This window comes from Cyrtonyx montezumae, unplaced genomic scaffold (genome assembly GCF_038088225.1).
Source record: "Cyrtonyx montezumae isolate F1298 unplaced genomic scaffold, pur_monq_1.0 scaffold_3, whole genome shotgun sequence".
Taxonomy (NCBI): domain Eukaryota; kingdom Metazoa; phylum Chordata; class Aves; order Galliformes; family Odontophoridae; genus Cyrtonyx; species Cyrtonyx montezumae.
In genome coordinates, this window is record NW_027072034.1 from 26166024 (window position 1) to 26238112 (window position 72089).

The 72089-nt window shown below is 39.8% G+C and overlaps 2 protein-coding genes across 2 annotated transcripts; both read right to left on the reverse strand.

The window, feature by feature from the left end:
- Window positions 1-1785: 1785 nt before the first annotated feature.
- Window positions 1786-44833, reverse strand: EFNB2 (ephrin B2). Its single transcript, XM_065740967.1, has 5 exons — window positions 43788-44833; window positions 23004-23287; window positions 5884-5976; window positions 5012-5125; window positions 1786-3436 (listed from the first exon to the last, which is right to left on the reverse strand). Exons 1-5 carry the CDS (start codon window positions 43913-43915, stop codon window positions 3054-3056), a joined length of 1002 nt encoding a protein of 333 aa, XP_065597039.1. The 5' UTR covers window positions 43916-44833; the 3' UTR covers window positions 1786-3053.
- A 5939-nt stretch (window positions 44834-50772) lies between these two features.
- On the reverse strand, window positions 50773-59961 carry ARGLU1 (arginine and glutamate rich 1). The gene is made up of 4 exons (XM_065740968.1): window positions 59364-59961; window positions 54888-55113; window positions 52456-52539; window positions 50773-51636 (listed from the first exon to the last, which is right to left on the reverse strand). Exons 1-4 carry the CDS (start codon window positions 59717-59719, stop codon window positions 51472-51474), a joined length of 831 nt encoding a protein of 276 aa, XP_065597040.1. The 5' UTR covers window positions 59720-59961; the 3' UTR covers window positions 50773-51471.
- Between the last annotated feature and the right edge of the window lie 12128 nt (window positions 59962-72089).

Genomic DNA, 72089 nt, shown 5'->3' on the forward strand with positions numbered 1-72089 from the left:
CAGTGCAAAGGGGAATGACACTGCCTTTAAACAAGCTGTAGCTAAATACATTGCAAAATTCAAATTTTATACAAAACATCTTGCTCAGACTTTATAAAAAACCAACATTGCTTTATATACACAATCTGGTTAAGAAAAGCCATTTTTGTCTTGTTTTCGCGTGTTTTTTTTTCTTTTTTTTCTTTAAAAAGGCGAATAAGGCTACTGTAACACCCCAAATCCATATACAGTAAATCCGAACCTATTTACAGCATCTTCACTTAGACATGATGGTGCAAATTTCCAGTCAGGTGACTAGGGATGATCATACAAGCAAGGCATTTACAGTAATTTTCAAAGCTGAACCAACGTCAAATAAAGGAACAGTTGGTAGATTGTCATAATTCTGCACCAGACACAAAGCAGACGCACAGTACTTTTTTTTATTTTTCAATTGGTTGCAGGTTGCTCTTGAGCAATTCATCTGTTTTGTTTTTATTTTCCTTCACAGTTTAATATATAACTAGAATGTAGCCAGCTGATGAAGCATAGGTTCAATTTGATAAAAATCAGGATCAGCAAACCCACCCCTTCCTCCCCCTCCCCCAAAATAAAATCTTAATGACTTACAAGAGAATCTTGTATGGATGGATTCACAGAAAGGAAGGGTTGTTGAAAAGAATTACATATGTAGTGTAGTTAGTCACCATGGTAACCTTCCACAGATCCATGGGTTGGGATTTTTTGTTTTGTTTCTCTCATTTGGACCAACATCTCAACGTCATTTTCAGGTCCAGGAAACAGAGTGATCATTTCTATGACAGATTTTTTTTTTCTTTTCTTGCAGGTGCTCAACAGAGATCTAAGAACCCCAAAATGCTGTTGCTACATTTTCTTTCCAAATCAGAAAGCAAAGTGTTACCATAGTAACATGACTATGTTAGAAATGTCTATTTGCATAGCACATATAAAAGTAGAGTTTTCTTATTTCCTCCCCGGGGTGGGAGATGTAGGGGAATAGCCATGCTAAAGAGAAAACTTTAACCTGAACCCCCAGCTACGAATCTCAATGAAATCTACAGAACACTTCAGTCCATAAGGCAAGGGAAAACACAACACAGAATATATATGCTGGCACACTTCGTTGTTGTTACATATGTGACTTCACAACACTTTGGGCCTATTTCCCAATTATCTTTTATGCGATGCCTTCAAAGGGCTTTGGATCTCATTTATTTATTTTTTTTATATGCTCTCATTATCATTATTTTTGGATAGTGGTTGGTTGTTTTTCCCAGAATTGGTTTCTTCTTTTTAATGTATGCATACACACGCATACATAAAGATATATATATGTACATGTACACACACACATACATATGTAGAATGATGACAAGTTAAGACTATTTAATTGCCGCACATGAAATTCACATCTTCTGGTGTAGATTCTGTGCAATCTCAAAACATGTATTAGTAAAAACAAAACAAAACAAAAAAAGTAAGAAAGAAAGAAAAACTCTCACTTCGTATCCCTTGTGTTCTATACACCTATTATAAATAAGACATATCTTCCTTCTCCATCTCAGTGTCATAATTTATTTTATTTATTTTATTCTTATGGACTGCAGGAGGTTTGCCATATGTGCTTTAACTTTGCAACAGAGCACCAACTAACTGCTGTGCCCGTTACAGTACCCACAGGCACTGTGCAGGCACTGCACTAGGATAAACCAAAGCATCAAAAGGCTCAGTCAGAAAAAGGTTCTGTTTCACTTTTAGAGATGAGAAAGGTTTTTGTTTGTTTGCTTTCCCCAAAACTTTATGAGTGATAGCATTATAGCTCATTTGACCTGTTGGCTTGTAATCATAGTGGTTAAATTTGGCTCTCTGCTATTTTCTTAAATGCTTTCCCTGTGTTTAGTATAGTGTGACAGTATAGCAGCTGAGTCTGCTTAAAAGTCTTCCGAAGCAGACTATGTTTTTGCTACAGCTTCAAAGCTGTATAATTTATTGCCAGTACCGCAACAGCCCTGCCCTAATATATCCTTAGTGGCCTGCTATTGTCTTGTCTCCTTCAAGCTTGTTCACTTCCTAACAATACCCCTTTGTTCTACTGTACTGAAGGTACTATTTTTTCTGCACACTGGTATTTGATAACCGTGAATTCCTTCAAATGCAGCTCTAAGTCACTGCACGTGTTATTGTGTCTCCTACTTGTCTCTTAAAACATAGCATACCAAAGTGCTGTGCTACCTAAACGTTTTCTTTCTTCCCAGCTTCTATTTTTGAGGCAGCAGCATTCAATCACAACTGCAGTCAGCCCTTCCCTCCACCACCCAGTCCTACTCTTGAGTTGTTGACAGCCTAACTTTTTGGCTGGAAGGCTCCTTATTATCAGACACAATTTCTAAAAATGCATTACCCATTCAAGTGAGGCTGCTGTAGCAGATGGATGGAGCACGCATCTCTAAACATTAATGTTCCATTAGTGATTCAGGAGGTGGAGTGAAAGAAAATCTTATGTGAAGGATGGCAGAGCCCTGAATAACAGAAATAAATGGAACAGTGACGGACTAAAGCAACAGAACTTTTAGCAAGTCTTACTTAGACACCAAGGTCTGTGTGACAAATCCAGTATGCACTGAGTGAGACACACAAAAGTCAGAAGATTGCATTTCAAGCTTGATATCCTAGAGCACCTTCCCAGGATGCCTAGAGCTATTAACATCCACAGATCACTCCATCTTCCCTTGGCTTTTGTACATGCCTGAAGGCCTGCAGCACATGGCTTTGAGGATGATGAATGTAACAAGAGTACAGCAATCAGAATGGGCATCTTCTACATAAAAGTCTTCCAGCGTTTAGTGAATACCGATTCACTGAGATAGGAATTCTACAGACTAGGTTAGCTGTCCAGCTCGAGTTGGCTCTCACAGAAAGAGCTGTTGCCTTCTTCCCTCTGTGCTTGAGTCAATGCTAGCACACAAGGCATCATCACAAACCCCAACAGAAAGCATTTGACCAGTGAGTGTCCTCTACGCCTCAACTGTACCACAGAATTGGTGGAGTGTTTCTCAGACCTTGTAGTAAATGTTTGCTGGACTCTGAGGAGGCATCTCTTGAACTATGTACACCGGATGTCCATAGTCGCCACTGACCTTTTCATAGTGGGGGCAAAAAACACTGTCTGCAGTCCTTAAAGGAATGATAATGTCACTGGGCTCAGAACCATTGTTGTTGCCACTGCGTTTTGGGGTGGCTAATGTACTAAGTGAAAGAGTTGTGGTGTGTTGCGGTGAATGCTTCCTGTGTCTTCTCCGGTACTTCAATAACAGAACCACCAAAGTGATGATGATGACGATGAAAATGATGCACCCTGATGCAATTCCTGCAAATAAGGCCACTTCTGAACCCAGTATACTGGAATGCCCAGCCTTACTGCCATCTGTGCTAGATCCTGGAAAGAATGGAAATACAACAGACAAAAGTTATTGCCATCCTGTGACCTGTTTACGCTGCTTAAAAATGTGTAGAGTAAGCAAAGCTAGAAGAATTAACTGACAGCTATACTTTGACAAACCAATTACCCTGTTAGATAGCTAAATGCAAACAGCCGAAGTCAGCAATCAATATTAAACAAGACTTTGTGTCTGTTGGGTCTCACTTTTGTGCTGCTCCCAAGCCACCCTGTTTCATACATCATCATCCATCAGCAGTGAGGACTGGCACTGACAAGGCCGCCTTTGATGCACACGGCATCTTTTAACAGATGCCGGCCAGCTCAGGGCAGCAGAAAGGGGTGTGACAGCACACAGGACTGCAAGGGGAAAATTAACACAGTGAAACAATAATTTTCAAAACAACTGGTAGCCTTTAGTGTCACACGATTCTGCTATTTTATTCTTCCGATATCGATTTAACCGTCCTTATTGTCTCCTTATGTGGACTCCTCATGCTTACAAATGAAACAAAAGAGCTTGAGGCAGTGTGGGAGATGGGCAAAATGGTTATTGACTATATCTGTTTATATTACGTATCTTACATTTATTTAAAAGAAAGTAACAGCACGTATTAGGTAGTCAGGAAAGGCTCAAGTACTGAATAGCCTGTTGAATACTGTCACATTATTTGTCACAAAAATTAAATCAACGTTTACTAGATACTTTCTCACTTGAAAATCTGAACTGACTTCCCTCTCTTGATGCTCTCTTACATGTAGAACAGTGCTGCAGATACTATGTCCTCATAACATCTGGAACCTCAGCAGGAAATGGCTGAAGCCTGCCCAGTAACTGTCATATCAATGATATCAAATGATGCAGCTAGCAAGGAAAATATGCAGCCATTTTTTAAAACCCCAAAATCAACTGTCAGCAAATTTCTGCTCTGTTCACCGATTTTTCTTCCAGAGAACTTGTGTCTTAGAAGTTATTTTCTTGCTCATAGTACCTGAAATGCATCCTCAAGATTTTTGTTTCGAACCATCCCATCTGTTTATCTTTTTTGTTGTTGTTGTTTTGTTGCTGTTGTTGTTTTCTTAATCTTTAAATTTAGTGAAAAACCAGCCGATCATATGTAGACTTTATATGGTCAGTTAAAAGATAAGGATATGAATTATTGATGTCTTGAAATAAACTTTATAAATGGCTGTCGAGAACCACTTGATAATGTATTATACGGGAAGAGAAAGACAGAAAGACTCGTTCATCTGCCAGAGTACTAAATGTAAGGCAGCATTTACCATCGTAAAGCTGCTTAGAGAATGCCCTATCCAAAAACTTTCCTGTAAATGAGTGGTACTCTTACAAGATGTAATTAACTTCTACTGCAGAAAGAGAGGAAAGAGCAGCCACTGCCAAGACCTGGAGCTCCAAAGTTCTATCCATCAGAGCATCAGAACTGGCTTTTGTGTCACCTCAGTATGAAAACATTTGCTTTCCTGACCTTTTAATGCTTAAAAAAAACATATTTGGGAACAAAGAGGAGGCTGCTAGAACCTTTCTGTTCCCAGGGGAAACTTCACAATACCTACCTGAGTGGTCCTTCACAAAGGGACTCGTGGTGGAGCTCTTCCCATTTGTACCAGCTTCCTGCTCAGGGCGCTTGGTCGGGTCTGTGCTCCGAGGTAACCCTGCAGAATTGGGATCTGTGGGAGAGAAAAACGTCTCACTGCAGCTTAGGCGCCTGAAGATATTAAGCTTTATAAGCCGGCTATAGGTATCTTGTGAGACACGGATAGCTTTGAACAGAAGAATCTTTATGCAAAGAACTAGGAGATACAAGAATGTCATTTTCCTTTTAAAGCAAAATGGTTATATTAGTTATTTCAGAGGTTTAAATTGTGAGGCCATCTGCAGAAACTATAGGGACTCCCGTAATTGGCAAGAAAAGCTTTGCAGATGACATTTCATTTTAACTGAGGAAGTTGATTGACTACTAAACCAACTTCTACTTAGAAGAATAATTCTTTCTTTCTGCACAATAGGTTATCTATATATGAAAAGAGACAATGAACAAAAACCTCTCTGTAATCAGAATTCATAACAAGCAATCTATAGATATATTAGCTTCCCTCCTTTCATGTATTTTAAATAATTTTGAACAGTGCAGTTGTGGCTTTTGTTTTTAAAATGAAAATAAAAATGACTGAAACACGTAATTCCCAGGTGACCTTTCCTTTTAGGGAGCTCTCCAGTGAAGAGATTTTATTACACCAACCCTCCTCCTGCAGAAATCTGTCAGTAGCTGAGGAGCAGAAAATAGGCTTTGCTTTCAGACTGTAAGGGAGGAACAACCACACTAACTTGGCTGGTTCTCTGCTCTATGCTTGCAAAAGAAGCCTGAAAACTAAAAAGACACTGAGACTGATCAAAGTGGTTTCATGAAACAGCATATGGTCTTTACCTTGTCCAACTTTCATGAGGATCTTCATGGTTTTTGTCTGGCACACCCCTCCCTCCTGGTTATTCAGGCCCTCCAAAGACCCATTTGATGTTGCTGATTAAAAAAAAAATAAAATAAATAAAATAAAAATAAAATCACAAAATCAACAAGCAAAGTGATGTGAATATGAGTGTCTGAGAGCAGAAATCTTTCAGTCTACTGGGAATTGTCCTTCTTGCTCAGGCTGACCTATGGAAAGTTGTGAAATGTTGAAAGCCAAAGGAATGAATACATTGGTAAGTTGTACAATACATACAAATGGACGAATGTGTTATCAAGGTTTCAAATTTACCCAGCAACTCTTTTTCTGCACACAATTGACTGACTGACTTGGACGAAAACACAGCACCCTGCTAAAAGGTAATAGAGTCAGCTGAAAGGGAAGCCCTGGCAGCCTCAAAGGAGCAAAGCGCTGGAAATTCACCCTTGTTGGTGTTGTTTTTTTTTTTTTTTTCAACAATATCTTTATAATCACCACGTTACACCTGCTTCCTCTATTACAAATCTCCTGCTGGAAGAAGTGAAAGCATACAAAAGACCCAGGTGAAAGCTGAGATTCTGCACTGATTGGAAAACCATTTAATATTTGAAAGTACAATCTCGCTTTTCTCAGCATTGAGGAGCCTCATCAGGGTGGGCTGGTCGGGGGGGGGGACATGTTCTCTTCTCATGAAAACCTTCCAGTTCATGCAAACAATGGGGTGCTTTCCCCTGTGTTTATATTATAGTTCTCTCTTATCTCTGTGCTTGCTGGGACCGCACACCCCCGCACAATCCTGTCACTACAAGCTGACGTGTGCAAAACACAGCTCCAGGGAAGAATCCAAAGGTTTGAGTCACCACCGCCACCATCACGAGGGCTGCCAGAAAACCCTTCCTTCGGCAGCTCCTAGGCACTGACTGGGTACCACTGACACCACGAGCTGTGCCAGATCCCAGCTGCCATCGGTGTGTGCTGGTGCCCAGCCATGGTGCTGGCACAGCAGGCCTCAGTGGGGTGGCTCCAGAGAGACTGGGCCAGACACACACAACAGGGACACTTCAAACGAGCTGGGTGGGGGCACAGCCCCCCAATGGCCCCCACTAGCAGGTCCCAAACCCATGTGTTTTCTTGTACCCTTCTCATTTCTTGGACCTATGTATGCAAGGCCTCAAACGCACAAGCAAGCAGACACATGCTTGCACACTGATACCAGGCCACAAACTGGAGAAAACAAATGGAAAACAAGAAAGCAGAGCTTGCTGCGGTTCTGGCAAACAGCTTAAGCAGCACTTTTCTACGTGTGCCTCCCTCTTTTCAGCTAGGGATCTGATTCAACAAGGGCTTCACACTGCTCAGATCTTTGTTTTCAATTCTCGCTCCTTCTCTTTCTGCTTCCTTGGGGATTTTCTTTCAAATGGAGGCAATGTATATTTCCTTATTCCTTTACAATGTCTTCCTAGCCCCATGGCAGTATTTTTCTTGCTCTAATCTTCTCTCTAGCTGTAAAGATATAAACCCCATACCGCTGAACCCTGCTTCCTAGCCTTTGATCTACTTCTTGGTTTTGTTCCACTCCTGCCTCTTTTGTGACTAACTCAAATTACAGCCACCACACAAACTTCCCAAACCATGCCTTCTTTTCCTAAAATTCCTGTTTCCCTGTATATAGGCCTTTCCAGTACCTCCATTTGTTCTCTCCCCCCTGTAAAATCATGGCAAGGGAAGTACGTGAAACTACTGCTTTTTTCAGACTTGGGAAGACTTCTAAAATTTAAAATAGCACAATGAGTAATTTAAGATAAAAACAGATCTGAAATGTGCCACTGCATTGCCAGGCTTAGAAAATAATGGAGACATATAGTTTTGTTTTCTTTTGTTTTTTCCAGAGGGAAAAAAAAATCAATACTAAGAACCAGTTCTGGACATAAATCAAATGTGTCTTTGCTGAAAGTGTTTTTTATGACCTATTTGCCAGTGTACCAGAGCACAAGGACAAGGGAAAAAAAGCAGTAAATAGAAATACCAAAGCTGAGCATCAACTGAGAGTATAGCTAATAAACATTGACTTTGTCTTGCTTTTTTGTAATTGTTCGTTTGCTTTTTAATCCAGGCTATGGGGGTTCACAGCTCTTTAAATACCTTCTACTTGATTTTAATTGAATAGAGTGCTGCTTCTTCTGAACATCAATGCCTTTTTATTCTTTAAAGGCCTATCCATTTAACCTACAGAGCAGGAGATCTCAATAAGATGCAGAGGATGCAGTCTGACCTCAGTACAGAATAAGAAAGCAAGACAGCAAAAAGAATGCAAAATTACTTCAAATACAGTCTCCAAGTGAGAGGGACCAAACATACAATGAGTCTGGTTGTGTGCCTGTGAGAGTTCAATCTGCCTCACTTGCTTGCTAAAAGAATGCATTCATAGCTTTGATGTCAGATGAATGAATTTGCAGAAGTATTCGCTTTTTCCAGTTCTTCAAGGGGTTTTCTGAAAACCTATGTTATAGCTCAGAGTAGAGAGCTACATCCTGAGGAACAGAGAATTTTCAAAGAGGAGTATTTCAGTGACAAAGCAAAGTTTCCATCTCAGCTTCTCCCTGTAATTAAACTGACAATTACCCAAGGCCACTGGAGGAAATTATTTTTCAAAATTCATTAAGACTATCGAAATATAACCTCACATATCCCTAGCGTACCAGGAAGAATGTGGATAGTTTTAAACATACACTTCTAAGCTTTGAAAAGTGGCACAGAGAAAAAGAAGTAATCTGGGACATCAGAGAAAACAGTTTCATATTGCTAATACCCCTTGACAGTATAGTGTGCAGAAGTCAAACAAGGGAACAAGTACAAAATATTCCTCAAATGCTTGCCACTGTCTTTTTAGACTGATCTCCAAGTGAAAATTATACTTGCTATCATCAAAACTCCTCCATTACACTCACACTTCTGCAGGGAAGTAACAGTGAACCTGGATCTCTGCTTATATTGATATGATATTAAAAAAAAAATAAAAGAGAAAGAGGAAGAAAATTGCCTGCCATACAGATTTGGGCATGAACACAGAAATATAACACAAAATCCTTGTGTTATGATTAAGAGGGAAAGGTTACTCTCCAACTGTTTACATGATCAAATTTTAGAACCTCCATTCAGTTTATTTTTACATACATGTATATAAATAAGAGAGCTTTTTTTTTTAACTTTTATGTCCAAATATGGATATATTTAGAGGAATTTATTCACATACACATGACCTTGTGCTAAGACTAGATACTACTTAAATGTTAACATTAATAAGAATAATTAATAATTACTATGAAGTCTCTCGTGAGTATTAAATTTTCTAAGGATCCCACGCTTCATTTTATATTAAAACAGAAACACGTAGGAAACTAAGCATTAGTAACAAAATATTTTAAAATCTTTTGATGGATAGGTACCTCTGATTTTCTGAGACCTGTCCTGTTCCACTGGTGTCATTGGCAAAATGAATTACAGTCAAAAGCACACTAATATTGCCCTATTTACAGTTTAACCACACCTACAAATTAATGCATGTAATTGCCCTAAAATATAAATTTTAAGAATTTTTGACAAAATCATAATTTTAAGTTGATATTTTTTCTGTAGTAAGTAAAAAATGATGATTGAAATCTACATAAACACTATGTATTTGCATTCCTCAAATACAACTGCAGCTGTCATTTTGTAAGGAATACAAGTTTAGGCTTTCAACTTTAAGAAAAAATGAATTCATATGAAATTATGGCTAAGAGTCTGCTGACACATTCTTACTTTGGAGAAGAAACTATACATTTTCTGTTTCATGGACCACTTCCTTAATATATAATCTCACTTAGCACAAGAAGAAATAAATTTATTCAGACCAAAGAATTTCATGCCAGCTCAACTTTCCCTTCTTTGAAATACATAGATAAAATATATAAACATATTATACATTTTTAAGAAAGGAGCTCTTGTAAATCAATGACTGATGCTTTACGGTCATTTGCTTTTAAAACTTCACAAGCTCTGTTTATTGCATGAAGTGCATTAGTCATAAACGTAGGGGCAGAGAATCAGTGAGCAAAACAGAATCAGCTGACAAGAATAGTTCCTGGCTATGATTCTTATACAGTCCCCATGGAGAGGAAGTAATATTACATTTTAATATGTCTTCATTTGATTGTTATTACACTGCCTCCCAGGAGGCTAAGCCACTGCATGGATCTTGGCTGTTTTCGACCTATCAGGTTGGTAACATTGCTCTAATCAGATGGAGAATTAAGCTGCTGGATTTGTGCCTGTATAGCTTTTCATTCACAAAGAGATTAGAAACGAAGGCACAGTAACAAAAATTCATCTTCCCTCACTCTTAAAAATACAGATTACAAAATTAGAAAACACCATCACAATTATTTCACAGGAAGCTCCAGTAAACTAAAACCACAACCACTTAATTCTGTCACAATTATCCGTAGTTTTATGCTTTAGGATTGTGAAAAACATTAACTAATTGCCAAATTAAATGTCACATCCTTTAAACCAAGACAACTTCATAACGTGTATTTCTGGACATTGGATATGAAATGAACTACATGCCCGAGGAGGGAAATTCAGACTATCATATATAATTTTCCTGTGAAAATTAAACAAACCTTAAGCCACAGACTGTAGGAAGGAGTAAGTGATCTCAACTTGTGGGTTAGGGCAAAACTGGTTTCATGTGTGTGGACAACTTAAGCCATTCAGCAGTGTATCAAATTGAGAATTAATTGTTGCTGGTGTGGATCTGTTAAGAGGGAAGGAGAGAATTGCAAGTTTCTTTGAGTTAGATCAGTATTGTTTTAATAGTAGTGACGGTCAACATCTTTCATCTTAGATATTCCTTAAGGTCAGCATCAGAAAATAAGTTTCCCAAAAGCACAGCTAAATAAAACGTAAAATCTCTATCCATCTGCACTTGTTCACAGCTGTGCTGTTCCCGTGCTTAGAATAGAAAAGCCTACAGACTGCAGGAACAAAAACTCACAAGAGCTATAGATCCAACAGTAGTAAGAAGTTGTTCTTAATATAAAGCTGCACTTGATCTAATATGCAGTCATAGGATTATTAAGCACATCTAAAGCTTTTGAGCTTTTTTTTTTTTTTTAATTGTGTTAAGTAATAGCACACTAGTTTGGCCAGGCATCATGTATTTGTGCTCTGACTGCTTTCATCTGCTTTCAGTACTTTTAATGACTTTCTTAGTAAAGCATAAAATAAATAATTCTTCTTTCCCATAAATTATCTGAATTTATAGGACAGGTTTAAGAACACAAGAAATCACACACTGAGAAACCACAAATCACAGATCACAACACAGAGGTTGTTTCTAGACTAGCCAGGGATGAAGAACAAGGCAGCTGAGGTAATGGAGTGTTTTAATTAAATGAAATTAAATTCTTTTTTTTCTCTCTCTCTCTCTCTTTTCACTTAGTAGCAATGCCAGATCTGCATGGAGACCTGAGACAGACAAAAGAAAACAAAAACTGCTCAGGCCACTCACCAAAGAACAGGTAGTTTGGCAAACAGTTGGTGTTGGATGCACTGCATAAAGTTTAAAGAGAGAAGACACATATGCAAATTTAACCTACTATTAACTAACGGTCTACACTTGTTTGTAGTTAGAAAAATTCAGACTGACAATGAAACCTTCAGTTTTTGCTTTAGAATGAAACTGTCTCCCAGAATGTAACTACAAGCAGTTCCACACATGGAGTGTGAGTGGTAATACTCCAATGCATTAAGAACAGTTGCAGTGAGTATTGTCAGGATGTTGCCTACATTTCTATCTGCAGGCTGGAGACTTCTGTTCAACTCTTCCATAGCATCATAGAATCATAAAATGGCCTGGGTTGAAAAGGACCTCAAAGATCCTCTGGTTTCAAACCCCCTGCCTTGGGCAGAGTCACCGACCACTACACCAGGCTGCTCAGAGCTACATCCAGCCTGGCCTTGAATGCCTCCAGGGATGGGAGATCCACAACCTCCCTGGGCAACCTGTTCCAGTGCGTCACCACCCTCTGAGTGAAAAACTTCCTCCTATTATCTAACCTAAATCTCCCCTGTCTTAATTGAAAACCATTCCCCCTTGTCCTATCACTATCAACCCATGCAAACAGTAATTCCCCCTCCTCTTTATACACTCCCTTCAAGTGCTGGAAGGCCACAGTGAGGTGGAGCCTTCTCTTCTCTAAGCTAAACAAGCCCAGTTACCACAACTTTTCCTCATAGTAGAGGTGCTCCAGCCCTCTGATCATTTTAGTTGCCCTCCTCTGGACCTGTTCCAATAACTCCACATCTTTCTTGTGTTTGAACAACACAATCACATCCTACATTTTCTTCTGATCTTACAGCAACAGAGAGAGGATCTTTAATTTAAAAAAGAGAAACAAACTAGCTGGATTTGCTCAATTAATAACTTAACTCAATTAATAATGTCCTTCTAGTGTAGGATACCAGTGCCATCATTTAACATCTGTAAACAAAATACAGTTTACCAACCATCTTTCATTATATTTTTAACACCTCTGTTTTTTGTTTGTCCTAGTTGCAAAGACAAAGTGGCAACAGCATTTCATGAAGACTTTCTCAACCTAAAGATCAATTCAGAATCTTTCATTGGTTTAATTTTATTCTATTTTTTTTCAAATTCACATATAATTTCTCTTTATTATGGAGTGTTCAAAATAAATACTCTTGCAACCAGACTTTTTTCCCATTGTCCTCATAAGGTAAAACTGTTACATGAATAAAGGACAAGAATTTTCCCTTCATTTTCAGATCTCATCCTTATCATTTATGAAATTATGTCCTATTGTCATGGTTGTGGCTCTCAAGACTGCTACCTAAATAGGATCCACAGACTGTATTCTGCACAGCAAGTAAGCAGCAGTGCCCACCTCAGTCAAACTAAAGCCAGAAAAAAATGAAGTAAAATAAAAAACAGGCCTCTTCTCTCCTGGAAGAAGGTGAAGGCTCTGCAGTGGAATTTTGTGATTCGCTTCCTGCACCACTATTCTGAAATTTATCTTGTCCAAATTCAAATGGCATGTCTGGTTGTAATTTGAATAGACTTGTGGCTAATAGGGTTTGCTATAAAATTTTCCCTATGATTCTCTGTACAGTACAATGTACTTTAAAATGCATATACCTTGTAAATATCAACTGCTTAACTACAGGAACACCTCTGGAAATTTGCAGACTCTCCTTACTGAGTCTCATGTTGCCTGACTGAAGAAAGAACACTCAAAGACCAAAGAATTAAGTACAAAATAGGGAGAGTGTACTTGCACAGTTTCCCTCCTTTCCTATACCCAGGATGACTTTACAAATTCCACATGGACATGGTATCACACAAGAGTACAGGTGGTAAAATACAATGCTTGTATTTCATTTTTTTAAACAAAGACTTTCTATTAAGGAAACAAGAGACAGTGAGCAACTTGTACCGAAGAAGCTGTGAGCTCTAACTGGTTTCCTCTGCCTATCATTTTAAAAACTGTACCACATTATCTCTTGGTAAAGGAACACCACAACTTAAGTGTACTAAACTGCATGCTGCATTATTATCCAATACAGAAGGTCACAGCATCCACCCATCCACAGCAGAAACCGACTTGCTTCACTGCTCTTGTGTCCCTTTTCATTCAGGAAGATTTACAGATGATAAGGAAAAAAATGCATCTAAATGTTGTACCACTACGAATGAGAATTTGTCTTTCATTACAGCTATGCATTTCTAAAAGTATTTCAGTTGTACATTTCACATACTCTGAGAAATGTTTTCAGATAATGATCTACTGTACACATGGTTGATTCTAGTTTACATAAACAAATTACATATTTGTGAGCATTGAAGAAACTGTGGCAGATGTAAGCCCACTAATTATGGTGTATTCAGTGTATATCAGAATGTATACATCTAAAATAGATTACTAGCGAGTTAAATTCACCAGTCATGAGTAGTGGTTTTTTTATAGAGTTTATCCTTTCTCCCAGCACACCACTGGCAAAAGTCTCCTACGGATGGGAATACTTCCTCGCTACTACAGTGAGCTTTGCTTAACAGTTCAGCTAAACAGAACTAACACAATTAGTTACCATTCAAGTTACACTGATTGCCACTAATGACAAGTGGCCTTGCACGAAACAAAATCAGAAGGTTTAATATTAAATGAGGATCTATATTCTGTATCACATAAACTCAACATTATTCTTCGAAGATGTTCATCCGCCTTGAAAATTTCTAGTTTCTATCTGCAGTACTTGGATAAGAAAGGGTTATAATAGTGAAAGTTCATATTAAATAAATAAGAAACCTCTTGCTCATTCTACTGTCACTAATTGCATGCAATGATATTAATGACCCAGTAATTGCTATACGAGTAGCACTGAAGTGGAAAACATCATTCTGAGGCAGAGTTCATCTCTAGGTGGTAGGACTTCACCACTGGCTGAGTTAATGCCAAGTGACAGTTCAGAATATAACACTATAGATGAGAAAATGCATCGGTCTCATGGTTGTAACAGTTTAGATGGACATGACGTTATTTGCTTTGACCACACAGAGTCCAGCAGTAACCCCAATAAAATGCCACAGTCAGAGTTTGCCCTATAGATGAACCTCATTCCTTTCAGGGGAGATGCTCTGTACTATAACAATCTAGAGCAATTTTCCACATGTTTGCTCCAATAAAAGAATACCTTCATCTCCCGCTTTTACATCAAGCACAACAAAAGTGCGCTTTATTGCAAAACACAAAAAGCTATTTACATCATCTAACTATCTTTCAGCAACAGAGTTTGGCACCTCAGTACTGAGATCAATTATGATACTATTGGATGACTGCGCACTTGGCAAAGATGATCAGAAGTTAAGCAATGTTCTGATTGCTGCATGCCTGTTTGTGCTCAGAACTTTTAAAAAACTTCTGAGTAACTTAATGAGGGAACATTGCTGAAAGAAAGCAGTCTGAATTCTCAAGGTGTTACAGGATATTTAGTCCTTTTTTTCTTTCTTTCTCTTCCTTTTTTTTTAACAACACAAATGTCTTGATTCTTCTACTATATATGCTATGGCAGACTCTGGAAGACAGGTGGAATTGCAGACCTGCAGCACAGGTTGGGGTAACCAACTGGAAAGAAGCTCTCCACAAAAGGCCATGGGGGTTCTGGTGGACACCAAATTGATGACAAGTCAGCAATGAGCCCATGCAGCAAAGAAAGCCAACAGGATGAACTAGACAGAGTGCCATCATTAAGTCCAGGGAGGTGATCCCCTTCTAAGTACTCAGCCCTGGTGAGACATCTGGAGAGCTTCAGCCAGGTCTTGCTTGGCTCCCCATTGTGAAAAAGATAGAACATAGCAGAGAAAATCCAGCAAGTGCCTGTGGAGATCAAGAAGGGACTGAAGAAGAGGGTGAAGACTGTTCAGCCTGGAGACGGGAAGGCTCAAGGGGAATCTTAGCCATGTGTGTACCTGTTATGGAGCGTAACAAAGAAAGACCCAGACTCCTTTCAGTAGTACCAGGAAAAGAGACAATGGGCACAAACTGAAATACAGGGAATGCTGTTTAAGCTTAAGAAAACCTTTTTAACTGTGAGGGTGACTGAGCACTCAAACAGGTTGTCCTGGCAGGCTCCAGAGTCTCCATCATTGGACACAATCCTGGTCAGCCTGATCCTGCTTGGGGAGATGCCATTCAAACTCAACTGTTCTGTGATTCTGAGAACAACTGCACTGTAGCAATCCAATGCATTTACTAGTAACATGTAATACTTGAAAAACAACTCCTTCTCAGTTTCCCTGGAAGGATTCAGATTCAAAATTATTTCTCTCACAGAAGCTAAGTGAGCATAAAGACAAGTCTGCTGTTGCAGTTTAGTTATTTTTTCTGTCATCTAATCAACAAATTCTGCTAACAAAGGCATGAACATGCTTTTAAAAACAGGCTTATCAGCTCAGTGGGAACTGTTCTCCAAGAACTACTAAGACAACCTTAAGCTTAATCCTGGTTTTACTCACAAAAATATTTGCACCGTTTCTTCGGGATTCAAAAAAAGCAACTGGAAGACTGCCCATTAGGCCTCAGTCTTACACTTATCAGAAATCAATCCTGAAATGCTCTTCCTCCAAAGTTTCCAGGACTGACTAAAAGCGGGAAAGAAAATATAAACTGACATTTAACCCTGTTTGCAGCCATTTCAATCCTGTGCTTTGGCTAATGCAGTTCTTGGACAAAAATACAGTTCAACTATGTAAAAACTTCAAAGAGGAAAATGACTTCAAGTATTTTAAATTAGTTTAATTAAAGCTTTAATAAATGCTTACGCATTCTTGGTCTTTTATTCCAGGAATTAAAATACTGTAACGTAGATATGTTATAAGCAACAGCATACAAGACAGACTAATCCACTTTGACAGACACATGCTCACCACCTAACTTTCGTTAAATGAAATTTAAATGAGTTTCAATATGCTGGTGTGTGTCTCAGTTTCAGTTCAGAGTACTTTCCTCACAGCATTGTGTACTTCCCCAGGATACATCCCCACTATTAAAACGGTTACTTACAGTCTGCGTATGAAGCATATAAACTGCATGCTTCTACACATAGTCCTATCAAAGATATATACGTAAGTGTAAGAATATATACAACTGTTGAAAGATCAGGGCTTAAGCTTTTTGTTTGCCAAGTACTTGATATATGTACTATATGTACATACAAAGGCTTTTAAGTGAGAATATTGTGCTTTTCTTTGTTAATGTACTGTATTTTCTGTATGTATGAATTGTTTATAAGGAACTAATACAATCAGCGCAGTGACTAAAAATACCAAACAACCTGCTATGAAATTTTAAATCCAGTTTAATTCTTGGGTATTTCCTGAATAATTCTTTCTTCCTCACAAATAATTATTCTTCATTTTCATCTGATTCCATATCAGTTCAGAATACCTGGGGGATGCGGAAGAAGGATAAATGTATTTTTTCACAACATACCATCAATTAACAAACTGATCATTCCTATCTTTCAATTCCTTCCCTAAGGAACAGAGAAATAATAACAGATTTTCTGCTCAACTATCTCTGTCTACTTTAAAGGAGATAAACAGTCGGTATTGCCTAGGTAATGGCACTGAATATGAACAAAGTCCATCAATCTAAAATTGCCTTATTCTCTTACAAGAAGACCTGTGTGGTCTGGGACAAAACCCCAAAGGGCCATGATTCCATTAATCCTGTAGGTCTTAGACACTGTTAGAAATCTGAAGCTGCACAGACACTGATTTCCTTCTCCAATAATATTATTTGTAGGAGCTGTATTTATATTTAATTCAACCAGAGCTAAGTGGCATTGCTGATATATCCCTTAAAAGACTCTCAGCAAAGTCAGCGAGTGACCTCTGGATATCATTTTACACTAAGAAGAAATCATTTATCTAATTTGCTGAAGGAGGAGGAGGAGAAAGGAAAGAAAAAAAAAGGATCTTTGTGCAACTGGAATCAGGGTGGCTATTATCTCATAGGCTTTCCTTAATACTACCAGCCCCACCAAAAAATAAATAACATTAGACTGCTGAGCTGTGCTGCCTTTTTTAAAAAAAAACATCTGTAACATTTGTGTTGCAAAATAAATGGAATAGAAATTTTGATACTGTTTTTGTCTCGGTTTTCGCTAGTTGAGAATTAACCTCAAAACAAAGGAAAAGCTACTGTTTTCTTTAGGGTAGCTCTCGCTGGGTGCTTGCAGGGGAATGAAGACTGAATCCTATCTCAAAGAGGTGTCAGAATGTCCAGCCAGGCATATTAGCTAGAGTTTGGTCAGAATACTAAAATAGCATTTTAATGTAAATCTATTTGGCCGTGCAAAGACATTTATTCTTCCCAAATGGGCTGTATTTCAGGGTGCAATCTATATTGTCCTTTAATGTGTTCTTCCTCAGACAGTTATTGCCCTTTAATTGTAACAGAATGACAAAGTGAAAACATAAAAGCTTTGTGAATTTTTTAAAACCAGCTAATGCTAAAGTTTCAGAACAACTGTTTCCATTTTAAAAGCCACCAGACTATTACAAAAATGTATCCAAAACAAAGCAGTGCTAGCCAGTATAACCCTTTAAATCAGTCAGAGGTTGAATACATATATTTTTTAATTTAAGCCAGAGGCCATTTATGTATGTGGGTCACTTGAAAAAAAATTGAAAATAACATTTAAGGAAAGCTGTATATCGCATTTTGGCAATGTCAAAGTCAATGAACATCATTAGCTCAGCAAGCTTGGCTAATGAGGTTGCAAGCAGAGTAAGCACATTAGAGAAACCTTCTGCAGGACCATTCTGCAGTCCCTCCCTAAATCCCAAGTCTTCTTCACTGACCAAAAAATTCACAATTTCAGCAAACAATTCTGAGCAGGTGAAATTTCATTTTAAGCAGCACATTATTTTTTCACACTGATGGTGCTGGCATAACCCTCATTTTATACAGAAGGAGAGATGAAGTGAGAAGAGGATGGGCTTGCTTGGCCAAACTATCTCAGAAGCGTGATGGTGGTCTGAAGGCAAGTGGTAGCACACTGCCCCTTTCCTTCAGGCTGTGCAGCTTCTTGCAGGCTCCCAAGGCGTTTCACCAGTGCAAATTCAGTGTACTGCAGCCCCATGCCCTGTGACTAAGGGCCAAGTTTGTCAGAAAGGGTACAGGACAATTCCCATTCACCATAACAAAACATTTCTGACATAACGCATATGCCTGTACTGCTCTACCACATCTCCTTCCCATAGAAGAAATGCTGCAGCTGAGAGTGGTACTGAAGTAATTACACAATAACCCAAACACTGGCAGATCCACCTCCTACCATCAAGGAAGTCCCCATTCATCTTGAGCAATCCACCCAGCAGGAAATTATAATTCATTCCTAAAGCACACAAAGACATAAAAGGACTTTTTGATGCAAACATTAGAATTTCAAATCTACATACCCTTGTTACACTTAACTTTGCCCTTTGCACAGGTATTTATGTTGTTGGGCACGGTGTATCTTCACGCATTTGATTAAGGATTTCCTTAGAGACTTAGGATATGTTGGCTAAATGGTTGAATAATTTAGGATAATCTAACATTAATATATCCATGATCTCAAGGACAGTTGACCTTCTGCTGAAAAGAAATCAGGTAGCGATTGGAAAATAAATCTATTAGTTTCCCAGGAACCAAAAATTGATGATGGCAAAGAAGAGAAAAGCAAGGACATTCTGTTACATCACTCATTCCCTCATGCAATACTATTCAGTATCATCTTTCTAAGTACTATGAGTCACAGAATTAACTCTTTGAATTCTAATACTCGTATATTAAGGATTATGCTGAACTGCTGTTGTTGCAAGAAATCGATTAGATTGAGATTGTTTTGGGACTAGAATACCATTAAATATGAAAAAGAGTCTCAGAAACTTATCATTTCTACTTCAAAAAAAGAAAAGGGGGGGAATGAGAAAAGTTGCATCTTCTATATGCTTAGACCCAGGGAAGAAGTGAGTAGAAAAGTTCTTGTACTATATCTATCATGAATACATCTAAGTGCTACAAAAATTATGGCTTGAAGAATTCATGTACAACCACATATTTCCCTAAAGATACACAGGGTTCAGAGGAAGCTTCTTTATCCTGTGTTATAACTCCTCTGCTTTGTTACTCAAAGGCTCCCAAAATAACTAACACCTTAATCTAAACAGAAATTTTCCTATTTAATACAGCTCTACAAACCATCTTAAAAACAAAACAAAACCAACAAAATAAAAACCATATAATGGTTTCAAATAATGGCGAGATGATAAGGGTATATGATTATGCAGAAAACTTAAGGGCTGACATGCTGCTTGACTAGCCTGCAGACACAGACACAGACAGAGCTGAACCAATGCTGAACTCAGTAAACTGGCATCTCAGGCTGTTTGATGCCCCTTACTCAGGGGAATACAAGATTCAAGCATACCTCAAATTGATTTTTGCTAGCATATAAATAATATAATATATATTATTTAATATATATGTAATATATTAACATATAATATAAGCTAGCATATAAAATGCACTGATGTGTTTGCTTCAAAGCAATCCTCCTCACCTCCAAAGACTCAAAACATCAACAACAAAACCTACAAAACTCCCAAACAAACAGTAAGGAAAGAGAAGAAAGAGGAGCAACGTTTGTTTTACTGAGTCAGTGGGAGGGAGATGGGTTGCACTCCTCACTTGGGCCTGAGAACATACATCTGGTGATTTACAGGTATGGTAAAAGGAATTTACACAAATGATTTATGGGTCGATCTGCATACGTGATAAAGATGCATTGTATTACTTTAAAAAATGACAGTAAACAACCTGACTACCAGTTCATGTGTCTGACAAGGCAGTATCAGGTCATAAGCTTTTGAACACAAACTATTAAAATGTTATCTAGCTCTAGTGTCTCTGTAGTGTCCTAGCAGAGCCAAGTTTCCTGCACCTCTTCATGTTTCTGAGACCAGCATCACTAACTGCATTGTTTTCTCCCACAAAGGACAAAGAAAGCTCAGAGAACTTTAGCTTAAGGATGGCTGGATTATCATGGCTTTTTTGTTCAACCTATTGAAATGTATAGGTATCTTGCTTCAGCTGAGTTAGCATGCTAGCAATACGTGATAAATCCATCATTTGTCTATGTCAGATTGAGCAAGGAAAGTAATATCCTAAGCAGTCCAGTATCATTGCAAGGCCAGTGTGACTTTTGAGGCATTAGACTGAAGGCCTTTCAGGAAGTGCAATGTCTATTATGCCTTATTTCTGTAATGAAATAATTATACAAAATTAATGAAAATGAGTCGAACTTTAATCCTGTGGATAAATCCATGACATGGATAAGACAGAACTGACAGTGTGACAGAAAGCTCCATTTGTGCCCACAGTTTTCAAGCAATAGCTATAACAACGTCATTCGCTCCATTACAGTTGGTCCATTGTGGATTTTCTAAAAAGTAGAACTCAATAATGTATTTTACCACCAAAACCAACTATTTGAGAATGGTCATTTTTATGCTGCATGTTCTCTGTGGAGCTTCAGACAACAATCTCTCAGCATCTAGTCTTCCTCCAGTAAATCTCACTGGATTTCAGTGGGAACTTAAGGTAAATGCTATGTAAGTGGGATCAGGTTCTTATATACCCCCCGACTAAACAGAGTTAAAACAACAAGTGGTGTTTTCTATCTCCCACAACTCTTCTTTAGTAAAATATGTTATTTCTATACATATTAAATACCGTGAATTCTTACTTCATTTCTGTGATACACAAACTGTATTCTACATAATGACACAGCGTGTTCCATTATATCTATAACTAGAACGTGATTATTTATTTATATTAAAAACATTTCCACTCCCATTTTTTAAGTATTTACTTAGAGCACTGGTAAAATTACCAATATTTTAAACTAAGAAATTAAGAAATATATAATGTGGCAGACTTTACATGAAATGGTTATCAGCCTCTCTGAATGATCCTATTTCAAGGAGACGGGAGAAATAAGACATACCAGTAGGTGACTTCAGTGTAAATGCAGATCAGCCAATGCATAGAATCACAGGATGGCTTAGGTTGGCAAGGACCTCAAAAACCAACCAGCTCCAACCTCCCTGCCACAAGCAGGGTTGCCTCTCTCCTGATTATATTGCCCAGGTCTCCATTCAACCTGGCCCTGAACACCTCCAGGGATGGGGCACCCACAGTTTCTCTTGGCCACCTGTTCCAGTGGCTTACCATCCTCTGAGTAAAGAATTTCTTCCTAACATCTAAACTAGATCTCCCCTCTTCTAGTTTAAAACTATTCCACCTTCAACTATCACTATCAGACCATGTAAAGTCTCCCTCCAGCTTTGTAAGTTCTTCTCAAGTACTGAAAGGCTGCAAAGAGATGTCCTGGAAGCCTCCTCCAATCTAAACAAGCCCAGCTCACTCAACCTCCTCATAAGAGAAATGCTCCAGCCCTCTGATCATCTTTCTGGCTCTCCTCTGGACTTGCTCCAACAGCTCCACATCATTCTTGTGCAGGCCCAGGAGCATAGGCTTTTTCCAGCTCATTGCTCCAGATTTCAGAAGTCCTCATAGGACTAAATTAAATCTGCAGGCCACACGGTATTACAGTGACAAAACCTAAACTACTGCAAAATGTTGTAGTACTACTGAAGTCTCAACTCATGCTGTCTCCTTATCTACACTGTTAACATAGTAAAGTTATCTGCAATCACAAGAGTTAATTTGAATCACAAAATTTAGTGTTACTCCAGATTAGCTTTAAGGCTTAAATCCTTGATCAGTTTGAAACTCCTCCAAAATTGAAACTGTCGGACAAGAGGTCTGTGACATGCACATTCTTTTAACAAATCTAAGACAACATAACAGGAGGAAACTCAAGATCATGCTGCATCTTTGTTTTGCCCAAGAACACTCCTAGCTACTGGATGGACACAGTAGGTAATTATGCAGATATGACCCTACTTTGGGGGGAAATATTACTGACAAAACTGGCAGTCAACATGACCAAAACGTGTTTCCTCAGAGAACACCCAGATCACTTGGAACAAAGGCCAAGAATCTTTTCTAGGATACCTCAGCTCACAATGGCTGGGCCACCTTATTCTACATCTGCCATAAAAGACACCCAAGGGAAAGGCCAATAGCATGGCATACTACCAGAACTGCAGTGAGGAAACACATCACAATTTATCTGCACACAACCTTTCAGTGTGAATAGGGGACATGAAATTGTGCGCAAAAGGAGAAGCTCTTTGCAGGCATAGAAGTACAACCTCATTTGATTTGCACAAATCGAGGAAAAAAGAGACAGAGGCCCAACTAAAATCAGCAATAATATCAAAACGTTCTGTCAAAACAATATTTTCAGGAAAAAAAATACAAACCCACTCAGAGTCTTCTTGGTTTGCTTAGCAAATGAGACAATATATAAAAGAATGAACAACAATATTTTAAGGGATTAACAACGGTTATTTTGAACTTACATATGACGTAATAATCTTTGTTCTTCTGAAATTCCAGGCCCCAAAGATTAGGGCTGAATTCTTGAAATTTAATGGTAAACTTAACATCTTGATCTGGCTTGGCACAGTTGAGTAGAGGCGTATTGTCCTTTCTAATAGCACAGCTATCTGCTTGGTCTTTATCAACCATGTAGACTTTATAATATTCATATTGGCCAACAGTTTTAGAGTCCACCTTTGGGCATATAATATCCAGTTTGTCTCCTATCTGTGGATATAGTACCAATCCTTGTCCAGGAAGGAATCTAAAAAGAGAAGAAAAAAAAAAAGGAAAGAAAAAAGGGAAAATGTGAAACATTTGACAAAATCTCATTCAGAAATGTAGCAATTAAAATGGACAGAAAGGAACAAATACACAGTTTCCAAAACCAAAATGACAGAGTGAACAAACCAGATCTTAATAGTCTGGGCCTGACTCAATCTAATATCAACAAGATGTTTAGATCTTGAAAATTACATATGGATTGAGTTTTATAGCCAGAGTTCCCTGTTTTGGGAACTTTAGAAGGTTCTGCATCTCTGGCAGGCACCACAGTTTCTTCCACATTTGGCCATTCGCAGCAGCCATTGCAATATATGAGAGGCTACAATCCTGTCTTTCCACGTTGGTAACATTTCTACTATTCTTGCACACATTTTGCTAATTTTGGATATGGGAGAATGACAAGAATGATTGCTCATTTGGAGCAGCCATGTGGGAAAGGAAGCAACTTAGACTTTTAGACTTAACATATTGAAACGTTGATTAATGTTACTGGTATAGCACAAAAGTACATCAGTCACTCATCAGGATGATTCGTACAGATCTAGGATGGACTGGAGATCTATTCGAGCCAAGGACAGCACATGCTTCCAATAAAACACTCTTTCAAGATAGTGTGATTGCTACACTACAGTGATTTCTTTGTAAACTCATCATCATTTTTATCTTTTTTTTTTTTCTTGTGCTATAAATGAAACACGGGTGTGCTTTTGCCTTTGTATACACGAAGACTTCTCACACAGACTGGCAGAAAGCTTAAGTGTTTGGAGTCAAACTTGATATTTTATCTTCCCCATCAGTATAAGTTCCCAGGTAAATGTCACTACTTCTTTACTAATGAAAAATATAAATAATTGCTTATAGTACTGTTTTATCCACAAAATGAGAAGCCTCTGTCTTACAAGGACAAAAGCCACAGCAGGTTTGTTTGTTCATTTCTTTTCTCCTTAAGATATATTTGCTCCAATTAAGGCCAAGAATCACAGTTTTAGAACTACAGCCAATGATACAATGTCCTCTAATGCAGACCTAAAAGTCTGACTTTCTTTCCTTTTTCTCCTGTCTGCCAGTCTTTTCCAAAGAGCTTCCTTAATGGAGAATCAGCCTGAAAAACTCTGAAACAATTGCTGCCTAATGAACACCCTTCTGCAAGAGCTAGCGCTAAACAGCACACATAGTAAATCTAGCTTATTCACAGGCAGCCTTCCTGGAAACTTGCTAGAATATTAAGGCTCAGGAACAAAACTGTAGGCGTAGATTACTCCCAGTCTCCTGCTTTGCTAAAGGAGCCCACCAGCAAGGAGCAGTACTGGAAGAGAACATACAAAATGAGGAAAAAAAGGAGGATGCAATGCCCCAAATTTCAAACACATCATTTGCAACTGCTTGCTCCCATACAATGAGAGTTTATGATCTGCGCTAATTGAGTGGGATTATTTTCACTCACAAAGCCTGTGTAAGAATTATATTTGTTGTGAAGCAGCAAGTAGCAGGACAAAGACATGTAATTACAGATTTAGGGGAAAAGAACAATGAAATGTTGTGGCAAGAAGAGAGACTGTTGATGCATAAATCACTGCGCTCCTTTGTGTCTCGCAGTGTAATTTCTAGACTATAGAAACTAGTCTTGGCCACGGCTGTGCAAATAGAAGTACACTGGAGACAGGACAAAGCTGCACTGCCTCCTTCAGTTCCCAGACACAACATAGGAATGCAGTGACTACCATGTTCCTAAAGCTGAAATGGCATCAGAAGTGCAAAGGTGGAAATATATCCTCCTGGGAGTCGCCAGCCTTGTGAGGAGCCACCAGGGGAGTGGCTGGCTCTGCAAGGGCACATCTGAAATGAAGAAAGAAATGCTGCAGCCGGCAATGTTTCCAAAAGAGTATCACGGATTCAGATTCAGCCCCTCCTTTGGGAACAATTCTGACAAGGCCAAGGCAAAGCAACAGCATTTCTGGGCTAATCCAGGTCACTGAAAACTGACCATTACCACCTTGTCTGACCACAGCCCAAACTTATGCTGCAGGAGATGAACTTACTCCTGTTTCTCCACCTGCATGCCAGGACAAATATGGAAATGTTAAAGCTTTCAAGAGAAGCTCTTTCTTTTTTAATTGACCAATTTAGATTTGCGCGCTTCATAAACGTAAAATTCATAAGATTACAAACATGCACCTGTCTGTCAATATCAACAAAATGACTGGTCTGAAAAACAAAAAAAGCCAAAATCTAACCTTGGATTTCATACATAGGTTCGCATAATCAACTAGCAGCGATGCATGTTCTCCATGAAAATTCTGAGTACAACCAGGACAGGTTCAGGGACAGCAGGCAAGCAATTCTCAGAAACAGCGACCAGACAGAAAGCACGCTCGTGTGCCTTGGTTAAGCAGCCAGGAATTGCCCCATAAAAAGCAAAGGACAAAACCACCCCCAGCAGACAGCTAAAGCACATTTTACAAGAGCTTTAACCCAGGAACTCGTTAGACTTTATGGCAGGGGAATACTCTCGCTATGCGCCTGCAGTCTGTACAGTTTTAGTATTAAACTCGGTAAATCTGCTTCCACTTCAGTTTCTCAACTTTTAGGATCTAACGCTGATAGGATTAGGAAAGAAAAAAAGGCTGAAAATGAAAGGATTAATCTGAGAACTTGATCATATTGAATTTCTTTTTTCATCAGCTAGTAGTTTTGACTGTGACCTTTACAAGAAACATAGTTTTGCTATCCATAGTATAACTAAGTACAACTAATTATCCTTAGTATAACTTAGTAAAACTATAGTTTCACTTTCCTTACTTCCTTACAACAATGAAGCATAAATATGGATGGAGAGAATAAAAAAGCTTCACCTCATATACATCAGTTTGACCATAACTCAGTGATTACTCCTAACTAGAGAGGATTACTACCCCTCTCTTTGTGTAGTACTTGAGCTACTGTATTTTCATAAAGACTTAAATTATTTGCTGAGTAATAAGCATTTCCTGAAACTACTTAATGACAAGGAATGAGATTAAGGCTACTGTTCTTAGATGCTACTTTTGACAACTTTACATCTCAGAAAAAAAATAAAGTGGGGAGGGTCAACGTACATATAGCCTTGGTAAAGGCCAATAAAAACTTCAGTGAAGCTGAATTTGTCCTAAATCTTTATTTGTTCAAATGCTGGTGTAGCCTTAAGCATTCCAGGACAAAAACTCTTATGCTGCAGGACTGCATCTGTAAAAAATAAAGTTAATAAACTGGGTTTACAGCTGAAGTGAGTGTGCACCTTCAGTGACTCAGAAAACGTATTATTTTTTTCCAAACAGAAATATATTAAAGATGGATCAAGAGGTTTCCAGAGTCCTCTGGATGACACTCAGGGAGGCTGCATTATAGCCATGGTTGCTTAGGATACTAACATGGCTCTTTGAGCAGTCAGGAGCAGTGACAGCGTCAGAGACATTGCTTTCCATAAAAAGCTAACTTCCTAACTCTCTGCTTCTCAAATATAAATACAAATTCTCATTACTGGGAAAGTTGCATACCAATGCAGGTCCCTATACCCCAAAAGATACTTCGGAAAAAAAGCTTAGCCAGTTTCCTGACTCATTTGTTCTAGACATTGGCTAAAATGACAAGGGCACTTGAACAATCTTACCCACAATTAATAATAACAGTGTTTTCTGTGAGAAAGCACAAGTACATGATGTACAGTAAAAATGCTGTATGACGAAATTAATCTACTTTCTGTCTGGCACTTGTGGATACAGAGGGCATTTTTGCTGGCAGCCCCAAATTGGTATATTGTGGGTGACATATGACATCTGTGCAACACACACATCTAACTAGTCATGCAGCTTAGTGAATAACAGCAAAATACAAAGTGCTCAAAGCTTTTTAAAAATAAGTTTTTATTAGATCAAAAAATCACACATCACAGGAACCAGGAAGAAAAAAAAAAAGAAGAAGAAGAAGAAGGAGTAGACTCTTCCTCACTCCCATCAATGTTACAGTAATTTTCACCACTACATATTTTTAAGGTCTCACAGTTCCTGGTATTAATGAATCCTAACTGGTCTAAGTCCCAGATAAGTTAGAAACGTAGCACATTCACACGCACTAAATATTAATGGAATTTTCCTCAATGATAACCATTCAAATCTCCCTAATCACGTAATAGTAAATTCTTAATACAATTAGAACTCTATCTGCCAATAGATTTTTGCTGTCAATATTCTACTGTTCCTTACTACATAACCAGTTCTGAAACTGTAAAAGTATCAGCAGATTTTTTTTTTTAAGAAATAAATTTTAGAAAGATTCTGTTAATCAACACTGATGAAAAAAATTGTGTTGGCATACTCTTCATAACTTGTAAAACTACATATATATATACACACGCAAGACACTTATCTTTAAATATATCCTGGTAATTATAAAATAAACACAATTTTAGAGAGCATGTTAGTACTTGTTGAGAGTCTCGTATATTTAACTGGGGAAACAGTGCCAAAATTCTGTGCTTTAATACCCTACCTGAACTAATCAGTGTAGGTGGTTTGTTTTAAATTAATATAACAAAAATAACCCTAGAAATGTGAACAATCAAGATGCTTCTTAAAATACAGCCTGAAACCTTCTGTTGGGGAATCCTACCCATTTAACTTTATGAAGTTTAACTACCAGCCTGACTATAAAGTTATTCATTGAAAAGTTTTATTAAGGAAATTACATGAACACTAATAGCACAGTGTGTTAGACCGTTACTTGTACAAGTGCAAATGGAATACACAATAGCGTGCCACATAATAGTCCTTATTGTTTAAAAAGTACGGTTACCAAACAATTTGTGCATTCACCATCTGGCTTTTGAAAAAAAAATATCTTGAATATCATTTTGTCGACACCAGAATAATCAAGCAAAGCAAAAGTCCTAACAGAGCTTGATGCAAAGCACACAAAAGTTGTAGGAAAGGCTCCTAGTAATTTCAGTGAAGTAGCAGTGCCTAATCACAGCCTGCTGATTGAGCTGAAAATCTGTGTGCTGATTCCTAAAAACTTCGAACTGAAAAAAAAAAATAATCCAAAACACAGACCAAAGTTCTCTATAAAATGAGCCTTTTGCTTACAGAGCTTTCATATTAGTTTCTGTCATATTCAATATTACATGTAAAGATATGCCATGTGAATATAAGGTATACACCCAGCTACAAACTCAAAAAACGCTTTTTCTTTTTCTAGATTCAGTGATTGAATAGGACTGATCTCATGCCAGTTTAAATGGATTAAGCAAACAAGAATTCAATGAAAACAGGATCAGTAACTGCTATGGAACAGACAGAAAAACAGGCTTCATCAAAAAAGATTAATGTGGAGTCTTTGTCTCAAAATGAATAAGGAACTTGGTTAAAAAGAAAAGCACCACTCTTACATGAACTCTGCAAAAAATAAAAAATAAAAAAAAAAAAACATGTTTTAACACAGTAAAATGATAGAACTGGCTTTTCAGAGACTAACAAATGAGACTTTGAAAACACAAAAGGAGACACAGCATCTAATATTATTAACATTCTTTTAAGTGAGTTTTCGAAGCTGCTTTTCTTTGCAAGTGCAGTATTATTAAATTATTTTAATACTACAAAAAGGCTTTTACAGAATATGTTAAATAGTTTTTTTTTTTTAATTTTAATAAAATTCAAGAAGTTTAATCTGCTAACCTCTATTTATGTGTAACATTTTTCCAGGCAGTTAATGAAACTATTAATGTAACCAACGGTTACCTGTATGAATAGGAATTGCAGAATGGAAACTAAATGTAATTCAAATAAATAAATAAATATCCTCGCATCCCTTAGAATCTTTAATGTTAAGCGCCGCGTTACTCAAAGCCAAACTATGAAATACAGTAGCACAGCTTTCCTAAGCTACAGCTCTTGTGTTTCTCATTTCCATTGGAATGGGAGAGTCTCTACAGGGGGGCTCAGCCGCTTCTGTAGTTAACACCTGCAGAAAGGACATAGATACACTGAAACACTTTGCTGAAACTGTAACTCAGCTCCACTCTGGGTTTTTTCGGCCACCTCTTTGTCCTTCCCCCTCTCACCACCCCCACCCCTACCCTAAAGCCCATCTTCTTTCCGGCCCACTGGGAGAAAGGCTTGTAGTCCCCTGGAAAGAGCTAACGGTTTATTATGTTTTAACCACCACCTTGGAAATGATAAAAAAGTGCCACCATTTTGTGTCTTAAGTAGCCACACAAATGGATGCCACTCTCTGTGCCTTTTCCTGAACCCTGATTGAAGTCAGTTGCAAAACGTTCACTGACTTCACTAGGGTACGGTCATGAAACACACTTAGAAATGAATGCTTAGCTACCTGTACAAAAATGATTATTTAACGTATTTTCTCAAAATTCCGAGCAGACAGAGAACAAAGAGCACATATGAAATGTTATCTGTTTCATTTAGCAATTCATTGTGCCACCCTTTGTAAAAATACCACAAGAAATCATTCAAAATACAACAAATTATTTTTTATAGACGGAACTTGCTGAGAGTGCATAAACTTTCCTCCAAACAAGATTATTTTTTTTCTTTTTGCATAGATCTGCAAAATTTGACAGTCAAATTGTACCATCATATCGCAGTCCTTAAGGCACAGAGCTTGCAGTTGTACAGTGGGACACCCACGGACAGGATGACTCTTCCAGCACATTGGGAAATGCCTTATTGAAATATGTGTCATGAGTTTCCTTCATCAAACAACTCCTGTGACTACTGCTGCTGCATATATATATATATATGCTCACATCTACTTTCCACTCAGTTTAAGAGAGTCACGTCTGAAGCAGCCTTGCACTTTAGGGAGCCCAATACCTGCAGCTGTGACATGTCTGGTGATAACCACACCTACTCCTTTATTTCTCTGTGTTGATGGAAGGTCACCTGCAACCTGGCACAAGAGACTCTCCCATGAGAGCCTTGCTGTGTAGCAGAGTTCCTGTTGTTCCTGCTGCCCAGAGGTGGGCTAGCTTTGCTGGAAAGCTGCCCTTTCCCTTGCTGCTTGGTTGATAAAACAAAGCAAAAAAATAAATAAAAACTAAAATAAACCACCTAGTTGTATAAATAAAATCTTCAGATCATCTTGTGCTTTACTTCTCACCCCTCAACATAAATCCAGGGTGTGAAATTAATGCAGTTTTCCTCCTGTAAAAGGAAAGCACATTCTCCTCTGCCTTATAAACTTCTCTGAGAGCAAACATCTATTTTTTTTGTTTGTTTGTTTGTTTCTGTTGGTTTTTGTTTTGTTTTTTTCCCTCTACAACAGTCAGCCTGTATCAACGGGAAGTAAGAGCTGGGCTTTTTGCACAAGGCAGCGGATACTTACTGCACAGATAAGGCTTGAAACACTGAAAATATATACAGTTTGATATTTTACCAATGATGGCAAAGGATTGTTTTATTAGGTTTTATATTTTGCTTTTCTACATGATCTCCACATAAAGCACTACTATCACCAATTAACTTTTTGGATTATGTGCATAAAGCAGTTACTGCTTTGCTAGAAGCACATATAGCACTACAGACTTGTGATCTACTTACTAAATCAGTGCTGGTTATCACCAAAGAACCCTAATGTGCTTCAGAACAGTGTGCTAATTAAGAAAAAAAAAAAAAAAAGATGGATAAGACCAACATTTAAGTGTATTATAATATGATGTCATCAGCATTTACAAAAATATGAACCATCAACACAGCGCTGGACTTATTTAACTTCAACAAAGAGGGAATTACACCTCAAATTCTTTCCTGCTATCTCTCACACACCAGCATGCAGACACACAAACACACTCTCTCTTATATTGCAGTTCAGCAGAAACATGCTTTCTATGTAGAGTTTAAAAACTGCAAGTGGCTGCACTGGAGAGCAGAAGCCAATCTGTATAAATGGCTTATTCTGAGGAATTTCTGAAAGAGAAAACACTCAGTAGGTGCACTGTAATTAGTTGCTCTTTCTAGTTACCTCTTGACAAATGATGCATGTGGGTCTGGATGAGAGCCCAACTCTTGACCCATGCCACCAATACACACTTTAGTACTTCAAGCAGAAACCCCTAGCCTCAGCACTCTTTTCATTTTGTTTTTCCAGAAAGGCAGCATTGGTAATGCACAAAATGAGAACTCGACATGATTAGCAATGTTGGAATTCTTTCAGAAATGCTTCATATAGCTATGCCCTAAATATATCCGAGGGCAGCCTTCCGCCTTCAATTCCTTCCAAATTTGTAGCGTGTTTCAGGATTAGGTTAAAGGACAGAACATGGACACATACCCTCCAAACACTGTTCCCACAATGCTTAAATACACACTTTTGATATATTTGCAAGCCTTTCAAACGGAAAATATTCACATGATCATTATTTTAGATACAGAAGATTATGAACTCATTGAGAAATACAACTTTTATAAAAAAAAACACCCTTTAAAAAAATAACATTTTTTGGATAGCACTTTACTGCCCCCTTTTGCACTTTAACATTAGAACAGGTTTCAACATATGCATACTTTTATGAAACACTGTCAAGAAATAGGTTAAGACGACAGAGCACACTGTTTATATGGTATGAGATTATCAGACGCGGCTCTGGGGACACCTTCTACTTACCTGAACTGTAAACAAATGAAACGTTTAAGCTTTCATTGCCCCTAATTTTCCATGGAAGAGATCGGTAAGGGGCGGCTTAAACGACCATTTTTCATTTTAATCTGCATGTACACAGGCAAAGGAGAAAGAAAGCTATACTGCTCATTAACACTAGTTGTCTTCCTGTCACAGTTTTCTAAAGCACAGATCATCTGCAACTTGAATTTGGTTTTATTCAGCAAGAAGAAAAGAATGACAAAGGGCTTTCTAGTACGAGGCCATTCATGTGTTAGCAATCTCTTAACTGAAAGGATGGGTGTATCCCTCAGAAGAAAACTTCACAAACTGGCAGGCAAGGTTATTTTCATGAAAGGTGAAGACAAGAAGCCTAGACATTCAAATACCCTGCAAGCCTACAGGCATAAACCCGTTCTGCAACTCCACACTGCAATTACAGTCAGTACAGAATTCATGTGTGTCTGTGTGTGTCCATATATATCTACAAAAGGTAATAAATCTATAGTCTAGTGGCCAGTTATTTACAAAATACTAATTCATTATGACAGAGCCAGAGGGGGACTCGTCCTGCCCTCACCCTCAGCTTCCATTTGACAAAGTCCATGTGCTGCTGCGTACGCTTATATTTAAACTTAATCCATTTTCCTCTGTCATCCTACAATTACAATACAAGTCACAATAATATTAAATTTCACTGCCTACAGCATTGCACAATTGAACCATTACTGTAATGAAAACTGACTCCCTTTGATATTAACACTGGTGTTTTCTCTCATTTGCTAGCCATGAAATACAGGAAGAGACCAATGTTGTTTTAATTAAAGAATTGTTGTTCAAAATACGCTACTGGGAATATTAAAGTAGTTCTTTATTCTCGCAGCAAAGATAATCTGGTATTTATATGGTTTGGGTTTTTGAAAGAATAAAACAGTCTGTGCCATGGATTCAGTGTAACACAAAACCACTGCTCTACTTGGGCTCACAGAGGCAGGGCGTGCCAAACCTAAGAAACATGGCGCTGTGTTGAAAAGATGCAGAGCAGTAGTTAGCATGGAACACAAAGTCAAACTAAACCATGTGTGCTTCTTACAGAAGTCACTGAAGTCTTTGCTGTTAGAAAGCTAACAGAGACCAGCTGGCATTTGCCAAAAAAAAAAACCCACTTTTCAAAAAGGGCGCTGTAAATCACGGGCTATGGATGGGAGAAAGAAACAATGAAAACAGATTGTTCTGTTGCTGTGCTGTTCCACACTCTTCTCCATCATTACTATTACAGAAACAAATCTTATGTCAGCCACAACACAGGAATACAAACCAAGGTTTTTGGTCTTCCTCCTCTTGACTACAATTTGTTCACACCTGTACAGTCTTGTTCCAAGACATGCTTCAAGCAAAGTCTATAAAAGAGGGCAGGGACTGTCTTCTTTCTTGATGAGACATTAATTATCAGTGATGATATCTCAAATTCAAAGAAAAAAAATTCAGCTGCTTTGCAGTTGTTAGAAAAGATATTACTGCATACAATTTGCCTGCATAAGGAAACAGTGGAAGCGGAACAAGTTGTTAACTTGCTACATTCAAGAAAAACTATGCCAAATCAACTACACCACCATAAGACAAAACAAATGCATTTTGGCAAACCTTTGTTACACAAAGATTTTCAGAATTCAGCTACAATCCTCTTTAACTCCCATACTGCATCCCTTTCCTATTAAAAAAAAAATACAGGTTTAGATGGGAAAAAATGACCTTGAGCAAAAAAACCACAACAAATGAGACACCTGTATCTCACATTAAACCCAAGATCAAGACAAGTGTAGGGATCCTATGTTAAATAACAACTTTTGACTGACTTGCAGAAGCAGAATGAAGAATGTTTGCTGCTACTTCCAAGACAGCAGTAATATCTGAACTACCAAAAATCAACTTTTGGCCTGCTACAGTGCTGAGCCTCTCAAATTAAGATAAACTGACCAGAGGTGTACTCATCGCTAGACTGGACATCCCCATCCAGCTGGAAAAGGGGGTTCACCACGCAGCTGGGGATTGCAGGAGCATCAGCCACTCTATTTGGATCTGCTCACTGCACTGTGTTTGACGAGGTTTTGTCTCAGCCCCTAGCACAGGGAGGTTCAGCATAGCCATTTAGTAACCAACTGGATTATCTTTCAAGGGGTAACCTGTGCTGCTCTGGGGACCAAACAGTTGTCTGTAGAAATGCACTGGCATCACAATGAATTGCAAGCAAAAAGGATATAAAACTTGGAACTGGCAGAGCTACTGGTGCAGAGACAGACCTGCTCAAGCTGTGTCAGCCAGCAAGAAGGATCACCACCAGCACGGCTGCCCTGACAGCTGGCAAGCTACATGGAAATTAAGAGTCATTCCAAGTGCAGACAGAGCTGTAACTTCTGACATCACTTTCTGATAGAAAGAAATGTAATGAAGCTTCAGAGAGATGTGTATTTGTTCAACCCCAAAAAACCTTTTCACACTGGCTTTGGTTCAAGACAGCTCATGCCTGAATTTGTCCCGCTTCAGCAAAAATATTCAGCATTCAGCACATGCTCAACATGAGCTCTTCTGAATGAGGACAATTTTCTGAGTCAACCTCAGGAGCACAGCTCAATCTCGTTCACCTTGCTGTCACACACTGAGATTACAAAGAGCAATAAATTTGTAAGATGTGGCTTTTGTTTCTTTCCAAAAACTGTGTGAACGCTGTCTGACAAAAAGAAAGAATCAGTGATTACCACCAAAAATCACATATTTTAGTGTATTTATTGTGCAGACCAGGAGTTTTGTCTGCCAGCTAATCCATACAGCTTGGAAACACCTTAGTAAAAAAAAAAAAAAAAAAAAGAAAAAGAAAAAAACTAAAGGCCAAGTGTTGTGCAGTGATTAAACTAGACTGCTCCCGAACTAAACTGGAATTAATTAAACATGACAAAAGCAATGTAAGGTAGACAGTGTATGCCATTAGACCACAAAAGAAGTCAAGATGTGCCTCACTCCAAATCTGCACTTTCATCCCACCAGATATAGAAGCCAACCACTGCTCAGGCGGCAGGTAAGCAGATGGCAACCACCAGCAAAAACGAAAATGCAAAACGATGCACCACTTGAAGAGTAAGATCTGTAGTTATGTGTGCTTTCACCAGCGCTCGCTGCAAAGGTTCCTTAAACAAACTGCTTCAAACTTGCAGAACATCAAAAGCCAGATGGGCCTTCCTGAATGAATCCACAGGCAAGGAGCCAGGATTCCCGTTTGCTGCAGAAATAGGCCTGGACTTGATTTGAGTCTTCTCAGCTCTGACAGCCTGGTGTCTGGCAGATCTCCCAATTCAAAATAAAATAGCTTTCAATTGCAACTATGCTTTAACTAATAATAATAATAAATTTTAAATCCCTCTTACTATCTTTAACATGCACTTCCCTTTATAGAGCATTGTTCACTTTTCCCACCACTGTTTTTGGTGTGAGTACCTAAGCAAATACACTATTCAAACAAAAGCTAACAAAATAGCGAGAAGTAATCTACAATACCACAGATTTTTCAGGCTAACATATCATTCCAATATCTAACCTATCCTCCTGTGCAAGGTAAGCCATATAATTTCTCATTTCTGTTAACGCATAAAACTTGGTTATTCTTTGAAGTGTACACAGCTCCAAATGGTACTAAAGAGAGTTTCAGAAATTCTGTTTTAGCCAATATTTGAGATACTTTAAAAGAACACTATAGGGAAAAAAAAAAAGAAGAAACTAATGTATATGCTCTGCATCAGGAATGATTCACCCAGCAACATAATCCTCTACCAGCCTTTATCTTTTTTGGCTTGGGACCTGTGTTTAATACCAGAAGAAAGCACAGACTATTACATCAAAGTTTAAATCAGCTGCATTATAATTATCATGCTGATACCGCAATAAACAGTGGGTGTTGCCTGGCCAGGATTGCCAAAAAAGATAGAGGTCCTGCCCTTATTTGCTGTATTGGACAATGTATATAATCACATCAAAGGAAAGTTCTCTGCATCAGGACTGGCAGAAAAAAGGAACTTGGATGTTCTCTTCCTCAAGGAAAATGATCAATTTTGTTCACTGTATGGAAATTAAAAATTTTGCCTATAATAATAATAAGTAAAAACAAAACAACAACTATACGGTAGAGCCCTTGAAGGCTACTGTAATACTAAAGTCACTGGAGCTATTTCCATGGAGTTGAACAGGAGCTAGATTGAAGCATTAAACATGCTTATCACCTTTAAAGTTGAAAACACAAAATACTTAAAGACATTCTCAAATGTGGAATTTAAAATTATTGATTGTTATCGTGTATTTAAGACTGCTTGAAGATCTCTGAATATCTGGCTAGCCCCGAACATGCATTTATAACAACAAAAATAACAAAACCATCAACTAATACAGACTGACACTACAGACATTATTATTTTAAGGAATTTCTATGTGTGCTTTACCAGTACAATTTTGAAAGATCTAGCTGTCCTTGAGGGCAGAGGAGCAACAGTAAAACTGTTTCATGTTCTGCCATTTGGTTTTCATAGCTGGCGTTCAGAAACAGACTGAGTGCAAATGTACTTGTTTTCTTACAGCCTCAACGCTTTTTTACCCTTCCAATTAGGGAAACGAAGTGCAAATTGCAAAACCTCCGTATTTTAAGTGCATCTTTGAATTAACGTGCAATAGAATACTGCAAACTAGCTCAGGAAAGCGGAACCTGCAGATGGTTTTGTGTGGGGGGACACAGATCTGGCACCCCCAGCACAGGAGGTCCTCCACAAAGAATTACCTATTCCTTTCTGTGCCTTGCAAAACGGACTGAGTCTTATCTCGCACATTTCTGAAATGTGACATGACAGGCAGGTTGGAAAGCTAAATGTTGGATAATGGTTGGCAAACAAAGGACATCGGTTTTTACATTATTTCTTTAATTACTTTAACCCTTGTTCTAACAGAAAGCATAAGGCCAGAGTAATTCAGCTTCTCCCTTTGTCATTTGCCTGCCATAAATATGCACCAGTCTGCATTTGAAAAGCTGAAGGAGGCCGCAAGCTTGCTGGACATTTATCATGCTCTGTTCCCTGTTAACAAGCAAATACTTTAGTTGAATGGCCCATTAGCAATCATTGTCAAATGCAGAATGCAAGGTGCTTGGATGTGACCAGCCTGTAAATTAGACGAGGGTGCCCCTGTGCTTTGGAGAATTTCAGCAAATGAATTGGATCTTTTGATATAGATTTCTGAAGGTTAAGCTGCAAAAGAGGAAACATATCTGAGTACTTCAGACTTATGCCAATCTGTTCGGCTCCCTATATGCACTTGTTTATTTTTCGTTTGCTAAATCACATCGACATCAGCAGCTTGACAGTTTGGATTCTGGAGTTCCCTTTCCAGGCAGAATTGTGAAGCATTCCATCTTGCTATGGGGTAGGATAAGAATGATAAAATCAAGCATGTAATTAACATCTTTATATTAAAAAAAATATGAAAAGAAAAAACTTTAGAAGTGTCCAAGCCCCTGCCAAACAAACAGCATGAATCCCATTTTGCCGAGCTCATCCGAGGTTCATTCACACTACAGAAAGACACAACTGTTATTGTAGGCTTGGTGCTTTTTTTCCCTTATGTCTAGACTGCCTAACAAATGCAGAGTACTTTCCTTTTCCCTTCAGTAGACAAATGAGCAGGCAATAAAGTAAATATTTCTCTTTCGAATGGTAACCCCGATTTGCAATGTAATGCAGACTTGAAGTTCTGGGCGTTTATGGTTGTTATTTGGGTAGAAAAGCAAGCCTTAACTACTTGGAAGGCGCTTTATGAGAAAAGACAAGAAAAAAAAAATACAAGCAGCTGTACTGGGAGAGGTATTTTACTACCTTTGCAGCTGCAGATCGCTTAAAATAAATGACAAAGCAATGGCTATATTCTGCAGGCTGAACCAAGAGGCTGACAGCAAACTCATCCCAATGACAGGGGATGGGGGGAGAATGATGCTTATCTCGGTTCATTTCTAGATTTCAGGCAGCCTCTCAGGAGTAAACACCACCTAGAGACTAAGCCAATCAATTCAGTTATCTGCAAGCTTTCTTGATAAATAGGAAAGAATGCTGTTATTTGGCTTTAGTTTCTATTTTCCCTACTACTTTTCTATTTTTGCACAACAAATGCCTTCATATCACCTGGCTGAAGCAAGAACAACGCAGCACGTTTTCTGCTGCTCCCAGAGCGTGGGGTTGGGACAAGGCCCAAAACACAGCTGCAATCACAAGGTCTGTGTTTTCTGGGCAGATAACCCCAGCCTCACCTGCCCCTGTCCCGCTGAACGAAGGCAGGCACATGGCTGCTGCCAGGCCAGGCCTCGAGGAGGAAGGCCTTCCCAGCCTCACCACCACATCCTGCGGCTTCGGCTGGCCCCCTCTCCAGATGGAGCAGCAAAATGAAATCTATCTTTACTATATTACACACCACCAGTGAGCAAGAACTGAGCAGCTTTTCTTCACCGCTTTACCCAGCCCAAGCCACAAGTAGGGCTTTCATAGCTCCTAATCCCACTCCCAAGTTCTGTGCTGCTCTCACATAATGCCCCGCAGCCCCGAGCAAGGCCCTTAGTCTCCAGCACCCCTTTCAAAGACGTGTCATTTCTAACATCAAGCTAATCTATATGTTGCCATGGCATCACTCTTTATCTGCCTTTGCATCTTATGAACTGCATGGATTTACCACATTATTTTTATCTGAAAGACAGAAAATGGTGGTTTTATTGCCATACAATCAGATTACTGCTGCTAGTTTCTCTATGCCTTTTTACCATACTTCAATCAAAAGGGATCAGTTTCTTTATACTCTGCCCTTGATTTACATTACATCTGTAAAGACCTAGTCTGGGTTGTAATCCCCTTATTAACTATGACCAGGGTTGATTTGCCTAAAAATAAAAGCAAATTGTGTCAGACCTTTTCACTTTGTTTTTGATTCGGAACTACAAAATGGATTACACTAAAGAAATCTTCAGAGTTCACACGGCCGGTATAGTGCTGAATTTAAAATGAGAATTAAACAAGTTAAACATGGGAGCTGTGTCAACGGTTTACATTTTCCATCATGGGAGAAAGGCTGAGCTGCGTTTGTCTTTGTGTTCCCCAGCTTTAAGGAGACAATGAAGCCACAGGAGTTTTTCCAAGCTCTTCTGACACCGTCCCTTTGCCATCCTCCTTTCCTCTGCTTTCCAGGCAGTTCCCTCCCAAACTCCACTCCCCCACCACTCCCTTCCCCCCTCCACCCCCAGAATTGTGCTCCGCTTGAAAGTTTATAGTTCCACAGCACTGCATATTTTAATCAAAATATTTCAAGCAGTGTAACATTCCTACTTAAGTTTCCACAATGCCCCACAAAGAATGAGCTCATAAGCAAATCCATGTAGATGTATGATAAATGACCTGAAAAACAGGTTCCTTTATGTCAGCAGTCAAGTCAGGGAGACATTAGGCTCATATGAATAACATTTTAATCACTACTTTTTTTTTTTCCTCAGAAGAACACTTTCTTCTCATTTGCAACAAGCAATTTCAAGTACTGCAGGTTGTGCGACAGAAGCAGACCAGATCCTCAAAGAAGCTGCTGTGCAGGCCTGCAAGGCCAGTATCTGTGCCAGCATGTCACCACCATCACTTCAGGCCCTCCACCACCTTCCCACTGTAGAAACCTCAATTTGAGACGATCCTAAGTATCACACCTCAAGCAATGTGATTTCCTTACAATAAATCAGGAAGGAGGAGGGGAAAAAAAAAAAAAAGAGGGAAGGGAAGGAGGTGTTCTTGTGTGGGAAGACAGAACTTTGTGATTCTAGCTTGACTTTTTAGTCACTGACTTTCTAGAGGCAATTACTTCATTAAACAAAGTGAAACAATACCGCACAGCTTACAGATAACATACTTTACAATAATTGCTATAAGTCATATAGCAATTACACTGCACATATGAAAGGCTGGAGAAAATAAACAAGTGAAAAAAATCCAGCTGCCAGATCATTCTGAATTCATTTTGCTAATCACTTGTCTTAAGACCTGGCTACAAACACCAGAGATATCAAATGGACTGGAGGCCACCACTCAGTGCTTGTATTAGCATGCCAAGTGTCAACAGCTATGTTTTGGGTACAATTTAGAAGCATGTGTTTAAATCATTTTAGCCTTCCACTCCTGTTTCTTCAGCTTGAAGCTGCAATTGTTGAGGTTAGAAAGTGCACTCCCATGACATTCGACTCCCAAATAAATTCTTGTCTAGCAATCGGCTACCAAACATGTTGTGAGATATCGTTTTAGCAAGCTCTTTGTGCCTCACCAGGCTCACTTGTCCTGTGGAACAAGGACTGTCCATTACCTACAGTTTATCATCCTGACAAAATGTGAGGAATGTGGATGTGAAAGCACTAACAATTCCACCCCTGGTGCTCTCTCCTTTTCTCTCTCTCTATATTAAAACCGACAAGATTAACCCAAATGCAGACTGCAGAGCATAGTTCAAGGGGCTATTCAAACGGCAGTGAATGTGCATTTGTTTACCTACAAAAATAAGAATTTCAGATACAACGAGAAGCAGGCTAGTCAGTATACTACTGAACAGACCATTTAACAGGGTCATCAATTGCAGTTTATTTTATCGGTTTCTGACATGTGAGGATTCATTCAGAGATGGACTGTGAAATATCCCATATATAATTGGTTATCAGAGATAAACAGCTATGTAATCTAACTCAATCAGTGTCAAATGCAGCAGTTCTGAGGATACACTTCCACATGTTACCAAGGAGAACTGCTTCACTCACCAGCCTACAGCAGAGCACGCAAGGAATAGCAGCACAGACAGAAACAATGGGTTCTGAATGAGATTTCTCTGAGCTTTGACTGAAATGCACTCCACAGTGGTACGTTCCATCATACATTTCAGAGGCAGCACTCAGCGCCTGGGAGGTGTAACGGAGGTAATCTATACACATTGTTTATCTTGGCAGAAATAGCAAAGGCAGAAAGTCCCCAATTAAAAAGTAACAGCTGGAGCTAAATATACAGAACACATTTTTCACTGTACTTTCAATATCATGAAATCTACTGTTGTTCAAACGAGAAGTCTGTAACACCTACAAAGACATCTGTAACAATGAGACACTTAGCCTCCCGACCTATGAAGTCACAGGTATAATTATCTTGTGCATGTCACTTAAATACACCTCCTGTGATTGGGTTGAGACAGTGAAAGCAGAGCTCTGGGAAGGGAGAAAAGCAGGAGAGCAGCACAGGGAAGCCTGTGTTAAAATAGCTACCGCGTGCTCTCAATCCCTGCCACCTGCTAGAAATTACAACCTCTAAACTTCAGTGCAAAACCAATTCAGTTTATATGTTCACCTTAACCTAAAATTTATTATTTCTTACTTTATATTAACCTGACTAATAACTTCTCCCAGCATTTAATTGCCTACCTGTTCGGCAGATTTATGTGCTGAGGCTTTCAATAGAGTTAAATGCATAGCTTCCCTGAATAAATTAGCCAGCACCAAAGATAGTTATTATTTTGAGCCTGGAAAGGAGCTTTATTATGCTATGCTGAGATCCATTCAGCAGCTTACTTCTCAAGCAGCTTGAATTCCAAGTGAAGACAACCTTGTCTAAGGAGAAATTATTCAGTATCCTCCGGGCAAACAATTGTGACAAGAATTAGTAAGAAATCCTGCTCCCAGAAGTGGAGCTGTCTCACCAGCAGCAATATTGGTAACGCATTTGTAAGCTTCCTCAAAGTACAGGCCTCCGAGTGGCCTATAAATCACTAGCCCCAGCAATTGAAAAGACTAATTTTAATAGTGTACTTCTTCAATGTGGTGATTAAGCCTCAATGAATCACTCAAGAAAACTCAATTACATCAACAGCAGAACCTATTTTTAAGCATGCATTTAAGTTGAAAAAGTAATTAGATATTATCGTTAGATCTACCATTAACAACTTTCAAGCCTTTTTATAAATAATAATAATAAAAAACTTAGATTTAGCCAAACGGAAACACAACTTATATGTGATAAAGGAAGGATATCCCTAGGCTCTGTAAGATGGGTTGAGTTCAATGGGTTGAGTTCAGCTGCTTTGGATATTTTCGTTGATGGCTGATAAAAGCTACCAAGGTAAGTTGGAAGGAGAAGGGGGAAGAAAAAAAAAAAGAGGGAAAGGAGGTTGAAACGACTAAGCTGCAGAGGCCGGAGCAGCGGCTGTTCCGCATTGGAAGAGTGACCTCTGTAGGAAAACACCGCGTACAGGGCTGGGGAAGCACAGCCTTCCCCTTCCTGGCGGGGCTGAGCCCCGAGCACAGCAGGGCCCACTCGTGCAGCGGAGCCCGGCCCACAGCCGCGACTCGGGAGAGCTCAAAGCGCGTGGTAATGGTAAAGCCCGCTGCAAGACGGATGGTTGGCTTCATTCTCAGGTGTCCTGCCATACTTCTCCTCAAGCCAAATAAAGGCTTCGGCTGCACGCAGCGTGGAAGTGCAGAGCCGGAGACCAGAGCAGAAAAAACTTTGTTAACAGGCTTCCCACCCGGCGTCTATATGATGTGGTCATTTGTCACACAGTATTGGGAGTAAAAACATAGCAATGGGAAGTCCACAGTGTTCCTGTCAGTTTCTTTATTAAAAATAAAACTTTCCTGGAAAGAAATCACTCAGCAAATACTTTCATTATTGCTGATTGTGTTTCTCAGTTCATTTTTTCCCCTATGGGAACAGGGATGGGGAATGATGACAGCAAAGTGAGACTACTTGGTCAACACAGGCTGCCACTTTGAGCCCAAACTTGGAAATCTTACCCAAGTTTTCATAGTCTGCCACCCACACAGGATTAAACCCCAAATCCAGGAAATACTCCTTTCTTCTCATTTCAGCAGAACACTTCCTCCAAAAAGTCCCCCGGGAAAACGGACATGTGCTCACTGGATTTAATGGGAAATTTAAAATTCAATTAATTCAGCGTATACGGTTTGCTTTTAAATACATATATCATTAAAGATGCAGTATGAGTTAGATGAAATTGCTCCAACTCATTTCTGGTGGGAAGCTTCCTGAACTCATTACAGACTTTCTCTCTAGCGTGAAAAAACGCTGCTAAGGTGCAGCTCATCACCCAAGTTCAAAGGGTTTCACCACTGCACAAAGCCACATTTTACTTTGCATACGTCAAAAATGAAAGAGTTCTCTCATCCTGTAGACTCCTCCTCAGAAGAGCGGCCCACCTTCTGAAAAGTTCCTGTTCTGCAAAGTATTCATTTCTTATGCTTAAGTTCCTGAAGGACATGCTTCTATTTTAAGGGTGTGCTTTGATAGCAAAGCTCTGGGAGCGCATGTACTTTTTTGCCTGGGTTTGTTAATGAAGAATGACACTAAATGGTTGTGTGATGGGTAATGCTTAGTTCATTACTCACTGCCATGTGCCTTGATACCATCAACTCCACAACCAAATTTAGCCCTGCTATAAGCAGATGGAGCTTCGCTGGGCTCAGTGGGCTGAGTGTGCATCTGCAGACGGAGAAGTTGAAGAGGATCACCCCGCAAGAAAAGGTTCCCTCCCGCGCCCCGGAAAGGGGGCGGCAGCCCCGCAAGGTTCGGCTCAGGGCCACATCCCCGCCCCAGTTCCCTCAGCCCTCCTGGCAGGGCCAGGCAGCGGGGATAACCCCAGTCCCGCTCCCTCCCGGCAGGGCCGAGCCCCGCGCACCGTCCCCGGGCTGCGGAGGGCTCGTGGAGGAGGAGTAGGGCAGGAGCAAGGCAGCCACTTACTTTGGGTTGGAGGAATTCCAATAGATGGGGTCTAATACGATGGACTTGGCCAGCGCAGTTCTCCATAAAACCATGAGGGCTCCCCAGCAGTACTTGCAGGCGGAGGCGTCGCGCCGCCGCGCTGCCATGGTGCCGGCGGACGGCCCCGAGTCCCCGCCCGGCTCCCCCGCACCTGGCAGCGGGGGCTGCCGCTGTCCCCGGCCGCCGGCACGGGGCGAAAAGGCGAAAAGGAAGCGCGGCGACGGCTTAGCAGAGGCTGGGCTAGAGCCGCGACCGATCTACTGAGTCATGTATGCCAGCCGAGCGTGGGCACTCCTTCCGCGGGGGTAAAGATCCAGGCCACCTCCGGAGCGACGACGGCAGGAACGGGCAGCGCCTCAGTCCTTCCTCCTGCTCGGGATCCCTCGGCTGCCTCGAAAGATGCCACTCACACTGCCAACTCCCATTTGGATCCAGGGCGCCGTACACATTCACAGCGTCTAAGGCTCGCGTGAAATAATAATAATAAAAACAATAATAAAAAGGCGGTGGAAGAAATCAAAGGGTCGGGTCACTGCCACGATTTGAGGCTCCTCCCGCGTCTCTCTCTCTCTCTCTCAGCGTTCCCCGCAGCGCGCGGTCCACACGGGCACCGGCCCACGCTGCTCCGGGCGGCTCGGACGCAGCCGCGAGTCCATAAATCCACTCCTGAAGCAGGCGTATCCGCAGCGCTCCGATCCCCGGAGGCTCCGCTGCTGTCCTTGGCGCCGGCACGGACCCCGGAGCGGGGGCAAAGGATGATAGCAATAATTCAAAAACAACAATAACAACAACAACAAAAAAAAAAATGAGGAGAGGATCGCAGCGTCAAAACCTCCCTTTTTCCTCTCCCTTCCCGAGATCCGCAGTGCGCGTCGCGACGGCGAAAGGAGAGCCGGGCGCGTAGCTCAGCGCGGAGGAGGCGGAAAAGAAGAAACAGAAGCGGCGCCCGCCGCCGCCGTTGCCGCCGCGGCGCCTTCAGCCGCGCCGCCGCCGCTGCGAGCGGTCCGCTGCCACCGCGGCGAAGTCCCCGGCGCAGGAGCGCGGCCGGCGGTAAAGCGGCGCCGTAGCCATATAAGCGCGGCCCCACCGCCCCGTCGCCGCCGCTCATAGGGCCGCCGCCGGGCCGCCGCGCTGGTTGGGCGCCTCGCGTGTCACTTAGCGGCGGGGCTGCGGCGGGCGGGGCCGCGACGGGCCGGGCCCAGCCGGCAGGTAACACCCCCCCGACCCCGCGAAAAGGAGCAGCAGGGAAGTTAAAAAGAAAAGGTTAAAAAAAAAAAAAACCCAAGCAAACAAACCGAAGAGCTAAAAGTCGTTGCTAAAATTGAGCGCTTTGGAAACACGTGTCTGCTTGGAGGCTGGGATGGGACGGGGGCTCCCTTCGTCCGCTGCAGCCCGTCCGCTCCCACGCGCTCCGTGGGCTTCCGAGTCCCTCCGGTTGCGCGGCGACGCGGCGGCCCGGCCCTGAGTGGGAGTGGGGCCGGAACCGGCGGAACCGGCGGTGGCAGTCAGAGCTCCGCGCCAGGTTCGTGCCCCCGCCGTAACACGTCCGCCGCTTTCTGCCCTTCCACCCGGATTTTTAGACTCGACTTTTTTTTTCATCCCACTGGGCCCTGTTATCTCGGTTCACCGTTCGCTTTAGTTATAATTAAGCCCGGACAGCACTCGCCCGGTGGCTGCGGAGGACCTTGGGAGGGACATCGCCGCTCCCGTGGGTGCGCCCCCGCCGCTCTCGGCCCTCCGCCGCTTGCACGGCCCCACAGCTCCCACTAGCGGCCGGCGCCGGCCCCTCGGCCGTGCCCTGACCGCGAGCCCACGCGGTTCCCCCCGAAAGGAGCCGCGAAATACGGGTGGAGGTCTCCCAGCCGGGCTGGAAGCGAACGGACCGCGTCCGGAGCCGCACGGAGGTGAATAGCAGCTGCTGTAGAAAGCGAGAGGGGTTGCAGAAATTCTTCCGGCGTGGATTTCGTGCCAAAATAGTATCTACAGAGAGGCTTAAAAGTTAAATCCCAGGAAATTACGGCGCCGCTCCCTCTGTCATTTCCCTGCCGTTTAGTTCGAGCTAGCGACAAAGGATTGCAATAAACAACCAAATTCGTATTTTACTCTCAGAGGAACGTCGGCATTCATTTAAAAGTCGGCGGGAAGAGGCGCCGCTCGGAAGGGCTGGGAGAGCGGCTGCAGTTTGCTTTTAGCACCAAACGTCGAACGCGTTTTAAGTAAACTGCTTAATTCAATTCGAATTCGCAGGCAGGGCGGAATTGCAGAGCCGGAGACGCGCTTTGGTGGGAAAAGGATCCGCTCCCCAGGGCGGGGGCTTAGCGCCCGAGTGGGAGGCACAGATTGCGCGTCGGTGACCGCCACGGAGCGAAGCGCTTCGTTATCCGACTGTGAACAAACGCGCGGCGCGGAGCCGAGGTAAACACGGAGCCCGACAAACGCTCCCAGCACCACCGACGTGTAAAGTGGCTTTGCCTCGATTTTGTCACGCGGCCGCTTCTGTTTGTTTGGAAGCAAAAGGTGATGGGCGGTATTTTGTGAAAGCTGTGTGTAAACGGTGACCTCTAACTCGCCGTATCCTTTCCTTGAGTAAACCGGAGGAAATGAAGAGCGCTGGTATTGTCTGAAAATATCCTCCTGCGGCTAAATATATCACTTGACTCCTATTGTCCAGCGGCTAATCATTTTGTGTAAATACAGCTGTTTTCGTCCTCACCGTGCTCGCTGTAACCCGTAGTAATAATAAAAGCATCTTGACTTGGGAACCCGGCGATAAATGGGAACTTATTTCTAGGATACCCCAAGCTGCAACGGTTAAGAAACCCAAAGCGATGCGGCTTCGGGTCCCCGTCCTGCCAGTGGGACCGAGCTGTCGCGGGTCTGGGCAGCGAGCGGGCAGTGCTCAGCTGCTGAGGGCCCGGCACGCCGCTCCCCGCGGCCCCGCTGCTTCCAAGGGCATCGCCTCGAAAAAGGAGGAGACGTGGGAATTCGAGACGGGAAGGGGACAAAAATAATAACAACAACAACAAAATAAAGTTCAAAGTTAAGGCGGCTTTTTTTTTTTTAATTGTTATTTATTTTTTAACGCGGGAGGTTATTTAACGAGGAAGGCGAGGAGAAGCGCATTTCGGGATTCGCAGGGAACGCGGTCTCTTGAGAGACAGGCTGGGGACAGGCTCCTCGGGGAGGAAATCCTGCCCGTGGGGAGCGATGCCTCACATATTCCCCCTACACCTCGGCTGCCCATGCCGGTGGGAAGCTGTGGGCAAGGACGGGCAGGCGAGCGAGCCGCCGAGAGCGGGTGACCTTCGGGAATAAAATTAGCGATAAACATCAGGGCTCTGTTGTTTGCACATCTTAAACCTCTACTTTCTTTCTTTCAGCCAGCTTCACGGCAAAAGTTGGGTTTATCCCGGAATAATTTGTTTTGGTTTCTTTTCGACAGTGAGGGGGAAGACACATTACCCTGATCCTAAGAAATCTGTGACAAAATTTGTGGCTAATTTGAACCGGAGCAAGACTGGGCCCGGCCCACACCCTACGGTCACTTTTAAACGTGTTATCAGAAGTAAGAACACATGGGACAGGAAGTCTATAATGGAAATTTTGAAGTGGGAAAGCCCACCCTCATTTGTCATTACTCAAAAAATTACCGAATGAAAAGTGAAAAAAATCTAACAAGCACTGCCACGTTTAATAAGAAGAAATGATTGGGCTATCACTGCTGCTTTGCAGCCACTTACACACGGCGTTTATTGGTTGTACAAAAGGTGAGTGTGCTAGATACTTGAAAAAGCTCCTAAAATATCATTAACACCATAACAATGTATTTCAGTTAATGTATACCCAGATGTTTTAGTACTTCTCCATGCCTGTTTTATAACTGCAATTTTGGTTAACCATAGCTTTTTAGAAAATGAGCTTGGCTCTTCCTAAGTATAGCCACAGAATTGAAGCAGCCTTGTAATAAAAATCGGAGAAGAACTTGGTACGCTCTCACCGTGCACTTCAGTCCTGTTTGATTTATTTTGATACAGACTCTCACTAGCACTCAGTGAAAATAGAAATTCGTATCTATTTGTGGTCTGTAGAGAGATAGGGCGGGAAAGAAATAGGACTAAACCTCTACTACACCACTCGCCTTTTTATAAGGGTTTATGTTTCCTTGTCCACAGCTGACCAATGAGCCAACACAGCCTAAATGTCAGTCTAGGAAAGGTGATAGGAAACATTAGCTTGTTTAGTATGGAAATGTCAAGAGAGGCTCAGTACTCTCCAGCTGGCTAACGAAGCGATGGGATGGAAAGGAGGAGAATAACCCTGACATGCGTGCATTTGGTGGCACTAGCATGAAAATTAAACAGAGATGCGTGAAAAAGTCACGGTTCAGCTCCCCTCAGTTCACCCTTAGTCCAAAATGATTCGAGCCCAGGCACTGCTACCATGTCTGTATCAGAAAGTCTTTGGCACACAGATACCTTCGCAATTCTCTTTCTGAAATAAATCACCTCTGCAGGGCAAACGGAACAGTATTTATTAAACCTGAATTTTACTTGAACTTGCACTTAAGTCAAGACTCTACAAGAGCGCAGCTAATCACTACATTGCTGCTTGCCAAAGTACACAGCCCCAAAATGCTCAGAGAACACTTAACAAGACATTTTGCGCAGTTGGAAGTGAATCACAAACAACTCTGAGAGCAGAGTTTGGGGTACACTTAAAGAACAGCACAGAAGCACTGCAAGACAGGGCACATTAACGGCATCAGAAAGATGGGCTTATGATCCTCATATCAGTAAGAGCAATAGACAGTAAAGATGTACACTTTTCTACAAGAGAATGGGCGAAATGCTTCAAGCTAATACTGGCATATTTTTCTATATGCAGTTGCTCAGCAGCTTGAGAGGTATCAGCAACCCAAGTCCCTGCCTTGTGAAGCTTCCAGGACACCAGCTCTGCGGGGCATTTCACAGCATACAGCCCTCCACGATTTTAGAAAAATAATGATGAATGAACATGGGAAGCTCAATGGGCAGTTTAACCTCCAAAGCAGGTTCATTATGAAATAGAGCACAGACTGAGATACCGCTGCCACGTCTTCTGCTCTTTCCTGCATCTGCCAGAGGTACACTTTGCCTGGTATTAAAAGAATTCAACCCTTTAGTAACCTAAAAACGGAAGTCTGAACTGTAATATAATAATCACCTGATACCTCCAACCGCATTTTCAGCAAGTTTTCCGGGTAAGTTAATATGTTAATGGAGACTGACACCCACTCAGATTAATCATTAGCTAAACAGGAGTCTACAAACTATCAGACTTCAGATATTTATTTTCCTTTGATACACAGCTAACGTGAAGTTCTTATCAAATGTCAGTTTAACCATCCCCAAACTGTGCCCTTCATATTTCCCTAGAAATCAAAAGGGGCCCCCAAGTCCTACAGTCAGTGAAAAACAAAATAAACCTCAACAGAACAGTGCAAATATGCAGTTCATCTGTGCCACGTCTAACAGGATGCTGACATCCAGAACGTTTCCCACCACCTGCACTTCTGCCCACACCCAAAAAGTACCTGCTCTTACTTTTTTTTGAGGACAAAGAAACACAGGTAGGAAGTTGTGGAACAGATTAATTCTAACTAAAACATTTTGTCCACACAGTAGTCCTAAAAGTGTGAATGGAAATAACCTCTCCAAGTTTAAGTCTACGTGACTTTAAGTACAAATACCACTGAAAACCAGTGATCTAAAACAAAAACTCCTAATAGCACAGCTGCACGTATGACAACGTAGCTCCTTGCTTTTAGAAGAGGAAACAAAAATGCATAGGTCTGTTTGAGTATCCACTTTTAATAGCTTGTTTCTCTTAAGGGAATAGGGGTTGTTTTGTTTTAGAAATACAGGTATCAGTTGAGCTTTTAAATACAGCCTGCGCCTGCCAACAGGTCACGTACATGATTTATTTGGTTTCAGCTTTTGTTTTTTATGCATTAAGAAACCTCCAACTTTCTTTTGTAATACAATATATAGAGACAAATCTAAGTACAGTTAAAGTGTAGGTATTTTACTGTCTTTGCATTTTTCTTGACATAGTGGACAAAGCGATACACATCCATCTGTCCCCAAGCCCAGGTTTCGTACAAACCACGTTGAATACTGCTGTCAGTGACACACTCAACTTGCTTTACATTTAATTCGTCAAATCTACAGAAACAGATCCGTAGAGAATATGAGGAACTATTTCCACCTTTATCCAGCAACATTCAAATGCAGGCAACTACTCTTTCATTTTATGTATACTACAGACGTTGCATACTAATAGGAAAAGTTTCAGAACTGGTCAAGCTATAGTTAATTCAGGTTTTCATAAAAGAGTTGTATGCCAAAAGGGGACATTTTTTTAAATACCATTTTCAATCTATAGTTTCATTTTTCAAAATAGTGGATAACATTAAAGATCTTGTATACGAGTTAGCATTTGCTTTCTGCTAAAACCGATTTATTTAAACAGAATCTTACTTTCTGCTTTTCCTTTTGGGAAAAAAAAAACAAAATCACTTCTATTTCTAAATCCTTTAGGATCCAATTCATTATACGGTAATGATATTAACTTATAGCAGTATACTATATTATGAGGTAAACTGAAGGGGATTTGATATTTCAGTACTGGTGTAGGTGCAGTAAGCCATACAGCTGTTTAAACAGGATAATACAGCTGAAATAAGTCTCTGTCAGAAGGAAAAAACACAACAAAACCAACATTCATGAAAACAGCAGCAGCCATCAAAAGCATTCACAACTGCAGGGATTTTTTCCTGTGTGTAATTTTGCATTGTAAGTAGGAGAAGCCACAATAGTTTAAAGCAAAATTAAAAATATACCACTATAGTCTTGCATTTAATAATGTGAATTGTCATTCTTATAGCTGCTCATAGAAGTGTACTAAAAAAATCTACTTAAACATATGAATTTAAGACTTTCACTTTATTCAGCAAATTGGTTTATTTACACAATGGGGAACGCTGGTTGAATGCTGTCAATGTAATAAAAACAAATCTAACAGAGACAATACTGAACTCTCTCTATGTATTCATAGCAGAAATGACAAACTATTTCCTTACCTGTATCGGGAACATCAAGCGTAACAATGGGACAGTATCATAGGACACTGATTTAACAATAAGCCACAGAGGTCCAGTAATACCATGGCAATTTACTCATGTATTCACTGACTCTTAAAAAAATAATTAAGAGTCAGCAATACCCAGTATAAAGTTCTGTCAATTATCAGAGTCAAACTCTGATGAGTAGGTCCGTAAAACCTTATCAGATCATCACAATTCATAGCAACCTGACCTGCTTCAGATCACTAATACAGAAATGATGTATGAGAAGTGATTATTCTCTAAAAGGCAACAATGATCTGATAAGGGTTTAACTTAATGGAGTTAAAAAAAAATTAAGAATTGCAGAGCACAGCCCCTATTAGAACAAGCTAACTTTCCAGATTTTCAAAAAAATAAAAAGACAAAAAAAAAATTGAGAGAAAAAAAAAACAAACACTTCAACATGAAGCTACCATACAAAGTTTTCTTGGTGGTGTTTTTTTTTTTTGTGTGTGTTTTTGTTTGTTTGTTTTTTGTTTAAGAGTTCAGAGTTGCATTTTAATCTTGGCTCTTTAGTGAGAAGGACAGTTTTGGCCTAGACTTTCCTTTGCCCAAGATAATTTTTTGCTCTTCCTTCTGCTGACGTTGCCTCTCTTGTTCTAGTTTCATCCTCTCCTCATGAATCTTTCTTTGTTCTTCAACAATTTTCAATTGTTCTTCAGCCTATGTAAGAAAATAGCAGCATTTAGGCCAGCATATTCAACAGTCATAAAAGCAATTTAAAAGTCTGCAACCAATTCCAAAGTTTTGTACACAAACACCTACCCGACCTATTTGCCATATTCAGTTTCAGTGGAACTATTTAAAAAATGGTGACATTAAATAAGGGCAGAAGAAACATTGAAAACTTTTTACAGATTTACAGCTAGCGTATCAGAATAATGAATGCTTACTTGAAATATTTTTCAGCACTGTTGTGCAAACAATGTATTACAGGTTAATTAAGTCAGCATATAAATTGAGAGATTTGCCTGACACCCATCACATCAGATGAAGTCAGTATATAATGAAATAGCAGACCTTCAGAGGTCTCCCAGTCTCCAAGATCTCCCTAATTCAAAGCAATTTCTACTTGATTTTTAATAAGTCCATCCTTACACTGGCTTACAATCCTTACAGTTCCTCCCACTGTCTCCTAAGAGGTGCTTAATTTTGTTCATTACACCATTTAACAGCTTAAATTTTACCATGAGGTGAATAGAACCAGGTAAGCCACAACTGTGAGATACAGTTAAAAACATACTTAATTCTGAAAGTCGCAATAAATTAACAAAGCTCTAGAGAATTTTTTTCAGACTACTGTTATTGCCAAGGACCTTGTTAGTTACACTCAAAGGAAGGACAGCAACGGTACTGCTGACATAAACAGCAACAGGCAAGTTAAAATCTAGAAAGTACTGATTTGTTTATTTTAATACTGTTGCAAATCAGGCAGAGGGACCTGTACTCCCCTACAGAACTGTTAACTACATCTTTACATACCAGTTTAGCTTGTGCTTCTGCAATTTTTCGATTATTCTCTTCTAGTATTCGCTCTAGTTCCTCACGCTTTGCACGCTCTTCTTCCTAAAGGGGAGGACAGGGTAAGATGTTAGTAAAGTAAAACGTTCATCTCTGCACTTTCACTAATCTTTCTCAGAATTCTTTTGTGAACTGACTTAACGTGGTAGCTTTACAGCCACCTATTTTGTCTCACAACAGTAAACTGTGCAGCCACTAAAAATCAGTCTCATCTCTAATACTAAATTTAAATCATCCCGCCCAGTCCAAACAGCAACCAACTAAACCCTCCCTAATCACAGAATCCTGACAATTTATTACTACAACTTTAATATCACACAAATCAACAAGGACAACTACAAAAGTATTTACCAAATTAAAAGTAATATATAAAATATAAATAAAGTGAATAGTTTGTCTCACCAATTAAGTATACCTACGTATTCTTTACCTATACTCCTTTAATCAGCATTAAAAGTTGAATATTTACTGTCTTGTCCAGTGTCCTGCAGAGTGTGCTCCTCGGCTGCCATACGCGCCAGCTTCCTCTTTAAAATGATTTGTACTGTTAGCTTGGCAATACCTGCATCAGCAGCTCAACCATTTATAAAGAAACAACATACAAGGAAGGCTGAGCTGAGGAATGCAGATGTTTATGATAGGAAGGAACAAAAATATGTAAATCATTCCTAAGGCAAACAATTAATAAGAAAAATACATTTACTGTTAGTGAAAAATACAAATGGTAATCCATACTTCATGGAGCTATGGGCTTCCTTCATGGTGAGAATGGACCTTACATTCAATATTTTGACAATTTTAAGACAGTTGGAAACTGTCGTGAGCAGTCTGAACTTGGAATTCTGGAATCCAGGGAAGGCAAGGTCAGGAAATAAAGCCTTGTAATTGTTGTTTTCTTGGTGAATTTTATGGAACTCTGTTACGCAACCCATAAATATGAAGACTGCGTGAAAGATTTTGAGGTGTTTCAGTTCACATGATATATATCCAAATTATTTTAATATTTGGAAGACTTAAAGTAAGCCAGAGGTTTGTGTCTGTGTAAGAAAAAAAAGTTAATATGAACAAAGCAAGCATACGAAGAGAAAACTTCTTACTATGACTAGTAACCAGCTACTAGCTAGCACACTCCACTCCAGGTACAGGCACTGCAAAGAACTGATGGGGCTTCTCCACATCATATTGAACATTACAAAAATAATTGCAAAAAAAGTTGTAAATATGATTAAATAAAAACCTGTATAAAACATTTGATGAGTATGCACACTTAAATTCAACTTCAAATCCTTTATAGTAAGGTCTGAATTTACAGAACAAGTGTAATTTCATATCCCTAGTATTTGTTATAACTCAGAGACATTTTTGTTTTAAATTTTAAAGACGCTTGTGACAAACAAGTCATATTTAGCATGAAGGTAAAGCTTCAACGTTGCTGTATTCCCTTTACAAGCCAATCAAAATATTAAGATAAACCATAAAGAAGGTGCAAAGTGAAAAAAAGCATACAACACTCATGACTATTTTGCATAATTTTCTTCAAAATTTAAAATTTGTCCTGACATTTCTGGATCCTGGAATGATTGGTGCAGGCAGGCATCAAAGCCTTTAGTAGCAAATTACTGTCTCACAGAAAGACATTTTCAGCTTCTGCTCCAGCTGCTGATTTGAAAAAAAAAACCAAAAACAAAACAAAACAACAACAAAAAAAAACAAAACAAAAAAAAAACACCCAAGTCACATGTTCAGCTTGACTTGACTTCAGACAAGGGCAATCTGCTCTTTTATTAACTTCTAGGGAAAAAAAGGAATTGTTAGTAGTTATTAAAAATGGATATAATGATTTGGACATAGATCCTTGATGAAGACGTGGATGGGCTTATGCTCGAAGTCCCAGAATTAGTCCAATGTACGCTCAAAGAAAATGTTTTGAAAGAAGAGTAAGAAACCTGTTTGTTAAAGACAGGTACTGCAGCTCAGTGCTGGACCCTGCTCTTTGCCTGACTGAAGGCAAAAGCCTCTTACAGTCTAGGTAAACAAAATGAAACAAATGAAGGATACATCATTACAGATTTTTTAATACCCTTCCCCAGAAAAGAAAGGACCGTTGATAAATCCTGCAGCCATGGCAAAAGTTTCAAACAATTCTGTAATAGGTAGGTCAGTTCCATTAAAAATCAAGTATCCTAGTTCAGGTTTTAGGAGAGTAACTGTTTTAAGTATCAGTGAGCTCCTCTGAATAGGCTAAATATTAAGTTTCGCAGCAATGAAAGTTTGTATGAGAAGGGAATTAGATTTGTTGTATTCCATCTCTTTCTGAACCGAACAGGAGGCACAAACCGACACTGAAAGTTTTGCCATGGACTGTCTCTACTTTCCAAACGACCGAGCGTTACCTCTCTGGCTTTTTGTGCTGCAAGTTCAGCTTGTCGCTGTCGCTCGAGTTCTTCGAGCAACTGTTTTTCCATGATGCGCTTAGCCTCCTCCACCCTGCGGAGAACCTCTCGCTCAATCTCATCCTTCCGTTTCTCCAGCTCTTCTTCCACTCTTTTAGCCACGAGCTCTTCCACTCTTCGAGCAGTTTCTTCCTCTATGAGTTTCTCTTCGATTTCTTGCTGGCGACTAGATAATACAAACATGAAGATTAACGTTTTAAAATCAACAAAAATGGATGCACCAAAACCAACTCAAACAAAGCGCCAACCACGCTACCAAATCCACTCTTAACACACAGCTATGTGGATTGACCAGATATTTCAATAATTTCAGCCTCCACTGAAAGGTACATTAAAATGAACGCTCAGGCAACTGTAAGGACCATCGAGACTGTATCATATTTAGCATCTCTCTGAATCTCAAAACATTAAGCTGGGAGAAGCTTAAAATGACAGCTTATCATAGTACTTCTTGATATGAAAAAGCACTATTTTACATGAAAAATGAAAATCTTACATAAAAAAAAACAATACCTCTCCCATCAAAGCTTGGTCATCCCATAATTTTATACAATGTAAGGTGATAAGACCATGTCAAGACTTATCTTCAAATCAGATCTCAGAGGCAACAAACTAAACAGAAGCAATACGAGTTAGAATTCTAATATTTTAGTAAGAATTTATGGCGTAGTTTGTCATCTAATACCTTATCAAATTTCAAATACTTTAGCTCTCCTTTGCTTTCCACCATAATTATGAAAATAGAGTACGCCAAATAAACCCTTATAGCCTATACAGTATTCCATGCTTTGATTTCTGACAGTATTTTCAAATGTCACCTTTTACTTTTGGTTTGTGGCAGCACTATTAATTAGCCTGATCGCTATTTAATTTCTCATTAAAAAAAAAAAAAAGATACAAAATGATTAGGTCAATTCCCAGGTTTATTACCAAATGAAGAAAGAAAATCTTCCAGGTAGTAACTAATTGTGTATAACAATTAGTTGATTTTTGTATATCTATGTAGTTGCTTTTTGTTTTAATATAAAGTGAATACTGGATAGCTGTATTTCATATAGTACTATTCCTTAAGTATTACTACAAGCTTTGTGGAAAAGGTTGTTTTCTTATTTTTCCACCTTGAAACTGAACTTCTGTTTCAAATACTCCATGTAAAACAAATTCAAAAACTCCATGTAAAACAAACTTATCACCTTACCTTCTGGCCTGTCAACACCAGAAAGCCATGATTCAGAATAATACTAATTGTTTTAGCATTCTAATACCCTCTCATTTTCATAACACATTTTTCTACCTTATCTATGTTCACAGAATATCTTGGAAAAAACTCATAAGGACCATGAAGTCCACCTTCCCACAAGATCACCCAAAAACTGAGGCACACAGAATTGCTAATCTAGGTAGTAATCTAAAATATCAAGGTGAAAGGCTTCCAGATTCACCTGGCTCATCTATCTTCTTATCAAAAGTATTCTGAATGAAGTATGTAGTCCTTCATTAAAAAGTTCCAGAAACCCCAACTTAAGACACTCAGCCCCAGATGACAGAATTTCTTCTCATGTTTTTCAAGTGACAAATCAGGTCAGCACTCACTTTTTCTAAAGTAGTACAAAATTTCCAAAGGTTATTTATTTTAATAAAATAAAGAAAAAAACAGCGAACAAAAACTCCTCAGATCTTCAGAAAAATGAATCAACTCCATTTTGTTACTATTTCTTCTCCAACTTATGGTCTTTTTTTTTTTTGGATAAAAGTTGGAGAAATGGTCAAAGTTTAACTTTTCTTTTGAATGCTTTTTGTATACTAAATAATGTTTGATTTTTTAAAAACTTGTACTCCCTCTTTGGGCTACTTATTCAGTAATGACATACAAGAGGCTCTACTCTGCAGAAATTCATTCTTCAGGTCATTGAATAAAGCACCTGAATATCTATTTTACCATCACTTATAATGTTTGGGAAATCTAGAATATAAGCTAGCTAACTGAATAAAGACAGTACATAGCTATACAAAAAAAAAAAAAACAACAACAACAACAAAAAAAAACAACCCTAACACTGCCTGAAACAAGTTGTCAAACATCCTCAGCAACTGATGATGTACTTAAAGTGAGCTCCATGTCTTACACACATTTGATTCTTATTGCCTCCACAAACCCCATTTGTATTCCGTTAAACTCAGCAAATACATCTTCTTACACAGTGCACCTTATAAGGAGCGTAAGCAATAAGTGCTATAAATATATCATAATTGTTCAATGTGTGTGACCACATTCCTTCAAACAGCAGAAGCAGAAGGAAGTAAAATAGAATAAAGTTAAAATTTATTCTCATAATCTGCCGAGGAGACCACCTTGTGCCTACTGACAATTAAATCCAATCATTGACTGAATATGTCAAGACAGCCAAGTTAAAAACACAGACGTAAACTCATTCAGTACTTGACATCGACTTTTCATTTTTTTTAATCACATGTACTTACAGTATTTTACACACAAACATCACTCTGAGCAATAACTCCACACAAACAGAAAAGCCATTACTGTGAAAATACTTTTAGATTTTCCATTTACTTCCTGAAGACTACTTCTAGAAAATATGCAAGAGATGCTTAGCAATAGGCAGATTTCTAAAAGTGGGAGATGGGGCAGAGGGGACAACCCACCCATTATGCACATTTGCCATCTTTTCCTTTAATAGAAAACTGGAATTAAATTAACAGCAGAACTTACAATATATGTTAAGATTTAAATGGACATGAAAAGTCACATTCCACATATGATCTGTCCACTAATTATTTCAGTCAGCAAATATTTTTTTTCTTCCCAAACACGACTACATATAACACAAATTAGGGATGCCTTACACAAATATCATAGGTTTATGCTACACTGAGATTTGTTGCTTGATCTTTATGAAACACAAAGTGTGCACTGAAAGCACCAACACTCCTGTCTAATTTTTTCCCAATAATTTTCTCGCTCACAAGTTTATTATTCTGTTGTCAGTACCAACCAAATGTCACATTCTTCCTACATGGACTTCAAAAGTATTTCAAGTTTTCCGACTTGCACAGATAACTTAGCACAAAACAAAATATAGACTTGAAATCCATGTTGCTAGATCCAATTTTATTTAATGCACTACAGATTGGGCTGCTTTCAGTGACTGCACTTCACAGAGACAGAATGAACTTCATAAACTAAGACCAACACTGTTTAATATTTTAAATTAGATAACATTTATTTTGTTATTTATCTAGTAGTCTATAAAACCATTTAAATAATATTTTAAAAGCCATTTAGTATTTTTAAAGGAACATGCATGAAATAAGACACGTCTAAAGGAAAAGGAAGATATATTTTTCAGTGTATTCTCAAATAATTACGCACATTCCATTTCTTCATTCCAGAGGTGTAGAAAATATTTTAAAATTAATTTAGATATGGAAGAAAATTCTAAACTGCAAAACTAGAGTCAATGACCCAAAGAGCCCTTAATGTTTCTATATGTTTACACATCACCATTGCCAAATTCTGGAGTTAACAAAGGAGATGACAAATAAAATTGAAAGTGACAACTCAGACCTTCTGAGTTACAGAATGTATTTCATCAGCGCAACATAGCTGAAAAGAAACCCAAAGCTCCACCTAAGAATTATCAGAACTTGCAGGGAACTTGCAGGCTTCATGCATTCAAACAAGTGCTACCTCTAGATTCAGCACTCCAATGAGTGAAGGTAGCATCCAAAGAGACATCACTTTAGCACAACTGTTACATCCTCTTGCTGAACAAAAGTGTCTTCCCTAACTTAGGAACGTTGCTAGACATCTTAACGTAAAATAACGTTACTAAAATGAAACCTTTGTCTTTCCACAAGCTTTACGAATAGCTACATTTCCCACAACGAAAACTTCAGAAGGAAAAGCTTCGTTTCAAACAACTCTCCGGATGACACCGTCCCACTTGTCGAGACACGTTCAAGTGCAACAAAAAAATTCAAAGTTACCATAGTGACCACTCAGTATTCCTTCAAATCCAGAAACGGACCACCCCGAATGCGTCCTCTCTCGACGCATAAACGCCACGCAAAGGGGAGGGGCGCAGAGCGAGGCAGTGCAGCACAAAGCCTCCGGGAGCGGAGGCCTCGCTGTAGGACGAAGTTTAAGAGCAGCACAGCAGCGAGGCAGTGACAGCGAGGCTGCACGCAGCCCGCCCTGCTCGAAGCGGGCGGCCCCAAGCACCCACTAGAATAAACCTGTCCGAAGGATGGTGGCAAACAGGCAGCAGCAGGCCTCAGCAAGGCCTCCTCGCCAAGAGCAGCCGGCTCCAGCTTGTAGGAGGAAGGCACTGCGGCACGGAGCGTCCCCTCCCCGCCCCCACGGCCCGCAGCCCCCAGCTCGAGCCCTGCACTCACATTTTCCGCTGCCGCTCGAACTCTGCTTTTTTCTCCTCCTCCTCCCGCTTCTGCTTCTCGTCCAGGCTGCTGCGCTTGCTCACCGTGCGCCCGAAGATGTCGATACGGTCCGGCGGGGACGAGGCGCGCTCGCGTTCGCGCTCCCGATCGCGGCGGGAGGAGGGGGCCGTGTTGGAGCGGGAGCGGGAGCGGGACTCGCGGCGCCGGTTGCGTTTGCTCTCCCGGGACTTGGAGCGCTTCCGAGCCCGCTCTTTCTCCCGAGAGCGGGACCGCGAGCGGCTCCGGTTCTTCTTGTTGTGCTTTGAGCTCTTGGTGTGCTTGGAGCGGGACGAGCTCCGGCTGCGGGACCGACCCATCCCGGCCGAAGAGAGGAAAGGCCGCACCGGAGTCCGCCCGGCTACCCCCACACCCCCTTCTACTACCGGCACCCGACGGAGAAGCGAGGGGATCCCGCACGCATCAGCACCACCCGACCGTGCGCCGCGTCCTCGCTCTCTCCACCGCTTCACGCGACGAGGAGAACGAGCAGGGCCCGAAAGCGGCAGCGGGTTCGGACGCAGACAAAATGGCGGCCCTAACGGAGCGGTGACTCTCAGCTTCCGCCCCACAATGCACCGCGCCACACTCCAGCAGTTTGCTCCCCCTCCCTTCCACCCCCTCCTTCGGCGTCTTTCCGGAGTTGTACGAACCCGCTCGGGAATGCTCGGTAACCAATGGCAGGCGTTGCTCTGAGGAGGAAACGCTGCCGAGCAGCGCTTTTTTTTTTTCTTGCGCAAGCGCAGAACTGCGGAGTGTGCTGAGGGGGCCTGTGCGTATTGGGCAGCACGTGTGGTCCGGTGTCGCCCCTTGGTGCATTTTCCTCCCATGGCATTCCTGACAGCCCCCGCATCTACCCACTGGTGAGCTGCTCTGTGGTCGAGGAGTGGCTGTGCTCTCGCTCACTGAGGGTTTCTTAGGGCTTAGACTTTTTTTTTTTTATTTTTGTATATTTAATTTATTATTTGCGCTAGCCCAAGATAGGAGTCAGATGTCATGTCTTGCTACACATTGTGAAAGTCGTAAAGGCGATTTGAATGTCTCCTTCCCCCTCTCAATAAAATTGTAAAAAACATTTTGTGGGTCCTCCCTTGAACTGTGCAGTTACTAGGGCCGATTTCATTGTAGTTACTATGTCACTGGTGAATGCCCGTTTTGACATATGTTTACAATACTTTACCTGTAGATGTTGCTGTCTTTTGTTAAGTATCAAGTGTATGCTGATAAAAGCAGGATCGAGTCTGGTGGGAAGTGTGAACTGCTCGTTCAGGGAGCATGGGTGTGTGAGGTTCTTTATCCTAGTTCTGTCAGGTAAACGATTGCTGGTTTTTCCACCGTAAGAAAACTTGCAAGTGATGCTGTCCTTAATTTCTGGTGAAGTGGTGTGAGCTGTAGGTAGGTCAACCTCTTTAGTTTTGGAGGAAGCCAGCTGCTTTGTATCTCAGAATTAAGAATTTTTCTTAGTAGACCTGTTTATTTTCAGTAACTTCAGAAGTGTACTTTGCATAACATTATTCACTGGGTTGTATCAAAAGAGTCTTTCCATCTAATTCCCTTGACTGAGTAGCTTATTTTTGTGTTTGCCTTGAAGGAAGAGATTTAGGGGTCCTAGGCAGCAGCGAGTTGAAAATGAATCAGAAGTATGCCCAGGCAGCCAGGAAGGCCAACATTATCCTGGGCTGCATCAAGAGTGTCATTGCTAGCCAACTGACAGAAGGGATTGTCCCACTCTTCCTCACTTGGTGCAGCTTCACCAAGTACTGCATGGAGTTCTGGGTGCCACATGTACAAAGATAGTGAAAGGTCGAGAGAGGAGGGTGTATGAGGAGTGGCTGACATTCCTTTGTTTATTCAGACAGAGCACAGGAGGCTGAGGGGAGTCCTTATGGCAGCCTACAGCTACTCATGTGTAGGGGCAATGCTGATCTCTTCTCTCTAGTGATAGTGACAACAGCCAAAGGGAATGGTATGGAGCTTCATCAGTGAAGGATCAGGCTGGGTGTTAGGAAAAGGTTCTGAACCAGAGGGTGATGGGCATGGAACAGGCTGTCCAGGGCAGTGGTCACAGCCACAAGCTTCTGGAGCTCTATAGGTACTTGAATAATGTTCTCAGTCACATGGTTTGATTTATTTTTAATTTTCTTTCTTTTTTTGAAGTGGTTCTGTGTGGAGACAGGAGTTGGAATCAGTGATACTTGTGGATCCATCTCAGGATATTCTGCAGTTATGTGATTCTAATTTTGAAATTCTGTCTTTCTGTGATTAGTACAGAAAAGAAATAAAATTGAAACATCTTTTTGGTATGCCAGTGGGCAAGTAGTAACATACTGTGAAAGCTTCATGGCACGGCAAGGATTTATAGAGCGACAGACCTTGAGAGCATTTGCACATCTCTATCCCTAGCACAGTTAATGCGACAGGTTACTAAGGAAGTTGATAATCAGACATTTTAAGTCAGGCCAGGCTTGTGAGTTTTCAGCTACCATAGTTACTATAGCAACATGGCTACACTCAAGCACTGGAACTTTTAAACTGATGTGAAACAATAGATTCTGGTGAGAAGTTCTGTTATAATTTTATTAGTACTACACTGAGTGCTGGATGTACTAGACCATACTTAGAATATTGAAAAAATTGGGAAGCCACTAATTGTTTTACCATTAGTTATGAGTCATAAATGAATTATAAAAGTAATCGCCTTAAGCTTAGGTTTTCTTCCTTGATGTTCTCTATTAGTAGCTTCTTTGCTTGGCATCTTGGTTATTTGAAGAAATACAGATTTGAACTCCAGAATTCTATTCCTATTTAATAACACTGTTTTTTTGTGGGTTTTTTTCAGAAGTATAAAAGAAATACAATATCTTATCTGAACAGTACATTATATATTTGTTTGGAATTCAGAAATATATAAGATGGTATAACGAAATAATTTTCCAAACTCATATTTTTCTGTCTTAGTTTTCATTTAAACTCTTCAGTTAGTAAGAGTGCAAGTATTTAAATACCTAGTCTAGAAATGTCATTAGTGTTTTTATTTTCATACTAATGAAGACTAGTACTTTTGGAGGAAAAAATGTCCAAGAACTACGCGTTGTTGTCAAGCTGGGAAATTTTTTCTATCTGCAATTTCTGTTTTACTTTGAAGTTCAATTGATTTTTATCCTATCATTTTCTATAGCTTAATAATAATGAAATATTACTACTTGGTCTTATTTTTCTTTTTTCTATTTATTTTCTTTTTTTCCCAGATATAGCTACAATGCATATGGAATTACAGTACAATTGGAAAGTTTTTTTAATGAATTCTAAACTTGAGTTTGTTTTCATTGAATATTTTCATTGTTATATTAAGTTAATTTAGGAGAAAGATGATCATTTCATTAGTCAATTCTCTTTCAAATCTTTCTATTTTTGAGTAAAATGTTGTAGTTTTATTTTGAATTAAATTGTTAGAATTCTTGAGGTTTTTTTGTTTGTTACTTGCAAACCACAGTATTAGTCATGATTTACAAGCTATGCTTGATTTCTATGAACTCTTGTTTTATCATTATTTTTCTGTATTTTCTTATATTCAGTAGATTAAATCACAAAATTTGTTTCTTAAAACAGTTGCCTCTGAGTTGGAAAGCACCTTATTTGGTATCCAAATGTTGGCATAATTAAAGCACCTCACCCTTCTGTAACATGGCTACTATCATCACATGAAATCTCTCAACCCGTAGGCATTTGGCAGTAGCCCTGTGGAGAGATTCTGTGTTATGATAATCTGCAGATCATATCAGCTCTCATGCAATCACTTCTGTAGTAGCTTGGTCAAAGGGAATCTTGGGAGATTGAAGGTGGATTACTTTGGCTTGTGTTAAGAGTGTAGCACAGCTGGGTATAAAATCTTTGTAATAGGTCTGAAGTGGAAGGATTCTGGAGGGTAAGTAGAGATAGAAAGCAGTAGAGCAGGATATAGTAGGATGAAGCATTTGGTATATAATTTACTATGACCTGGCATAGCCTTGCTTCAGTAAGAGGTCAGAATAAGCACAGAAGAGCTAAGTTCTCTCTTTTATTTATTTATTTATCAGTTTATTTATTTATTTATTTGGGACCGGGGGGGGGGGGGGGGGGGGGGGGGGGGGGGAAGGGGGGGGGAAGGGGGAAGGGGGATGCTGGGTGGAGTGGAACAACTGTTGAAATGTCAAATTACAGGCTCAGAAACTGTATGTGCATGGTTTGTTTAAGTACGAGTCAGCACTGAAATTCCTGCCCTGCTGTGGATTAGAAAAGTTATGCAGATGTAGAGGTTGTATTGCTTAATTGCTTTTTTTTCATGCCTGATGTCGAAGTGGCTTAATTTACCGAAGCATTTTCTGTCAGCCACTTTGTTTCTTTTTAGTAGCACTGTGGAGTTTGGATCTGCTAAACTGTAGAGGTGGGAGATGAAGCATCTGGGAGACTCACAAAACATGAAGAACGCATTGCAGGAGTGTGGAACAGTGGTAGAAAGGGAAATAGTTTTTTCTAAGACTTGAGAGAACCGCATTAAAACCATGGTTGCAAAGGGCTCCTTTGAAAAGGAAAAAAACTTAAACTGAAAGAAAGAGGAAGTGTTTTATAATGGGAAATTAAAGAAATGGAAAGGGCTTTAACGTATCTATACAAAATGGCTCTGTAGATTATTAATGTAAATATAGCTATTAGCTGAACATTCAGAAAAGAGGGATATTTTAAATGATGATCATGTGTTTGGAAAATGAACAAAAAGTACGGGACACTTGAAAGATTTTTGTAATTTGGACATGGAAAAAAGGCACAGCTGGAATAATTGGGAATAATCATGATTGACGTGGTAGTTTTACTCTTAATGTCCAAAGACAGTGATTTCATGTAAGTCCACTTAGCACTCTTTAGTAATATTTGGGCTATCTCTCTCTGCATGGAAGAAAGGAAGAAGAATGTTCGCTTGCTTGCTTTGCTCACATTGCCTAGTTCATTTACCTATTGAATAAAAGCTCTTGAACACTATTAGAAATAGTGAACATAAGCTTTGATCACAACTTGAGGCACTGATCAGCAGGGTATACATCCATATTCAATTTTTCTTACAGTGAATATTTTTTAAAATCAATTTTACATAGAATATGCAGATTTAATATCACATATAAGTATTTATATCTGAACCTAAGGCATGGTTCACTGAAGACTGGCAGTAGTAAAAATCCAACCAGCCTTGTTCAGCAGCTGCATGATTGTGGAGATACTTCAGCTCTAGGCATATTCTGACTTATCTGAAAGATTTCATAGCATTTGCAGCATTTGGCATGTGTCACTAGAAACATATGTCAACCAGAAAAGAGTCAAGGTGTCGTCCAAGTTTCATGAGGGACTGATCCAATAGGAATATGTGGATTTTTGTCTTTTTTTTTTTTTTAATTAGAATAGCAACAGACACTGTTACTCAAAAACGGGTTGCTCATGATCGGGAGGTTAACAGAGTGGTTAGACTTGTTGGACAAGTGTGAAAACTGGATTCAGGTGTGTCCTTATTCATATCTACATCACTTTCCCCCCCACCTCCCCCTGTGATGGTATGTTAATCACCAGGTCACTGTCTAGACTGGAGGAAAGTGAGAAGAGGATTAGGAACAAAGACCTCCCTACTCAGCTGAAGACAAGTGAATTTCACAAAACACATTGGTTCAATGGCAGGAGGCAGCATGGCTGCAACCTGATGACTGTGGTACTCCAGAAGGGGGAAGTGAGTCACCCTGGATTTTGGTCCCTATTCACAAGGCTGAATTTTATTAAATAGTCATGGGAAGAAAAGAAAAAGAAAAGTCTTGAGAGCTCGAATATAAAACTTGGCGGGTCCTGTAACCATTCGGATATTACATAACTACTTCCATTTCAGCTGTATTTTAAAGTGGGTGAGCCATGCTCAGTTCTTCAAAGGCTATTGTAGGCACTCCCTCAGGAGAGGGCTCCCACGTTTTGGTCTCTGAATAGATGGAGGTGCCACCCTTGCGGTGCTGATTCATACACCTTAGCACAGACAGCCACGCCTCTGCGTAGAGCATTTCCGCTTGGCTCTGTGACTCCTGATTAGCGTGCTTATTTCATGAGTAACTAGTTCTTGTTTAGTTTTGAAAAACTGGTTGAAATCCTGGCGATGAAAGTTTTGTTTGTAACCAGATTTTTTTTTCTTGTTTTTTCCCCTCTTTTTATTAACACACTGATCTGTCTGGCGGTGCTGCTTTGCTGCATGAGTATGAAAATGCCTGAACATGCTTATTTTCTTGGGGGAATGTAGTCAATAAGCAGCTTGCATATCACAAAAATAGGGAAAAAAAATCCTGTCTGCACTTAAAAATAAAGTGAAGGCTGCAGTAATTAACAGGAATTGACCTGGAAGCAGCTTTGAATGTTCAACTTTCAGCCATGCTGTTCAAATTTTATCCAAATGAGTTAGATAAAACCTTTTTCTTTTAACTTCTTACAATCATACAAACAGATGAGCTTTAAAATAGCAGAAAATTCTAGTTAGTACTTTTCTAATATGCTCTTAAAAAAAATAAGAAAAACATGATGTATTATATGGGCAAGCCAGTTTAGCAGGAAGTCTTCAGAGTGCCAGATTCTGCCTCCAATATTCAGAAAACTAATGCTTCATTTTGCAAGTTGAATCATTAATTTATTTGTCTGGCTATGTAGGCTAAATGTTGAATGAATAAAGCGTTGGAGTAGGATGCAAATTTATTTTATAGTGTAGTTTTAGCAGAAGCTTTTCTTTTTTTTTTTTCTTTCCCTCTGTGCAAATCTCATTAAAATAGCAAGATTGAAAGTACTTGGAGAGGTCTTTCTGAATGATCTGAAGAGAAAAAACACTAGAGAGAAAAGAGGCATCTTGAGGTCTACCCTTCCTGGAGTTTTCAGTAGAATGTCTCCTCTTTCTACTCTTTTTGGAAGACATCAAAAGTGGTATGTCATATCATCTGGTTCCATTGTTGTTCATATTTTTCTAAAATTTTATTAGTAGTACTTGTCAGCAGATTGTTTGATAATTTCTAAACCACACTGATAGTAATTGTACAGGTCAAACTGAATTGTATTTTGTTGTGGGATCTGACTAACTTTGATATTGTCCCACCTGACAATCTACCACAGAACCATAATCATGGCTCTTCAGCAATACTGGACAGAATTGTCTTGAGTGCTCACAAAGCTCAGAGCATTGGGCATCTTCAGCATGCTTAGTATCTAGCTCACTGCTTATGTAGTGTTGAGTCACACTGTTCTCACCTATATACTCTGTAGAGTCTGTGAACCTGCCATCGGACCGTGTATTGATTTCAAAACACATTTGAGGCCTGTTTCTTTTGGTTCTGTATCTAAGATGGCAGTAAGTTAGAGCTGAACAAGCTTCCAAGAGCATGGAGTACCCTAATGCCTATATGTACTTCTCTAATGTTGTAGCTGTTGCCAGTGTGTATGTGGTTACTGTTCATCGATATTATTTTGGCATACAAATTCAATAAAGTTGTTTTCACATTTCTATCACAGATGCTGTTTACAGCTGTATGAATTCTTGGGATATAGGCTCAGTGTTGGAAGCAACATGAATGTGGAAAGGAGTCCTTTTTTTTTTCATTGCATTATTAAGAAGTTTGGGTGAGTGAAGCATATCTTTCTATGGTTTAACGAACTGCAAAACAGTGTGGTGGTATATATTTGGAAATCTCTCTTATTAATTCGTGTTGTGTTTCTGGAGATGAGGAAAAGCATCTATAACATGTTAAGGCTTTTAAATGAATAATTCATTGAACACTAGCAGTTTCTGACCTTAGAAGTAATAGTGGCAGAACATGGATGTAGTAAAACCACCAAACTATGGGTCAACACTAGCATTTTTACTAGAATAATGAGCTGTACTTTTACTGTTGAAACAGATCTCTTTACTCCACAATACAGATTGATGTTTATCTCAGAGCAGATAAAATGAATTATTTTTGAATAAAATAAAACCTGTAGCAAAGGAAGTTTTTGAGCATGAAGAAACACTTCTTTACTCTCAGAATGACTGAACACTGGTATGAGTTGTTCAGAGAGCTTGTGGAGTTTCCATCCTTTATATTCAAAATATAAGAGATATTCAAAAGCCATTTGGACGTGGTCCTGTGCAACTGGAAACTGGACTGCTTGAACCAGAGTGATTGGACCAGGTAACCTCCAGAGGTCACTTCCATCCTCCATTGTTCTGTGATTATGTGATATATGCTGTTGAGGTTTCAGGCTGCAGGAATGGTCTAGAGCTAGCCCAAAGTAAAGCACTTCCCAAAAGTACATTGCTTGGGCGTTTGGATCCCAGCAGTAACTATCTTGGTTCACAGACTTTCAATTGCAAAGTACAACTTGCTGATGCAGACATAGCCTCTAACATCACAAAAAGCTGAGTTAGCAAGTCCTTTGCTTTTGGCTTCTTTGCTCAGGAGCACATAGATATTGCAAAAAGCCTAGGCCAAAATTACTTTGTGTGTTGGATATATAATAGAATAGCTCCTCAATTCATTTTTTTGCAGGCTAAAAGGCTGTGTTATTTGACTGGCAGCATCTGATAGATAGGCACCTGGCCATACGCGAGTGTATATAGCATTGGAATATCTAGCCAATCTGAATCTGTAGACTTTCCTGCTAGTCAGTTGATGAGTTAGCACACCCTAGACTCTCTTCATTTAAGCCCTCATTGGGTAATTACGTATACTTTCTTGCCAAAGGTAAAGAGGAGAAATGAGTCGAGGAAGGCAATACTGAGGATGAATGGCAAAGAAGGCTTGGGAAGCGATGAATGAATTGCACTGTGTGGTGGGGGAGGATATATGTAGCTTAGGGTTGGTATGTTGAAGGTTCATCTGCACACTTAAGTTCAGAGCTCCTGCTGTATATATTAAGTAATGAAGTAATGCACTGACATGCTCTGACTGCTCAGAACAGGACTTCCAGGGCAAGATGCCATCCATACTAACTCACCCGGCTGAATAGCATTGTCTGCAATTTTTCTTAAGCTATTTCTACAGGTATTTAGTCCTGATGGTGCAGAGAAACTTGAAAGTGTCTAAAAGAAGCTGTACTTCAGGAAGAGGTGACTTTGGTGCATCTGTATAAAGGCACTGCTGCAAAAAGCAAATGCAAAAAGAAGTCTGGAGCTTCCCTCAGGCTTGAAGCCAAGATTTATTTGATTGTGAGACATCTGTCATCAGTAGGAGTTGCCAGCAGTGAAGCTGGGGGCTACAAATGAGATTGACAGAAGTACATGATGACCTAGTGAAAGAAAATGAATTTTTAGGATGCATGGTAGTATGGTGGTTCATGATTAGAAGACAAAATAAGCTGTGTATCTGAAAGAGGAGGGTCATGTATGGTGGGAGGATGGGTAGCTCAGACTAAAAACACATTAAGGAATAGCATAGAGGACAGTAAAACGGATGCACTAGAGAGAAAGTATTCAGCGTTATAAGAAAACATGAAGTGAAGAACAAAAACAGTAAAGAGATGGAGAATGCTAAACTTCAGAAAATAGTGCATTAAGGAGAGAATAAAAGAGAATGTATTTTTCAGTACTATACTGTATGATCTGTTGCTAATGTTGCAAGAATGAATGTTAAACACTTTAAATGGACTGGTGTCTGAGATGAATTCTCTTGAGCTGTCTCCTAGGCAAGTTCGTGAGAACTGCTGATCTGTTCATCTTATTCAGATCACATGAATGTGAACACAGGAGAGATTTGACTTGGTGTCCACATCTACAAATACAGAGGGGAAAAAATTGGAAAGAAAAAGCCTCCCCTGAGAAGAAAGGGAGTGATCCCATTATAAATGAGAGTCATACATCCTTTCTGGAGGCGTGTTGAAATTTCCCATGGGAGGAAGAAGAATAAACAAAGGTTGGTATTACCAATAAAAGAAAAATAGTTGGCAACCAAGGAAACAATAATTATTTGATTGCAGGGTCCTGAAAAGCTAGCAACAGAAAAAATACCAGTTAAAAACAACAGGCCAAACGCATCTCACTTGCAACTCTACCTGTCATTACACCAAGAATGTGTTTGCCTTACTGCTCTGAGAGTAGTACTTTGCCAGCAAAATAAATATGCCCTGACTTTTTGCCATTGCTGCTTCACTCTTCTTATGACCATAATGTTCCTAGGGGCTTATTGTGTTTAACTTCACAGCGCTATTGTGAAGCAAGGCGTTCCTCCCAGCTGAGGAACAGAGCCTGAAGCAGAGCGGTGCTTACAGCCATACAGACAGCTTATGGCAGGCAAGGGAGTTTTCAAGTCACAGACCAGTAACTATTTCTTGCTCACTTTCCGAGTGGCAGAAACAGTAATGGACTATTAATACTGGATTTTTTTTCCTTGAGCACTGGCTGAACATAGTTCTTTATTGAGGAAAAAAAAAAAACAAAAAAAAAACCAACCAAACAAAAAAAACTGCAATTGTGGCTTCGAGAATATCCAGAGTTTTGAGAAGGTATTTGTTCATGCAGCAGCAAAGTTATTTAAAATCAGCTGCATTTCATTGTAAGTTCAAACTGGCAAAGCCTGCCAAGGCCGGGTTATTGTAGGCATTATTATTCCTTAAGGGAAAGGTGTGGGATGAGCTGGACAGAAGGATGCTATGCAGTGCTTTTGTCATGTTTCCAGACAGTGTGGCAGTGCATTCACAGTCCTAACCCTATGCTTCCTCATTGAATGGCACCATCTAGCTTAGATTTGTCATAATGAAAACAGCTGTTCTGCCTTCCCAATGATGTTAGCTTCACTAACAGTGTATAGCTGAGCTGGGGGAACATTTGCTCCTAGTTCACTGAGAGTTACTTTTTCATTTTTCTAGGTATATAGGTAGACTGGAATGGGTACTCAACAAGTCTGGGTTTGCTGGGAAGGATTACCTATCTATGTGTGTTTCCTGCCTTTCATTTTGTCATGTTTGCAATTTGTGTTTTTCCAGTAGAGTGCTGCAGCTTTTTACCAACAGTTCAAATCTATATGCTAGCTTTGGACATCAGACAGAAGACGATGTGCTATGACAAGCGTAAGTTTCTCGAGCCTCAGACTCTGCTGAAAGTGCCTGAGAAACAGTACTCTGATAAGAAGCCAACCTGGGAAGGCTAAATTGTGTAATGTAAACTAAGTCCTCCTTTGGCTAGAGAACGGAGTCAGATGTTCCCTACAATGCAGCAATTACCACTCACCTATGCTAGCTGCATTGTTTATAATCTGCAGGAAGAAAATATCATTTGACTAGATCTTTCCTGATTAATATTATTCTTTGTTTCAATGATGGCTGCTTATTACATTAACTATTAACATTAGAGCAGGACTTCAAGGTCTTAGAAGTCTTTTTGTGTTCTCAATTTGAATCTCCTTTGCTTTCTTTTTACTGCCTCTTTGCATTTTTCTTTACCTCCTACCCATCTATGTTTAGCATCGCCACCTGTTAAAAGAGAGTGCATTTTCATTGTTACTTCCTGTGAATTACTTTGGAGAAGAGAAAGAAAAACAGAGTTCTCAATTTTTGTTGTTGTTTTTCCTCCCCCACCCAAAACAAACAAACAAACAAACAAAAAAAACAAATTATAAAACCTAATGGTTATAAAAAAGAGCTATCTTTTATAACAGTTGCAGCATAGGAGCAAGCAAAGAACACTGACTGTATAAGTAGTAATTGTTATTGTCTCTAAATCTTTCTGGATATTTTAATATTAAATAATATATTTTCTTTATAAAAAAAAAAGAAAATAGAACTTAGTTTCAAGTTTATCAATTGAGTTCAATAGACTGATCATATTATCTGAAGACTGATAGAGATCATTGTGCAGGGGCTCTTTCATGTGGCTGTGTATGAAATGTGCTTCGTTTTGTATCAAAGTATCTGTTATTTTATGACAAAAATTTATGCTACAAATGAAATTAAGTACCCTTTTTCTGACATAGCTCTGAGAAGTCAGATAGCATCAGTAGTATTTTCCAGTAAGGTTAGAAATGCTCTTACATGTTTGCATGAAGTTACTAAAAAATTTCAGCCTCTTGAATTGGTATAGAAGCGAGCAGTTCACATATGCTATCTATTTTAAACAGTGATCTGAAAAACAGCTTATTAAAGTGAGAATTTCTGAAATATTTTTTTCCCTTTTCAATGGGTGCCTCATTTGTAAGAGAAAAATAAAGCCACATTTCAGCTTCCTCTTCTGGTTTCCTTTTGTGGAAAATGGAGATAACAATACTTCTCAGACTCTTTATAATTCTTTGAGATATGTAGATGGAAAATGCAATCAAATAATCCAAATATTTTGTAATAGGGTTATACATAGTTTATTTTCCTTTGTCCACAAAGCATATTTGAAAATCTGTTTTCTTGCCTCTTTCAAGGTGGAATAAAGAGTTTTCCCTATGACTAACTACTGTGCTGAACATATTTGAATTGCAAAGACCATGTTCAGAACTCTAAATAGACTCATGCTGGTTGGCAAAAGGATTTGTACTGTGCTTGTGGATATTGGATGGTGGTCTGTGTGTATTAAAGATGAATACCAACATGATTGTATAAATATTACATTAGTATGCCCTACTAAAAACAATCTGCAAGACACCCTTGGATTGGCCTGCTCTAGAATTCACAAGTGAGTATGACTAAAATAGG

Bases quoted from the DNA above. Each gene is read 5' to 3' on its own strand.
- EFNB2 (XM_065740967.1), bottom strand. From the start codon at position 43,915: ATGGCAGCGCGGCGGCGCGACGCCTCCGCCTGCAAGTACTGCTGGGGA. The intron at 5,126-5,883 runs GTAAAGACCATA...TCTCTCCCACAG, and splicing joins CCTCATGAAAGTTGGACAAG to ATCCCAATTCTGCAGGGTTA. The intron at 3,437-5,011 runs GTAGGTATTGTG...CATTCTTTCCAG, and splicing joins CTTTGTGAAGGACCACTCAG to GATCTAGCACAGATGGCAGT.
- ARGLU1 (XM_065740968.1), bottom strand. From the start codon at position 59,719: ATGGGTCGGTCCCGCAGCCGGAGCTCGTCCCGCTCCAAGCACACCAAG. The intron at 55,114-59,363 runs GTGAGTGCAGGG...TGTATTATCTAG, and splicing joins TTCGAGCGGCAGCGGAAAAT to TCGCCAGCAAGAAATCGAAG. The intron at 51,637-52,455 runs GTATGTAAAGAT...TTTCTTACATAG, and splicing joins CAGAAGCACAAGCTAAACTG to GCTGAAGAACAATTGAAAAT.